We start from the raw sequence: 57,395 nt of genomic DNA on the forward strand, positions 1-57,395 counted from the left end.
TGGGAATTGAACTCAGGACCTTTGGAAGAGCAGGCAATGCTCTTAACCACTGAGCCATCTCTCTAGCCCCTACCCCTAGCCTTTTAAACCATCACAAATCTTCAAGTGATTGCTAGGTTGTTTACAGTCCTTGATACACTCTGAATGTTGCATAAATAATTATTACATTATATTGTTTAGGAGACATTAACAAAAGTGGGCAGTATATACATTATAGACTTTTTTCTCTTTTTAGATAGTAGGGTGAATCCAATGGATATGGAATAGGTATGGAATATTGAATAGGTATGAAAATTGACTTTGGAATATGAATATGAAATATTAAAAATCATCTGGATTATACTTGGGTTTGAAGAAAACCTGTTTTTACCAAAGTCTAGAACACTGAGGTATAAATGGATGAGAGAAAAATCTAGTTTGGACCATATAAAGTTTCATTGCTGTCAAGTCATTACATAGCAAAATGACAGCCTGGATATCTCAATATTTAATATATTATTGCACTAATAAATTGATTACACAATGGATTAAATGATGAGTTGTGAAGTTAATATTGTAATGGTCCGCTCTATCCCTTTCAGAGACAAGCCATGCCCACTTCCTCCCCCATCTGCCAAGGCAAGCTGATCTTGCCTGAGTCCCTTCCTTCTTTTCTGTCTCCCTTTCCAAGAGGTAGCTTCTGTCTCTCCCCTTTTCTCCTTTTCCCCCTTCTTTTTCTCTGCCTGTCTCTGTCTGCCCTTCTCCACTTTCCTCTCCATAACCTGATGGAGGAAGGTCATTGGTTAAATAAAAAGGAACTGCTTGGCCCTCATTGGTTAGAAGATAGGTGGGAGGAGTAAACAGAACAGAATGCTGGGAGGAAGAGGAAGTGAGCTCAGACTCCACAGCTCTCCTCTCGGGAGCAGACGCCTCAGAGAGAGTCGCCATGCTCCCAGCTCCCAGGCAGACGCACGCGATGAAGCTCCGACCCAGGATGGACATAGGCTAGAATCTTCCCGGTAAGCGCACCTAGGGGCACTACACAGGTGATTAGAAATGGGCTAAATTAATATGTGATAATTAGCCTAGAAGAGGCTAGATAGAAATGGGCCAAGCAGTGATTAAATGAATACAGTTTGTGTGTTGTTATTTCGGGCATAAGCTAGCCAGGCAGCCGGGGTGCTGGGGACGCAGCCCCACCGCTCTTATTACTACAATAACCCACTAAATAAATATCCAACCTCACTCTGCATGGCATGTCTAACTGTGTCTCTGTCTCTCGCCTGCTATGTGGCTCCCTGCCCTGGACCAGCCACCTTCGGAGACCTGCAGTTTGGTCTTGTGGCATGCCCATTCGTCTGTCTCTCCTCTGTGGGACTCACTGTCCCTCATGGCCCACTGCAGCCACTTGGGGAATTGTGCTGTCCCTGCCTGGGACCGGCTGCTCTCAGGATCTGCTGCCTGCTGCCTGCCCCTGCTAGAGGACCTGCAGCGTGGTCTCATGGCCCATTGCCTGCTGCATTCACTCAGGAACCTACAGCATTTTACTTTTACCATTACAAATATACCATATGATTCAACTAAAAATAAATTTCTTATATGGGTGAAGTGATCTGAAATGCTTGGGACTAAAAGTGATTTAGTGTTTTTGGATACTGGAATATTTCCGCATGTATCAATGAGCTGTTGTGGAGGTGGGACCTCATCTAAACACAGAATTTATTTCCTGTGCACCTTATGTAGACAGCCTGAAGTTTTTAGTCAACCTGAAATTGACTGTCACCTGAAGGTCAAGTGTGGAATTTTCTCCCTTTGGTGTCAGTGGTGATTCAAAGGTTTTGTTTTGTTTTGTTTGGTGAGCTGAGTCAGTTTCTTTTCTGTTGCTGTGATAAAATACTGGGACTAAAAGCAGATTAGGAACTTACACTTGTTTTCAAAAGACTAGAGTCTTCTGAATAGTGGGGACAGGACAGGGAAGTTGGCTAACCACACACAGGAAGCACAGAGAGCCAGCTGGAATCAGGGTAGGGCTGTAAACCCTCAAAGCCCACACCCAGTGATGTATTTCCTTCAGAAGCCTGCACCTCCCCAAACATTGCTACCAACTAGGGACCAAGTACATGAGCCTATTGGGGACATTCTTAGTCAAGTCACAACAGGGACATCCCACTTGAACCATAGAATAAAGATCTGAGATGATGTCATTATTTTATAAATATCATATGTCATTTTTCTCCAGAAACTTTTTTTAATTGATGTATGATGTCACATTGTCTGTAATCTTGGCCCTTGCAAGGTAGAGGCAGCTGGGCTGGAAGTTCAAGGTCATCCTCAGATATGTGGGAGTTTGAGACCAAGCTGAACTACAAAGAAACTGTGTTGAAAAACCAAACCAGTGCTGAGTGTGTTGGTGCATGCCCTTGATACTAGCACTTGGAGGAGGCAGCCAGAACTCTTAACCAGGGAGCCATTTCAACATACCCCTAAACTTTTTAAAATAAAAATTAAAAAGTTCCAAAAAGTAGCTTTTTCAAACTTAAATGCTTCTAAAACCTAAAACATGCATTTACAGACTACGTATGTATGCATTTCTATGTATTCTTCCAGAGGGCCTGGGTCTAGCGCCCTCTTCTGACCTCCTTGGACATTAGCCACACACATAGTGCATATAAAGCACCCAAATATATTTTAAAAAGTCTTAGGCCCAGCGATGGTGGCGCACACCTTTAATCCCAGCACTCAGGAGGCAGAGGCAGGTGGATCTCTGTGAGTTCGAGACCAGCCTGGTCTACAATAGCTAGTTCCAGGACAGGCTCCAAAACCACAGAGAAATCCTGTCTCGAAAAACCAAAAAAAAAAAAAAAAAAAAAAAAGAGAGAGCTTTTGCGCAGGCCTGATGACATAAGTGTCATCTCTGGATCACACAAGGAAGCAGGAGAGAACCACAGAATTGTCTTTTGACCTTCACATTCAATGGGGATAATTTTTTAGTTTACATTCTATTACTTTCCAACATAGGCACTAGATAACCATGAATTATTTTTTGATTTTCAGTTGGTCTTTCAGGAGCCTATGACTATATGAACTCCCAACTTGTTCTATGCTTTGATCACCATCGATTTGCAATTGATGCTGTATTCAAAGATTTCTTAAGTTTTTCTCCCCTCTCTTTCTTTTGGAGCCAGGTTAGCATTATATAGCCCGGGCTGGTTGGAATTTGTTTTAAAAATATTTATTTATTTATTTATTTATTATGTATACAATATTCTGTCTGTGTCTATGTCTGCAGGCCAGAAGAGGGAACCAGACCCCATTACAGATGGTTGTGAGTCACCATGTGGTTGCTGGGAATTGAACTCAGGACCTTTGGAAGAGCAGGCAAAGCTCTTAACCTCTGAGCCATCTCTCCAGTCCCCAAAATATTTCTTTATTTATTTTATTATGCTATATACTGTCTGTGTGTATGTCTGCAGGCCAGAAGAGGGCACCAGACCTCATTACAGATGGTTGTGAGCCACCATGTGGTTGCTGGGAATTGAACTCAGGACCTTTGAAAGAACAGGCAATGCTCTTAACAGCTGAGCCATCTCTCCAGCCCTGGTTGGAATTTTTTAACCTCCTGCCTCAGTAATCCTGAATGTCACCCATGCCCCCCATGCCCAGTCTCAAACCAATTTTATGCTGGGAAGATTGCAAGTGGACTTTTAGCTCTGATAGGATCTCTTCTGAAGACAAACCACCTGTTCCACATTTTGAAGAAGAAACTTTATAAGAGCACTCTAGGCGGGGCGGTGGTGGCACACGCCTTTAACCCTAGCACTCAGGAGGCAGAGACAAGCGAATCTCTGTGAGTTCAAGGTCAGCCCATTCTGTGGAGCAATTTCCAGGCCAGGCCCCGAAACTACAAAAAATTTGTCTCGAAAAACAAAACAAAAAAAACAAAACAAAACAAAAAGTACATTTATTCATTAACCTTTCCGCCTCATCTGCTATTATCCCCTACCACCAACAATTCCTGCCGTGGAACTTTTGCTTTTATCCTTTATCTAAGAACACAGCTCTTACAAAATCAAACCATCATTTACGCTGCACTTAGCGAAGTTTTTCTTGTCTTTTTTCCAGACAGTTCTGTGTAGCCCTGGCTGTCCTGGAACTCACTCTGTTCTGTAAACCAGGCTGGCCTCAAACGTACAGAGAGCTCCTGACTGCCTCTGCCAACCAATACTTGAATTGAAGGTGCGCACCACCCGGCTTACTAGGTTAAATTTAAGTTTAACTAAGTCTTAGCTCCCCAGAGCCCGTAGCTAGCGCGACCACATCGCTTCTCCCACCTTATCAAACCCTTAGAACTGTCTTCTTTGGTGGAGTGTTAACTCGGGAATGCAGTTGTTTTTCCTAGTTCACTGTTATGTTCCTTTTACACAGTTTTCCGATAAACATTTCTTACAGAAATATGAAAGCAGCTTGCAGTTTCAGTCCAAAGCTAAATCCGCTAGCTAGATCAGTGTTCTCAACCTGCGGGTCTCGACCCTTTCATTAGCGTCGCCTAAGACCACCGGAAAACAGATATTTACATTACGATTCATAACGGTACCAAAATTGGTTAGGAAGTAGCAACTAAAACAATTTTATGGTTAGGGGTCACCACAACACGAGGAACTGGGTTAAAGGTCCGCAGCTTTAGGAAGGTTGAGAACCGCTGATCTGGACAGAACATTTTCTCATGCTTGGAGCCCATAGTTGCGTGTGGAAACCCATTTGAAAGATCCGATTTTTCAGCGTACAGGATCACTGTCCACATCGCGAAGAAGCGAAGGGTATGGGTTTGTATCACAGGACCGAGAACGACAGCGGCTGCCGGTAGGAAAGTGAGCAAAAAAGAGAAGCTCGGGGAGCCCGGAGAAACCCTGAAAGTATCCAGCATCCGGACCAGGCTGAGTCCCTGGCTCGGGCTCCAGCGCGCCAAGCCGTTAGCACCGCCCCTTCCAGCCGGCTCCACCCACCGCCTCCCCAACTCTAACCCTGGCCTCCGGGCGCTCGGCGCGTTCTTAAACCCCGCCTCCGCGGCGAGGGCGCGCTCCCCTCGTCGCTTGGCCCTAGGCGATTCCGTTAGCGGCGGGAGGGAAAACCGTCCCCGGCGTCCCCGCCTCCGCTGCTAACGCTTTCCTCCCTACGCCCCCTGCGACCACCCTGCAGCCCGCTACGGAGGCCCCCGAAGTACAAACGTCTCCTAGGCCCCGTGCCCCACTCAGTAGCTGCGTCCCGTCCAACTCGCGGACCCTAAGGCCCTGCGCTCGCTTTTTCGTCTTTTCTATTTTTATTTTTATTGTTTTGTCAGGAATTCGCGCCGGTGAGTTCCCTAGGGCGGCAGAAACTTCACCCTCTTTACGGAAGTGAAAGTTGCCCCTTTTCATCTCCCCCTCCCCCCGCTGCCGCCCAGGCCTCCTGCATTCCTTCCCTCCCGCCTAGCCGGAGAGCGGCGGGCGGGGGAGGAGGAAGCCAGGGCGCCTGCGCGCAGAGGCCGCTTTCCATCCGGGTCCCTGTCCGTGCGGTGCAGCAGGTCGGTAGGCGGGAAATGGCGACTGGCTGAAGGAGCTGGTTCTGTTGCTGTTGAGGGATAAGCGGGAAAGACATCACCTATTGCGCAGTCGGGACCATCGCCGGAGCCTGAAGACACTTTTCTGTCGTCACAGTGAAGGTAATTCCCTTGGTCCAGACGCTGCCGTTGCTCCCGAGCTCAGTCCTCTCCCAGGGCCGTCTGCCGGGATCTCCTCCCCTTCCCTAGCCGAGCCTTCAGCGGTTCCAGCGCGTCCGTAGGCATGCACTGTTGGCGCCTTGTAAGTCCACAGTGTGGTCGCCGCTCTGGCCTGGACTTTCCCCTGGGAACGGAAAGGGAGCTCACTTCCCGCCAGCTTCAGCTCTTAGGCTGCGGCCTGTGTTGTGATTTCTGGGGTTAGATTTCACTTTGCTACCTACCCCCAACCCCATCTCACCTTCCTGGTCTCTGACCCCGTGGTCCTTATGACTAATGAAGTTAGATTGCCTTTTCGAACCTTCTTGTAGGCCCACGTAACGTTTGGGGTGTTTAATTCTTGTGGGGTGCTTTGGGGGGCGTTGCTCTAGCTCAGCTCTTATAAACAGCCTTTGAGAATCTGGAACGAGAGGTTACAGGAACTTCTGTCTTCTGTACTGGTAAAACGTTGAGTTGACATTACTCCTTCTGAAAATCAAGAGTGGTAGTAAAAACGAGCCCGTGTGGGAGGCCTCTGGTTTCCATAGTGGTCAGCTCAGGGTGAATTTGGATTATACAAACGTGCCGTTTCCTTTGGGTATGCCCGGCTTACTTTTGCATTCTTGACCAGGATTCTGTTATAAATAATTGCATAAGTAAACATTGTTTATTTACTTCTCGCCCTAGTGGCAGTTGGATGTGTGAATGAGTACCACAGGGAAACCTACGGAGATACTGTTGGGAAACTACCCTAAACTCCCGAGATGAATGGACTGAGTAGATGTTACTCTAAGGCAGGAATTTATCATCTTTCTAATGCTCGTCAGGCAAAACCAAGATTACTCCTTTACGTCGGTATACAAATTAGTGACATGAAATGATAGGCTTATCTGCATAATTTTTAGATTGTAGATTGCTTGTTACTTCGATTCATCAGATGCCAAGTTACACATTTTTGTTTGTGATCCAGCAGTTATCTCTTTATAAAAGCAGCGAAATGGCAATTTGAAGCTTTTTTTTTTTTTTTTTGCTCACATTTTCTAAATGTACAGAGGTCCTCAGTTTTTGTTTTTGTTTTTTCAGTATTTTGGTCATGTAGAATTTGGGGCATTATAGGTGTTTTCCCCCATGAATAAAAATGAAGGTTAAAACATGGCTTATGTTACATGTCAGTTAATGTTTGTCATTCAGTATTTTTCTGCTCCATAGGACCAGCCTTGAGTACTTCATGTTCATGTCAGGATTAAATTTCAGTAATAAGAAGGCACGTGCAAACATCATTATAGTTTTCATTTGAAAGACTTAGCCCACGTCATAAAGAAAGTCAAGGTAAAATGTAGCTCTTAGGTGAAGTAGTGTTAGGAGTGAGCTGAGCTCACTTCTTTTTAGGTTCGGTTGACTTAGGGGTTATCAATTTATTTATTTTTTTTGGTTTTTCGAGACAGGGTTTCTCTGTAGCTTTGGAGCCTGTCCTGGAACTAGCTCTTGTAGACCAGGTTGGTCTCAAACTCATTAAGATCCACCTGTCTCTGCCTCCTGAGTGCTGGGATTAAAGGCATGTGCCACCACCGCCCTTTCAATTTATTTTTAAAATGTGGTCAATTACATTACTTGAAAGAATCCGGATAAGTTATGTGTCTAGTGCAGGCTTTGTATTTTAATTTGTTTGGGAGATAGGGTTTTTTTGGTAAAATTTAATTTATAGGTAGCAGAGTCTGCATTGTAGACTGTTTCCGGGATTTTGCCAAGTTAGTTACTACTACATTCCATTAGTCCCTGCATTCTTTGTCTTCTCTCTTTCTGTTTTTCATTTTTTTCTTTTTACTTTTTTTATTGATACTTATTGGGCTCTACATTTTTCTCTACTCCCTTTCCTGCCTCCTCCCCCCCTTCAATCCTCCCCCAAGGTCCCCATGCTCCCAATTTACTCAGGAGATCTTGTCTTTTTCTACTTTCTACTTCCCATGTAGATTAGATCTATGTAAGTCTCTCTTAGTGTCCTCATTGTTGTCTAAGTTCTCTGGGATTGTGGTTTGTAGGCTGGCTTTCTTTATGTTTAAAAACCACCTATGAGTGAGTACATGCGATAATTGTCTTCCTTGTCTGGGTTACCTCACTCAAAATGTTTTCTAGCTCCATCCATTTTCCTGCAAAATTCAAGCTGTCATTTTTTTCTGCTGTGTAGTACTCCATTGTGTAAATGTACCACATTTTCCTCATCCATTCTTCAATCGAGGGGCATTTAGGTTGTTCCCAGGTTCTGGCTATGACAAACAAAGCTGCTATGAACATAGTTGAGCACATGTCCTTGTGGCATGATTGAGCATCCTTTGGATATATACCCAAGAGTGGTATTACTGGGTCTTGAGGAAGGGTGTTTCTTAATTTTCTGAGAAATTGCCACACTGACATCCAAAGGGGCTGTACCAGCTTGCATTCCCACCAGCAATGCAGAAGTGTTCCCTTTTCCCCACAACCTCTCCAGCATAAGTTGTCATCAGTGTTTTTGATCTTGGCCATTCTCACAGGTGTAAGATGGAATCTCAGAGTTGTTTTGATTTGCATTTCTCTGATGACTAAGGATGTTGAACATTTCCATAAATGCCTTTCAGCCATTTTAGATTCTTCTGTTGAGAGTTCTCTGTTTAGGTCTGTACTCCATTTTTTTTTATTGGATTATGTGATTTTTTTGGTGTCCAATTTCTTGAGTTCTTTGTATATTTTGGAGATTAGAACTCTTTCTTATGTGGGGTTAGTGAAGATCTTTTCCCATTCTGTAGGCTGTCGTTTTGTCTTGTTGACCATGTCCTTTGCTTTACAGAGCTTTTCAGTTTCAGGAGGTCCCATTTATTAATTGTTTCTCTCACTGTCTGTGCTGCTGGGGTTCTATTTAGGAAGTGGTTCCCTGTGCCAATGTGTTCAAGTGTACTTCCCACTTTCTCTTCTATGAGGTTCAGTGTGGCTGGCTTTATGTTGAGGTCTTTGGTCCATTTGCACTTGAGTTTTGTGCATGGTGATAAATCTGGGTCTGTTTTCATTCTTCTACATGTTGATATCCAGTTATGCCAGGACCACTTGTTAAATATGCTTTCTTTTTTCTATTTGATATATTTTGCTTCTTTATCAAAGATCAGGTGTCCCGGAGATGTGTGGATTGATATCCAGGTCTTCTATTCAGTTCCATTGGTCCTCCTGTCTGTTTTTATGCCAATACCAGGCTGTTTTCAGTACTGTAGCTCTGTAGTAAAGTTTGAAGTCAGGGATTGGATTTTTTTGCTTTTCCTCCCCCCCCCCCCCCCCCACAGGGTTTCTCTGTGTAACAGCCCTGCCTGGCCTAGACGCACTTTGTGGACGTGGCTGGCCTCTGCTTCCTGAATCCTGGGATTAAAGGTGTGCTTCACCATTGCCCAGCTAATCCCTACATTCTTAATCCTTTCCTGTACATGATTTGAATGGATATGAAAGCTGCCAAGTGGTGTAGTCTTTAACATCTGTGTGTTGCAGCTGTATGGCAATGTATAGGTATGTTTTAGGGTTTTCTGTTTCACACAGTGCTAGTGCATTTGGACATTGGATAAAGTAGACTTAAATTATCTTGGTTACAATACACTATACTTTTGATTGATGAGTTAAAGAATGTAGTGATTTGCTGGTGGTGTTATTTTCTCCCACCATTAGGAAAGTGGTGGTTGGAAAGTTTTATCTTTTCCAAATTAACCTAACCTATTCCAAGACTGTAGATTTTGTTCAGATGGCATCTTCTTGTGATGATTTTTAAAAAATCTGGCTGGGTATGTAGCTTAATTGGTAGAGTGCTTGCCTAGCATGCAGGAAGCACTGGGTTCTAGTACCCAGGTCCCCATTACCACATCAGCTGGTTATAATGGTGTGTCAGGGAGATGGAAGCAGAAGAATCACAAGTTCAATTACAAATTGGAGGCCAGTTGGGGCTATGTGAGGCCCTGCCTCTAAAAGGCTTGGACCTGTTTGGAAAGGATGTACTGGACATTAGACTTGTAGCTGCAGAATCAGTTGCTGATTGGATAAAGTAGACTTAAGTTATCTTGGTTACAATACACTATACTTTTGATTGATGAGTTAAAGAATGTAGTGATTTGCCAGGAATTTAAAAAGGCAACATCTCATTGTATTTGCAATTTATCAAGTTGTTAGGAAATATATAAGGGGAAAAGATAGTTTAAATCACAAATGTCAAACATGTGAAGAGGACCTCATATATGGGTATGGTCTTTTTTTTTTTTTAAAGATTTAATTATTTATTAAGCATACAATGTACTGCTGGCATGCAAGGCACCAGGTCTCATTATAGATGGTTGTGAGCCACCATGTGGTTGCTGGGAATTGAACTCAGGACCTCTGGAAGAGCAGCCAGTGTTCTTACCCTCTGAGCCATCTCTCCAGCCCTGGGTATGCTCTTAAGTAATTTTTATTAGTTGGTTGAAATTGACAAGTCGTTTTAACAGGGGTCATTTGTGATGAGGCTGTTTATTTATTTATTTATTTTGGTTTTTCGAGACAGGGTTTCTCTGTGGTTTTGGAGCCTGTCCTGGAACTAGCTCTTGTAGACCAGGCTGGTCTCGAACTCACAGAGATCCGCCTGCCTTTGCCTCCCTAGTGGATTAAAGGCGTGCGCCACCATCGCCTGGCCATTTTTTTTTTTTAACCTGGCAGTAAGGAATGGTGAGATTTAAGTGTGGCCTCAGGTAAGACTTTACAGACAAATGGTTTTTATTTTGTTTGTGGAAGGTCAGACAGGCTTTGAATAGTCTATATAGCAGAGGCTGACCTTGAACCTCTTTGTTCTTCTTGCCTCTACTTCAAAAATCCTTAGATTATAGGCATAAGCCACCATGTCCAGCAACAAATAAAATTTTGACATATAGTCAAAGTAGGATAGTTAACTATATTGGGATTCCATATTTTACTATAGACATAGCTTTCTATAGTAGATTGAAAGATTGAACATTACTGAGTTGGATTTCTAACACTCAGGCTTTCATAGCTGCAATAATTTGTAGGGCAGGTACTTTTTCTTGTTTCCTTTTGGTTTGGTTTTGGCTTTTTAAGACAGAGTTTCTCTGTTTAGGAGTCCTGGCTATCGTGGAACTCAGCTTTTGTAGATTGAGCTGGCCTCAAACTCACAGATTGCCTGCCTCAGCTTCCTAAATGCTGGGATTAAAGGTCTGTACCACTACTTTCCTGCCTCATTTCTTTTTAAATAAAGAAAGTGGCACTTGAATACTTTAAAATAATTAGGTTTAAACTTTATTAACTCTGTGTATGTAGACTTTTTTCATGTTTCTCCCCCACCCCCTTGAGACAGGATTTCTTTGTAGTTTTGGAACCTGTCCTGGAACTTGCTCTGTAGACCACACTAGCCTTGAACTCTCAGATACCCTCCTGTCTCTGCTGGGATTAAAGGCATGTTCTACCACTGCCCAGCCCTTAATTTTTATAAGGTGGTAGAACAGCCTCTTTATGAATTACTTTAGTGACTTAGATTAGTTGGGGAGAGAAAATGGGCAGACCTAACAGTGGAGCACTGATTTCAGTTTAGGTACATGAGAATGGACTACTAGACTACTTTCAACTGCTTCTTTCATGGGTATCATGATGAGGAGCACTTATAATGATTTTTTTTTTTTTGGTTGAATAAGAATTGTAGAATTTGGGGGCTGGAGAGATGGCTCAGTGGTTAAGAGCATTGCTTGCTCTTCCAAAGGTCCTGAGTTCAATTCCCAGCAACCACATGGTGGCTCACAACCATCTGTAATGAGGTCTGGTGCCCTCTTCTGGCCTGCAGACATGCACACAGACAGAATATTGTATACATAATAGATAAATATTAAAAAAAAAAGAATTGTAGAATTTTAGATTTATCAGAGAAAAGAATCCTTAATTCTTCCAAAGTTAAGTTCATTGTTTTAAAACTGAGTTGTTGTTGTTTTTTTTTTTAATTAAAAAAGTTTTACGTTCATTGACTCTCATGTGTATCTGCATGTGTATGAGTTTGTGCGACTGTAACACTTGCACTTGGTATGCGTGTGGCAGTGAGAGACAGTTTGTAAGAGTCAGGTCTTGACTTTCACCATGTAGATTCTGGGCCTCAAACGCTTGGTGGGAAGCCCTTACCTGCTGAGCTTTTGCAGACTTTAAATGTGTAATAGATGTTTAACTAAGTGCTGTTTGGACAGGATGGAGCAATGACTTGTCTTTCATTTTGATTTATTATGTATGTATCCATATATGTTTTGAGATAGGATCTCACTCTGTAGCCCAGGTTGGCCTTAAACTTGATCGCCCTTTCAATGCCAAGATTATAGGTATGATCACCTTGCCCAGCTCAGCCTTTTACAAAAAGGTAAAATTTATATTTAGTAAAGTCCAATGATGCACCATGTGGATTTTGGGGATTGAACTCATATTGTCAGACTTGGTGGGGGTTTTTTTGTTTTGTTTTTGTTCTTTTGCCTTTTTTGAGACAGGGTTTCTCTGTATAACAGTCCTGGATGTCTTGGAACTTGTTTTGTAGACCAGACTGGCCTCAAACTCACAGAGATCCGCCTACCTCTGTCTCCCAAGTGTTGGGATTAAAGGCATGCACCACCACAGTTTAGCTGTTGAGCCGCCTTATTGGCATGGTATTTCTTCCATGATACTGTCTAGACTATAGGACCTTGCCCACACTAAGGTAACTACTCCACCATGAATCTATACCTCTAGTCTATTTATTTTCCCCTCCCCCCCAAGACAGGATTTCTCTGTGTAACAGCCCTGGCTGTCCTGGAACTCTCTTTGTAGGCCATGCTGGCCTTGAATTTACAGAGAACTGCCTGCCTCCGCCTCCCTAGTACTGGCATTAAAGGCATATGGCACTACTGCCCAGTTTCAAATATTCTTTATAATAGACAATCATGGCTAGCTTTACCCTTTGGCGGGGGGTGTTGGTTTTTCTAGATAGGGTTTCACTGCAGTTTTAGATCCTGTCCTGGAACTAGCTCTTGTAGACCAGGCTCGCCTCCAACTCACAGAGATCCGCCTGCCTCTGCCTCCCGAGTGCTGGGATTAATAAGGCATGAGCCACCACCATCCAGCTTTTACAGTTTTCTTTATTGTCTGTCCTTATTTAGAAATTAGTGTGCTGAAGACCTCCGTGACAAACTGTTAACTGAGTTTTTTTTGTATCATTACTGAGAAATTGCTGCATTTATCTAGGAAACACCTAGATAAAGCCAGTCTAATACTTGTACCATTATTGTAATCTGGTAACCTAAGAGGATTTTTAATTTAACTGTCTGCCTTAAAAATTGCTTGGGTCAGTGAGATGGTTCAGAGAGTTGCCAAGTCTGACCTGCTGAGCTTGAGCCCTGAACCCACATGGCGGAAGGAGAGAATGCACACCTGGAAGCTGTCTTCTGATGCCTACAGGTATGCAATGTCATGTCGGTGCCCAATCTCCGCTCAGTCATACACAGGATGGCAAGAAAATGCAAAAAGAATTATAGCTTTGGTAGGTAGCAGGAATTTTGTGATGAAGAAGAACTTATTTATTAAATGGCCCCAATTTTGTAAGCAAGCATTCTTAATGTACTTCTGATTGTTTCAGCGATACAGTTTTCTCTCATGTGATTTTTTTTTTTTTTTGAAAGACATGGGAAGAAAATTGTTGAGTTCAGGGGAGACTGGTTGTGTGTGTCAGGTTGTTAGAGATCATCGCCTTAAAGAGTTTTTAATTATTGCAGTGCCTCTGCATGCTTAGCCAAGGGTTCGTACATCTCCTGTCCTGGCCATCGGGACTCACTTTTGTCAAGTGCAATTGAATCTATTGAAGGAGATTATTTTAGGGTAATTTGGTAGGAGAGATGACCTCAGGCTTTACAGAAGTTTATGGGTATGGGGTGGTTCTTTTATTGGTTCTGTGATACTTGGGCTGAGTTTTAAACAGTGAGGATAACGAGATAATTAGTTGAAATAATATTTGTGGTAAAGAGGACAGAAATGTGGGTAGAGAGCCCAGAGTGTCAGCAGCTATAACTACTGCAGTACAGAGAATAACAGCAAAAAACAACAAAGAAAGACTGGCTGGAAAGCTTCTTTGGGGAAGTAAGACAGGTGGATTTCTGGTGCTGATTGTGTGCTCCAAGTTCTGTAAGAAAGACTGAGGAAGGCATCTGATGTCTACTTCTGTCTTCCACACAGGAACATCAACACACATGAACACCTCTTTGTATTTGCACCATACACACAGACACAGACACACACACACACAGACAACACAGACACACAGACAGACAGACAGACAGACAGACACACACACACTGCAGTACATATTTACCAGTGAATTTAGTTTATATTGGAAAGCAGTTGATGAGAAACTAGGTAAGAGGAATAGGCACATTTCTGTAGTTCTGAGGATAGATTTTTTTGAAGGGAAAGACTGGAAAATTAATTTTAGAGGTTAAAAATTAGAATTTGGTAATTGACTGTAGGGGTAAGGGCAGGGTGTCACAACTAGCTGGGTGGTAGAGTTTGGATTTCTTGATTGGTAGGCTATATGGGTGACTATAGGAGAAAAATATACAACAGGAGGGAGATATTTTGGGATGGAATGGGATAAGAATGAATTCAGTTTTGTGTAAGTTGAGTTTGAAGTGCCAAACGTGGTAGTTAGGTGTGAGTCTGGAATTTAAGATGGTAGTTTAGAAAACTTGTAGAATTAATGTTGTTGTTTATGGTGACTCTTTGGAAGACTTTCTCCAGCACCAACACCCCTCCTCTGTAATCTGCTTACCTGGGCATCAAGTAACTACAGAACAAACTTACTGGTCAGTTTTTAGTTGTCATAATCCTGAATGAGGGGCTAGAGAGATGGTTCAGCAGTTTAGAGCACTAGCTGTTCTTCCTGAGGACTTGGATTCAATTCCCAGCACCCACATGTACTCAAAACTGTCTGTAACTCCAGTTCCAGGAGCTCTGACACCTTCACACCAAAAACATATATAATAAAGTTAAATAAATTTAAAAAAAAATCCTGAGTGAGATCTGGTTGGAATGTTTTAAAAAAGAGTGCTGCTGGACGGTGGTGGTGCACGCCTTTATGCACAACCTTTAACCCAGGAGGCAGAGGCAGGCAGATCTCTGTGAGTTGAGCCCGGCCTGGTCTACAGAGTGAGTTCCAGGACAAGCTCTAAAGCTACACAGAGAAACTCTGTCTTAAACCACCCCACTCCCAAAAGTGATTTTTATGTCTCAAGTTTTTGGACTTAACTATTCTCATTTTTATCATTTTCGTTCACTAGTACTAGATTTATTAAAACTAAGCATGACCATTTCCCTGCTTGTGACTCACATTTTGAGGAATTTGTCCATTCTACCTGAATTGGTGAATGTAAAGATGTTTGGAATGCTCCATAATTCTTTCTGAGTCTACAGTCTGTTATTTTCAAGTTTTCATTCCCAATAGTGGTATCCTCTTTTTTTATTCTTGCTATAAGTTTATCAATTTACTGGTCTGTTCTTAAAAAGTCAACTTCTGGTTGTATTTACTCTCCCTCCCCTCTATTCTATAATTCTAGAGACAACCTAGGACCTTATGCATGCTAAGTCAGTGTTCTGCCCCTGAACCGAAACTCCATCCCCAGCCTTATTTTTTCCGGTTTGTTTGTTTGTTTGTTTGTGGATACGTTGTTGCATTTGTTGCTGGTGTGTGTGTGAGTGTGTGAGTGTGTGTGTGTGTGTGTGTGTGTGTGTTAGGGGAGCATGCCACAGGGCATGTAGAGGCCAGAGGGCAACTCTCCTTTCACCTTTATGTGGGCTCTGGGGTTTGAACTCAGGTTGCTAGGTTTGTGTAGCAAGTGCTTCTACTCAACTTGCCACCTTTCTAGCTTTGGGAATATTTTACTGAATATTATGAATAGAAAGTAACTGCTGGTAGAGTGTATTTGGAAAATTGGATTTATGGACTTGTAATTGAAGGCATTTGTGTTAGCCTAGTCAAGAGTTGAGTTTCAGTTTTGTTGCAGAGGGTTCCTTTGTGCATCATTGGCTTAATTAAGTTCCCTTGTTACGTTACTCAGAATCCTAGCTGAAATATGAGAAAGCATCTCAGTTTTCCTGATCAGCTCTGGGCTTTTGTTTATTTAATTCTTTGCCTTCATTTTACCTGGTGCATGCTATCCTAGTGGCGGTTGTGAACATCTTCCATCCTTTTCTTATCCTTAGTGACAGCTTCTCTTGTGTCTTTGGGGTCAGCTGGACTTGTGGCTCCAGAGCCTTCACAGTTTTGTACCTTAGGAGAGAGAATCTGGTTTGGACTCTATTTCCTACACTAGAGGTTGCTCCAGCACCACAGATATATACTGTGTCCTCATGCTAGCCCACGTGCATTCAGTCTGCTAACAGTTTTAAGGACAGAGATAGCTCAGTAGTCAAGAGCATTTGTTGCTCTTGGAAAGGTCCTGGGTATGATTCCATGTGGTGGCTCACAACCATCCATAACTCCAGTAAATCTAAAGAAAAGTTTAAAAATCACACACACACACACATGTTGGGTTTTTTCGTGACAGGGTTTCTCTAATAGCCCCGACTGTCCTGGAACTTGCTCTGTAGACAGACTGACTGTCCTTGATCTCGTGAAGGTCAGCCTGCCTCTGCCTCCCTAAGTACTGGGATCAACTGTGTGTACCACTACCACCAGCACCTGGCATTTTCTTGGATTGAGATTTCTTAGTTACTGCAAGTCCTTAGTACTATGGTTACAAGAAAAATCTCTTTTGTGATAAACTCAAATTTTCAACTGTTGTTGGTGTTGGGCTGCGGCAACTTAATTATCAGCTTTCTGTAATTGAGGCAGAATTCTGTTACAGCAGAACTTTAAGCAGAATTGGTTATAGTCCTTTCTTGGATTACAGTTTTAGTAAGTCTGCCCCCCCCCCCCTTCATATTGTCTTCTGATTTAGTTCAAGGAAAGGATCAGCCTGGCCAGATTGAAAGTAAAGAAAGAAAACAGTGCTTTACTTGGCCCTGGATTGCATTTTCCTCTTAAGACCCTTAAAGCTGGGTGACTCTCTAGGCTGGCCTCAGTTCTTGGTTCCTTGTCTGTTGCTGGTGTTTCTTTTTGAATCTAGTCAATTTCTAGTCTCTGATGGGGTTCCTTTATGTAGTCTGGATACCAATTCCTTAAGATGAATGATTTGTACATATTTTCTTCATATATATATATATATATATACACACAATTCATATGCATGCCATGATATGCAAGGTTGGAGGACAGTTTATGGGCCTCTAATATCCCACCATGTGGGTCCTGAGGATTAAATTCAAACTGTGTTTACCCATTGAGCCAGCTCACTGGCTCTTGGGTTACGTTTTGACTTTGTATATTAGCGTCCTTGGTACACAATTAAAATTTTTAATTTTGATGTCTAATTTATTCTTTTTTGAGACAGGCTCTCATGTAGCCCAAGCTAGCCTCCTGCTCTTACAGAACTGCCTGCCTCTGCCTACTGAGTACTGAGATTAAAGATGTTTTAAGCAGGCTTTGAAGAGGCAAGCGTTTTTTATCTCCAAGCCATCTCCCAAATCTCCCCAACACCAGATTTGGGATTTGGGATTTTTTTTTTTGTGTGTGTGTGTGTGTGTGTGTATTTATTTTATGGGTTGTCTTACAAGTATGTTCATTTAACAATATTTTTCCTTTTTCTTTCTTTCTAAAAATTTTTTTTGAATTTGTGTTTTGCCTACCTACATGTGTATCTGAGTACCATGAAGGTGCTGGTACTTGGAGAGTCCTAAAGAGGGTGTCAGGTCCCCTGGAACCGGACCAGATTGTTGTGAGCCTCCATTGTAGGTGAGAAAATCAAACCTGGGTTCTCTGGAAGAGCAACAAGTGCTCTTAACTGCTGAGCCATCTCTCCAAAATTTCTTTTTAATTATGTATATTTGTATATGTGTAGCTGGAAGCAGAACCTGGGACCTCTCATGTTGTAGCATTAATTCACACATCCGCCCATAAATCTAGTTTTATTATGTGTGATAAGACTGACTCTTTTTTTTTTTTTAAAGATTTATTTATTAAGTATACAACATTCTGCCTCCATGTATGCCCACATATCAGAAGAGGGTGCCAGATCTCATTACAGATGGTTGTGAGCCACCATGTGGTTGCTGGGAATTGAACTCAGGACCTCTGGAAGAGCAGTCAGTGCTCTTAACCACTGAGCCATCTCTCCAGCCCAAGACTGAACTCTTATCAAAGTGATCCAGCCTCTCTTTCAACTCTTACATTGCTATTGGTTTCATAAATATAATATTTATGAAATTCATTCTTCAAATGACAGGTTTTACCCCTAATATATCTTAAGGTCAAAAGGACAAAACCCTTCCCTACATTGTTTACTGTTGTCTCAGTGCTTACCTAGCTTGGGATCTCAAGTGTGTTTAACTGCTTAATAAATATTTGTAGAGTAAATGATGACTTAACATAATTTTGGCATAGGTAAGGGTAAGCACAGTGTTAGATTGTGTACTCCCTTTGGTATTACTCTACTTTCTCTTATAGGATGCAATATCAACATGTTGTTGAGTTTACTTGGTAGATTACATATAAAATACAGTGCCTTTCACTTCCTCTTAGAAACCTGGGCTGTTTTAAAGAAGTAGATTTTTATTGTGTAAGTTAACTGGGCATATTGGGTAATTTGTGTTATTTTTTTTTTTCCTACAGGTTTACATGTGGCACCCCTAAAAGATGAAGCTGAGAACACGGAAGGCTTCTCAGCAATCCAGTCCAATCCAAACACAGCGCACTGCCAGAGCAAAAAGGAAATACTCAGAGGTTGATGATAGCTTACCTTCGGGAGGAGAAAAACCATCAAAGAATGAAACTGGCTTATTGTCCTCAATTAAAAAATTCATTAAAGGAAGCACGCCCAAGGTAATACTTTAGCCTCACACCTACATAAAAAAAAAAAATCATGCTTAGGTTATTTTCTCTAGGCATATAGAAGTTGATATTGATAGAGCTCATTTTAAGGGTTATACACATTTTGGTTTTATATTGCATGTGAAATGAATGAAAGTTCAAAACAAACATTCCACAGAACTAATGACAGCTTTCTGTCATGGTTGCTTTGTATTTTTGAGAGGTATTTGCTAGGTAGCCCAGGCTAACTTGAAACTTTCTGGCAGTCATCTTGCTTTAACTTCCCGAGTGTTGGGATTATAACTGTGCCACTGTACCACTAGCCTTCTGTTTTTCAGCATAGTATTGTGGAAAGCAAAAGAGGATTTTCTTCATTCTTTTGAATTATTAAAGAAAACAGATTTAGCATAGTGAAGATGAACAGTGGGTATAGCAAGAACAAAATTATTAAAAACTGCAGCAGAAACAAAATTATTAAAAGAAAAAATGACTTAGATGTGTTCTACATTGATATTATGGGTTTCTCATAAGCAACTTAAGGAAGTCAGTTTCTCTTCTAAGTGTCAGGGAAATTAGGGTCGATGTCAAGTGCTTGGTCTCAAAATCGTTTTCAGACTAGATGATTCAAAGTGGAAAATCAGTCTCAGAAACTTATTATTTATAATGTAGATTTTGTTATGGCTGTTAATGACTTTATTGTGTGTTTCTTGGCAAGTATTTTTGAAAGATAACAATCAGTTTCTTGGCTTATTCATAGTGATAAATATGGTTATAGCTAACAAATTCTTTTTAATTTAATTTTTTTTTTTGAAGACTCCCTCCCTTCCCCCACTCCCCAAGCAGAAGCAGGGTTTCTCTGTGTAACAGCCCTGGCTGTCCTGGAACTCTTTTGGATTTTAGAGACAGGGTTTCTCTGTGTAACAATCCTAGCAGTCCTGGAACTAGCTCTTGTAGACCAGTCTGTCCTCAAACTCACAGAGATCCGCCTGCCTCTGCCTTTTGAGTGCTAGATTAAAGGCGTGCGCCACCACCGCCCAGCTTCGTTCTGTCATTTCTTTTAAAGATGATCATAAAACTATAAATTAATTTCATGATTCACTGTTGGATTTATGTCCCTTGATCTGAAAAACATTATTAGATCATTTTTGTTTTGGATCAGAGTTTCACCAAAAGTCCAGGACTACCTGGAACTCTATATAAATCAGGCTGCCCAGAAACTCCCAGAGATCTGCCTGCCTCTGTCTCCTGAGTGCTGGGATTAAAAGCATGTATCATGCACGATGCTTTCCAAAACTAAAAGCACTTCTCCATGCATGTTGCATTTATATGTTTTCTGCTCTGTCTACTACATTATATATGCCTAGCATTCAGCATTTCTACTATTCTCTACTAAAACTAAGAAGAAACTTGAAGAAATGTTTCAAATTAGGGTTTGGATAGTAAGATTGTTTGGTTGGTTGGTTGGTTGGTTGGTTGGTTTGTTTTTCAATTCAGGGTTTTCCTGTAGCCTTAGCTATCCTAGAACTCTGTGTAGATTAGGCTAGCCTTGAACACAAAGAGATCCATCTGTGTCCCGAGTGCAGATATTAAAGATGTGCACCACCACACCTGACATGGATAGTAATATTGTAATCCTTAGAATGAAATAACTGATAGTACCATAATAAATACTTTAATTACTTTTTATTTATTATGTACACGTATATGTATGGTTGTGTATATGCCAAAACACATGTGTGAAGGTCAGGACCTCACAACCATGAGAGTCGTAAGGTTCCAACTCGGGTGGACAGCAGGAACCTTTGCCTATTAAGGCATCTTAACTGGCCCAGGACCATAATAAATAATAAGTAGGTAATCTTTTCTTCTTTTTCCTTTCTCTAAGTTTCATGCCGCTTTATGTATCAGAGGATGACCCCGAACTCCAATCCTCCTGCGTCTACCTCCAAACTGCTGGCAACGTGCTGAGATAAACAGGCGTCACAGCACCTGCTTTGGCTGCTGGAGAACAAAGCCAGGGCCTTATTCATGCTAAATAAGCACTGAGCAACAGCCCCAACCCTTTGTTTGTCTTGTTGAGACAGATTTGTGTAGCACGAATAATAAAAACCCAGAAACAGATATTGGGGTTCAAGCTGAAGATCAGAAAAGCAAAGCAGCCAGCCACTAGAGAGTTCTTACCTCTGCCAAGGCTCAGACAAGCAAAGGGGCAATCCTGTCCTCAAAACGACTGCAGGCTGCAAGGAGCTCTTGTCTCCTCATACCTTATATACCTCTCTCCACCTAGCCATATCACTCCACCTCCCTAGTGCTGGGATTAAAAGTTTGCACTACCATTGCCCAGCTGTGGTTTTTCTTAAGTTGAGGTCTTACCAAATATCTTGGGCTGACCTTGAATTGACTGTCCTGCCGTAGCCTCTCAAGTAATGGTGTTTATAGGTCTGTTTGTTCACCAGGTCTGAATTACTGTTACTGTGTGTTCTGTGAAGAGTCTTAGATTAATGAGATAAATAATAAAGCTGGTCAGTAATCCAGAGCATATTGTAAAATTCAATGTTTCAGGAGCATAGAAAATTTAGGAGCCTTAGAAAACTTGTTCTGGGGTTGCTGTACTTATAATTGTGAAGTATAACTACATTAACACTTTAACATTGCTGGTCTATCTTCATTGTTAATTGCATTTTGTTTCTTCATGATTTGAAAAGCATGAGAAAAATATATTGTGTCTTATATATATCATTTAAATTGAAAGGCAGAATAATTATGCTCAGTAAATTTTTTTCTGTTGTATCTTAAGGAAGAGAGAGAAAATCCTTCGAAACGGAGTAGAATTGAACGTGATATAGATAATAATTTGATTTCATCAACACCAAGAGCTGGAGAAAAGCCTAACAAGCAGTTGTCTCGAGTAAGACGGAAAAGTCCAGTCAATGGAGGTTTGTTGATGATTTGATGCTATCTTTCCTTTAGCTGTAAGCAAAAGTCCCTCCACATCTGCCATGACCCTTTGTTTTGAAAACCTGCTTTGAAGCTAGGCATAGTGGCCTTTGCCTATAACCATAGAACTCAAAAGGCAAGAGGATTGAGACATCAAGGCCAGGCTAGGCAACAAATCAAAATACTAACTCAAAAAGCAACAATAAAACATTTAGTACAATTTTTGCCTTTTAAAAAAAAGAGAAAGAAAAGATTTATTTATATGTGTGAGTGCTCTTTCTGCATGTACACCTTTATTCCGTAAGAGGGCATCAGATCCCACTATAGATGGTTGTGAGCCACCACCATGTGGTTGCTGGGAATTGAACTCAAGAACTGTAGGGGCAGTCAGTTTTCTTAACTGCTGAGTCATCTCTCCAGCCCCTTGCGTTGTTTTTATAATCTATTTTTGTACCGAGAATTAGTTTAAAGCATCAAGTAAAATTAAAAATTATTTTTCTACAATTTTTTTCTTTGGATTAAAATGAGTACAGGCAGAATACCAAATTTATATTACTTACTCTACAATATTTATGAATTGGAGCTAAGAGGAATTACCACAGTAGTAGGGTGCTTGGATAGCTTGTTCAGTTTCCAACACCAAGAAAAGGGATATGCATCAACATTATGACACTTTAGTTGAAATTATATAAAACACTTGTTTGTGGATCTAACTATATTCATTAGCAGTCATTTACTAGAAGTAGATGTCAAAAAAAGTTTTCTGAAATAGCTAATGTCCCAAAATATAAACAGCAGGAATCTTGTGTCTGAGTGTTAGAATTGGTAACTTGTTTGCTTGCTTACAAGGATTTTCTTCATTTTCTGCTGATCGGAAACCTTTCAGTTTATTTCATTTTAGATGCAAATCACCTTTGAAAAAACTCAGTGATGAAAGGTTTCTGTACCCCAATATTGGGTTTCTCTCCTGATGCAATAAATCAGATCAGGCCAAGTTAAAAGTCCAGGTTTAATAAGCAAACCATCCCTGGGTGATTCTTGGGGACGAAAGCAGAAATCACATGGCAGGTCTGAGACACACACACATTCACTCACACACTCTCACACACACTCAAACTCCTTCCCCTCTTAAATACCCTGTAAGCTTGGTCTCGAGTATCTCAGAGAGGAACCTCTGCTTGATGGCCTTTCTGAAGGTGGGGTCAGAAAAGAGAGGGGTGGGGACAAAGTGGAGCTTCCACCTAAACAAGTGAGTGTCAACAGAGCATTGTAAATTGATAAAAGAGTTTGATTTTTAAGGAATTTGCCTCAGGAGTTCTTTAATAAGCACTTATGAACATTAATGTTAGTCTACATGAAATACATTTTAATGTAAATACATTAAAAATTATTTATAGCACATAACCTGAAATGCAGTGTTTCTAGACATTATTTTCTTCTCTGTTTCTTTCTTAGAAGCTGGTAGTTATGAAATGACAAATCAACATATAAAACAAAATGGGAAATTAGAAGATAACCCTTCTGCAGGTAGCCCACCAAGGACTACATTGCTGGGGACCATATTTTCTCCTGTCTTCAACTTTTTTTCACCAGCAAATAAAAATGGTAAGTAAAAATCATTTTTTAGCTGAGCGGTGGTGGCATACACCTTTTGTCCCAGCACTTGGGAGACAGAGGCAGGCGGATCTCTGTGAGTTCAAGGCCACTTGATCTATAAGAGCTAGTTCCAGGACAGGATCCAAAGCTACAGAGAAACCCTGTCACGAAAAATTAAAAAAAAAAAAAATTTAATCTTGAGTCTTTTAATAAAAAGATTAATCATGGTTAGGGCAACATTTAGCCCCTTCTTGGATAACTTGAGAATTTAGTTGTCCTCTGTGGCTAGAATGTTTAGTGTATTTGAACTGGAAAGATGGAGAGCTGTTTGGGGGTGATGAATGTTTATCAAATGCCTCAGACGCAGTACTTTAATGGAAAGTTCTAAATTGTAGTTGTTATTTGACTTATGAGGTGTTTCTGAACTATTTGAGAAGTTAAGGAAAACTTAGTTCATAAATATTAGTGTAGCCATTCCTGGTGACACAGACCTATAATCCAAAACTGCTGTGGAGGCCGAGGCAGGAGGATTGAATGTTCAAGCTCTTACTGGAGTACTCAATGATACCTTGCCTCAGAGAGTGAAAGAAGTCTAGGGCTATAGCTCAGTGGCAGAGGGCTGGGCTTGGCTAGTGTGTGATGAACTCCTAGGTTCAGTACCTAGTACTAAAAAACAAGGGCAGGTGCCTGTAGTAATCTTTATTCCCCATTGTTTATTGGGATTTTTATAGCTATTTCAAACAGTGGTACCCTCGGTTTTGCTTTTTTATGGGTTATCATTTAAATAAATTGTAGAGTTGATTGTATTTAGCTTTTCTAATATTTGTGCTTTGAAGTGATTTAGAGGTTATTTATGGACAATTTCAGGAACGTCAGGCTCGGATTCCCCGGGACAGGCTGTGGAAGCTGAGGAGATAGTAAAGCAACTTGACATGGAACAGGTGGATGAGATCACTACCAGCACAACGTCAGCTAATGGAGCAGCTTACTCAAGTCAAGCAGTTCAAGTGAGGCCGTCGATAAATAATGGTTTAGAAGAAGCAGAAGAAACAGTTACCCGCGATATCCCACCTCTTACTGGTGAATAAAATAACCCCTTTGACACATCTTATGAATAGTTACAAAAACACAGAATTTAATATTTTTTCTTAAATGACTAGATTGAATGGTTAAGTTTTTATTCCTTGAAGTTAAAAAGGCTGAACAAATTTTGTCCCCAAATTCTGTCATTATACATAATAGCCTTAGGTCCTTAAGACTAAAGTCCCAGTGTAGAGAAAGGCAATCTCATACCTTTAGATTTGTTTGATTCATAAATGGAGGCTACCTTGCCCAGAATATATCTTCCCCTATGCCAGACTTTGCAGCTTAATCTTAGATCTTTACAAAGTTCTATCATTGTTACATTCCTGTGCTAGTTGGCCATTGAAATATGGAACACGTGATATCTGAATTTATTACTTACTGCGATACATGTTTATAAAAAATACAAGATGAGGGGCTGGAGAGTTGGCTCAGTGGTTAAGAGCTTTGCCTGCTCTTCCAAAGGTCCTGAGTTCAATTCCCAGCAATCACATGGTGGCTCACAACTATCTGCAGTGAGATTTGGTGCCCTCTTCTGGTCTGCAGGGTTACATGCAGGCAGAATACTGTATACTTAATAAGTAAATTTTTTTTTAAAAGTACAAGATGAAATTATGTTCTGCCTTTTTTTTTTTAATTTTTTTTTTTTTTTTATTTTAGAGACGGGTTTCTCAATAGTTTTTGGTTCCTGTCCTGGAACTAGCTCTTGTAGACCAGGCTGACCTCGAACTCACAGAGATCTGCCTGCCTCTGCCTCCCGAGTGCTGGGATTAAAGGCGTGCGCCACCACCGCCCGGCTTGTTCTGCCATTTTTTATTTGTTTATTTTTGGGTCTCATTAGATCAGGCTGGCCTTAAACTCAGAGATGCACTTGCTTCTGCCTCCTGGGATTAAAGGTGTGTTCCTCCACTGGCCGGCTGCCTCTGAACTTTTTACAGTTGAATTAAAGAACCAAATATAGAGAAAAATTATGATAGCGTAATAGCAAATGCACATCGCTGTTATTCTGGAATGCTATGAAAAGATAGACAGAAGTGACTTTTATTTATCTTTTAAAGGAGGCAGAGGTAGGTGGGTCTCTGTTTTGAGATCAAGGCCAGCCTGATCTGCTTAGTGAGTTCCAGGACAACCAGGGCTACAGAGAGACCTTATTTCAAAATTAAAATAAATAGGCTAGGCAGTTGTGCCACACACGGGAGGCAGAGGCAGGTGGATCTCTGTGAGTGCAAGGCCAGCCAGAGCTACACAGTGAAACCCTATTTTGAAGAATAAAGTGGGGAAAAACGGTCAATAAATAAAATCAATAGTAATGATAAAGTGCTGCTTGTTTTAACTTTGAGAATATAGCCAAAGATGTCAGGAATACATCTAGCTTGCGCTATCATTTCCTTGGCTTTATAACTTTGGACTACTTATTTAAGCTTCAGACAATTTCAAACAGTTAATCAAGCCGTTACATTCCTCTTCTCAGAAATAAGGAACTAAAAGTAGATAAATAGCTGGGCTTGGTGGCACACACCCACAGTGCTGGAATTTAATAATTATATTGAATTCTCTCTTTTATCTCAGATATTACTTGTTTACCTTGTGAGCTTCACTGCCCTCTCTAGCCATTTTAGAAAGTTGTTTCTGATGCTGTCACTTGACATGTCCTTGGCTCCAATAGAATGAACCATGGAATACAAAATAAAATTGCTTCTGGATTTTTTTTTCTTCTGGTTTCTCGAGACAGGGTTCTCTGTAGCTTTGGAGCCCGTTCCGAAACTCACTATGTAGACCAGGCTGGCTGGCCTCAAACTCACAGAGACCCACCTGCCTCTACCTCCGAGTGCTGGGGTTAAAGGCGTGCACCCCCATTGCCGGGCCTTCTTAAACCATTTTTATTTGTTTATTTTTATTTTTAATTCCTTTAGTTTTGTGTTTTTGCCTGCATGTATGTCTGTGTTCTATGTATTACTGGTTCCTGTAGAGGCCAGCAGTGGGCAAGCATCAAGTCCCCAGAACTGGAGTTACAGTGAATTGTAAATTATAAGACACCACGTGGGAGCTGGGGACTGACTCCAGGTCATTTTTAAATACACATAGTGTTATTTACTGCTGTGCTGTCTCCTCAGCCCTCAACCTTTTCTTAACTTTTGTTTTGTTTGTTATTTTGGGGTGGGTTTTTTTGAGACAGGGTTTCTTTGTAGCATTGGAGTGTATCTTAGAACTTGCTTTGTAGACCAGGCTGGCCTCAAACTCAAGGAGATCCGCCTGCCTCTGCCTCCCGAGTGCTGGGATTAAAGGTATGCGTCATCATCACTACCCAGCTCTTTTCTTAAATTTTTACAGTCACAGGTAACTTTGAAATTTTTGGACATATGTTCTTTCTTTAGGGTTTCTTTTCTTCAAGGGTTTTTTTTTTCTTCCTGTTTTGTTGTCTTATTCTTTTTTTCTCTCTGCCTTTATGATTTTGGTCATAACAGAAAAATTAAACATATTGCCAATACTTGAAGGATCTCATGAGTTTGAGGCCAACTTGAGTTACGTAGTGAGGCCTTGTCTTATACAGTAAGAGCTGTGGGGGCGGAAGAGATGACTTAGTAGTTGTTGGTTAGGAACACTGATGGAGGATGGTCATCTTTCTATCTGTTGTTTCATTGGTTAAGTAATAAAAAAACTGCCCTGGCCCTTTAATAGGACAGAAAATTAGGTAGGCGGAGTAGCAGAACAGAATGCTGGGAGAAAGAAGCCGAGTCAGGCAGTCGCCATGATTCTCCTGCCGGACACAGATGCAGGTTAAGATCCTCCCTGGTAAGCCACCTCGTGGGCTACACAGATTATAAGAAATGGGTTAGATCAATATGTAAGAGGCTGGAACTAATGGGCCAGGCAGTGTTTAAAAGAATACAGTTTCCGTGTAATTATTTCGGGTAAAAGCTAGCCGTGCAGGCGGCTGGGTGCCGGGGATGCCCGCCGCTCATATTACTACAGAACACTTGTTTCCCTTGTTGAGGACACTAGGTTCAGGCTTTCAACCATTTGTATTTCCAGTTCTAGGATAACCAACACCCTCTTCTGACCTCTCAAGGCCCCATGGTGCACAGACATACATGTAGACAAGACAGTTATATAGATAAATCTAAAAAAGAGAGTGAGAAATAAAAGCTAGGGGTGGTGGAGCATTCTTGTGATCCCAGCACTTAGGAAGCCGAAACAGGAGAATTGGTAATTTGAGGCTAGCCTGGGCTACATAGTGAATTCAAAGCTAATCTAGTCTACATAGCGAGACAATGTCACAAAACAAAATAGGACAATACAAAAACATGGGAAGGGGGAGGTATCTGCTATGTAATATTTTAGTTTACATGTATAATTTATAGTATTTAAGTTAGGCTAAATCTGTTTATCTCTTCATACATAACATTTCTTCATGATAAACAGTGTTTTTCCCCCTAGCTTTTTAAAATGTTTAATACATTATTATATCTCATGTACAATAGCGCATGAGAACTTCTTTTTGAAACTGAGATACTTAGTGCCGGTTGATCATCCTCTCCTCTCCTAACCGCCACATGGTGAACTCATGTGCTCCTCTTTGCAACTGACTCAGGTTACTTAACATAGTGCTCAAGCTGTATCTCTGTTCTGAATGTCTGGGGATTAGTGGATTACTTAGAATGTTAGTGGGTTTTAGATTTTACAACTATATTTGGCTTGTCAGCAGGTATTGATTGAACACCTGTATGTACATGGCTTGCTGTCTTAGTACTACTGCATGTATATACTGTCCAATTGGAAATGAATTGTTCTGGTTTGCTTTTTATTGCTGTGATAAATGTCATGAACAAAAACAAGCCAGGCGGTGGTGGCATACACCTTTAATCTCAGTACTCAGGAGGCAGAGGCAAGCAGATCTCTCTGAGTTGGAGGCCAGCCTGGTCTATAGAGTGAGTTCCAGGACAGCCAAAGCAACACAGAGAACCCTATCTTGAAAAACAAAGCAAACAAACAAAGCAATTTAAGAAAGGGTTTATTTTATTTCATAGCTTATTGGGAACTCGTGACAGGACCTGAAGCAGAGATCATAGAGGAACTTTGCTTATTGGCTTGCTCCTCATGGCTTATTCAACTTGTTTTTTATATAAACCTTCTTAGGGGTGGGCTAGACATTCCTACACCAATTGTCAAGAAAATATCCACAGACTTGCCTGCAGGCCAATCTGATGTAGGCTTCCTTCCTTCCTTCTCTCTCTCTCTCTCTCTCTCTCTCTCTCTCTCTCTCTCTTCTTAGTTTTATGTACATTGGTGTTTTATCTGCTTGTATGTCTATGTGAGGGTGTCAGATTCCCTGGAACTGGAGTTACAATGTTCGTTGCCAACGTGGGTACTGGGAATTAAACCTGGGTCCTCTGGAAGAGCAGCCACTGCTCTTAACCACTGAGATATAACTATAGCTCCGGAGGCCTTTTCTTAATAGAGGTTTTACCTTCTAAAAGGACTCTAGCTTTTGTTGAATTGACAAAATACTAATTAGCACAAGATTTTTTGCTCTTTTTTTTTGTTGTTGTTGTTGCTGAGTATTACTTTCTAATAATAGATCTCCTCTTAGCTGATAGACATTTAAATTCTACCCATGTTGTAGTTTGCCATGTCATCGATAGCATTAATTTCCTTTGGGTGTAGAGTTGAATGTGTTACTGAATTGTTTTTAAGTGATCTTTATGAATTATTTTATCTTTAACCTAAAATACACAGAACCTCAAGAAGCTCTCGTATAGAAACAGTAAAAATGTGTACTTTGTGGGAAGCTTCAGAGAAGTGAAAGTAATCTTCCCTCTTTGTCTTCCTAAATAGCACCAGTAACTCCAGAGAGTGGTTACTCGTCAGCCCATGCAGAGGCCACCTATGAGGAAGACTGGGAAGTTTTTGACCCGTGAGTTGTTTTCTGGTTATCAAATTTTCTATCTTGAACAATTTTCAGCTTCATGATGAAATTGAAAAATGTTTGTCCAGTAGAAAATTTACTTTGAATGTTGAGTTTCAACTTCTTCCCAAGTAAGGAGTACCTAACAGGATACTCTCTCATGATGTTGGGGAGAGAATTCCATTTTCCTGTTCATTCCCATGTACTCACGAGGGCAGACAGCTGATGCTCTGCATTCTTCATTTAGGCTTTATATTTTCTTAGTATTGTGTTTGATAGTCTAGGTATATTAAATGCTTTTTAGTTTTTGGTTTTTCATGACATGGTTTCACTATGTAGCCCTGGCTGTCATGGAACTTACTCTGTAGACCAGGCTGGCTGTAAACTCACCTGACTCTGCCTCTTGAGTGCTGGGATTAAAGGCATACACCACCACGACCACCTAGCTCAAAGTAACTTTTTTTCAGGGAAAACATTTCCACAACCATCAGCATGCAGAAAATAATGTCCAGGAATTTAGAGTCCCGAAGTCTGGATTTTTCTAGAGCAGTGGTTCTCAACCTTCTTAGCGTTGCTACCTTTCAGTCCAGTTCCTCATGTTGTGGTGACCCCCAGCCATAAAATTAATAGGTTGCAATTTCATGACTAGTTTTGCTACTGTTATGAATTCTAAAGTAAATATCTGATATGTGACCCCTGTGAAAGGGTCATTCGACCCCACAGGGGTGACGTCCTGCAGGTTGAGAGCTGCTGCTCTAGAGGAATAAACACCTATTTCTTTGGTCTACAAGAGATGAGACAGAATAAAAACCAAACTTATTTCTTGTAGGCAAAAACATATTGATTATTCTCTTTTTTTTTTGTTTGTTTATTTTGGTTTTTGGAGACAGGGTTTCTCTAGCTCTTGCAGACCAGGCTGGTCTCGAATTCACAAAGATCCACCTGCCTCTGCCTCCTGAGTGCTGGGATTAAAGGCGTGTACCACCACCGCCCGGCCATATTGATTGTTCTTACTGGGATCAGTTGAGATGTGTTTGAGTCTAGTTACAACTATTTAAAATTGAGTAGCATAGCAATTCCTTTTGTGCCTATGTAATAATCCATTGGGGTAGATAATAAAGACCAGCCATCACAGGCTGCTTTTGTTTTACTTTGTACTGTAGGGATTGAACCCAAGGTCTTGAACCTTCTAGGCAAATGCTGTATAGCTGAGCACATCCCAAGCTAGTATAAATTCAGTAGTGTTTGATATGTATGGAACATAGAAGTGTTGAAATTTTCTTAAAATTTGATTTATAGCTATTATTTCATCAAACATGTTCCGCCTCTGACAGAAGAACAACTAAATAGGAAACCTGCTCTTCCTTTGAAAACGAGAAGCACACCAGAGTTCTCCCTGGTCTTAGATTTGGTGAGTGTGTTATCTTTACAGGTACAAAGAATAAGGGTTAAATTCTCTTAAAGTAACAGTCTAAAGTGCTCTAAAGAATACAAGTAAATAAGGAGTCACCATACTTACTGTAAATATGTTCTGAGTGTTTGAAATGCTTTTATTTAAGTGAATAAATGCTAGGGACTCTACGGATCCTAGCATTAGACTAGTTTGGTTGGAATCTGGTATATTTTGAAAATCAATTAGACTTTTACTTTTGTATTTAAATGAGTTTTTCCTCCACATTCTTGAGATCCTGTGATTTGTTTCTAATTTTATTTGATGTTTATTTTTTTAAGAAGTTGGTGATTGATCCAGGGTCTTACATATGCAAGACAGGTGATATACACTGTATCATATCCTCTGCCTGAATTCTCTCTCTCTGTTTTTTTTGTTGTTGTTGTTTGTTTGTTTGTTTGGTTTTTCGAGACAGGGTTTCTCTGTGGTTTTGGAGCCTGTCCTGGAACTAGCTCTGTAGATCAGGCTGGTCTCGAACTCACAGAGATCTGCCTGCCTCTGCCTCCCGAGTGCTGGAATTAAATGAATGTGCCACCACCTTCCGGCTCTCGTATAGCTTCGTAGCCTGTCCTGGCACTCGCTTGGAAAACCAGGCTGACCTCAAACTCAGAGATCCACCTGGCTCTGTCTCTCTTTTAAAACAAGACTTATGTATGTTTGTAGGCAGAGACTGCTCGTTCATTTCCCGTTTCCTGGCTGCCCAGACCCGAATAATCACATAGAAACTATATAACACTACTTGGCCTATTAGCTCAGACTTCTTATTGACTAGCTCTTATATCTTAAAATAAACCATTTCTATTATTCTGTGTATCGCCATGAGGCTGTGGCTTATCAGGCAAGGTTCCAGTGACCATCTCCTTTGGCAGCTTCATAGCGTCTCCCTGACTCTGCCTACCCTCTCTTTATATCTCTTCCAGCCTCGCTATATTCTGCCCTGCTATAGGCCAAAGCAGCTTCTTTCATTAACCAACAAAAGCAACACATATACAGAAGGACATCCCATATCATGTTTGTATATGAATATTTTCCCTGCATGTATCTCTGTACCAGTAAATGTCTGGTGCCACAGGAGGCCAGAAGAGGGCTCTGGATCCCCTGGAACTGGAGGTGTGGATAGTTGTAACTGAACCCAGAACTTCTGCAAGACTAGCAAGGTTTCTAATCACTGAGTATCTTGCCAGTGCCGTAAAACCCCTGCAATTTCCAGTTTGATCCTATTAAAATGATGTCTAGAATTTAGATTTCCTTTTATTTTTATAATTTTCTTTTCCTGAAGGTCCAAATATAATTTGGCTTCAATAAGTTAACTATTAGAATGTGTTTTTTTCTACCTCCTTCCCCCCTTAAGAAAAGTTCTCATGTGACCTGGACTGGCCTAAAACTCCACATGTAGCTGAGGATGATTTTGAACTTCTGAATCTTCAACTTTCTCCTCCCAAGTACTGGGATCTGAGGTCTGCGATGTGCCACTGTGCCTGGTGTGTTTGATGTTAGGGATTTTTGCATGCTGAAATTTCCAGCTGAACTGTGTCCCTATTCTGTTTTTGTTTTCAGTTCATTTAATTACCGATAAAGTAGTTTATTTAATTACCAATAAATAGATTTATTTAATTACCAATAAAATAGATTTATTTAATTACCAATCAACCTTTTTTTCTCAATGTGATTTAAAAATTTCTAGTTTGCATACTTGGTATAGAATATAACTTTATGTACTTTGTAGCCTGAACTATGGAAGAGGCTGAGACATAAGAGTAGCAGGTCTGGGCTGGAGAGATGGCACAGCAGTTAAGAGCACTGGCTATTCTAGAGGTTCTGAGTTCAAATCCCAAAAACCACATGGTGGCTTACAACTATCCATAATGAGATCTGGTGCCCTCTCTGGCCTACAGGCATACATCCAGGCAGAACACTATATACATAATAAATAAATCTTTTTTATATATATAAAGTTTATCAAGACTTCTATCTGGGAAAAAAATCTACATTTCTGAGTGTCTTAATATCTTTTGGGTATCAGAAAAAGTTTAAATTGAATATCTCATTTTTACCAACCCATTTCTGGGGGGGGGGTGATTTTTTTTTTATTAACATTTACCACCTACTTACAGTTTTATGTTCTTATCAAAAAAATGTATTTAATGTGCTGGAAAGCAATTTATTGCTTAACTTGTTCCTGGTATCCCATAATTAGAAGTGTTATTTAATTCTCAGTAAACTTATCTTGATGTAAAGCCAGTTCTTTTACTTTTGTTTGGTTTTTGTTTTTTATTTATTTACTTATTTAAGGCTTGTGCCAACACTGCCTGGCTATTTTAGTTGAGCTTAACTAAGCCCATTGAAAAATTTGAGGGTGGTTATTAGCAGTACATTTTATTTTTGAGATAGCCTAAGCTATCCTTGAACTTATAGCCAAGGGTGAGCTTGGATTCCTGATTTTCTGCTTCCATCTCCCAAGTGTTGAGGATAATAGGCATGTGCCCCTTATATGATAATATAGTCCTGGGGATCTAATCGAACTGAGGCTTTGGTGCATGGTAAGAAACACTCTTCCAAGTCAGTTATATTCCCAGTCCTTTTTAACATTCAGGTTTTAAGACATGTATTAACTTAGACATTTTTCTTGAGCAGCTCTCTTATTTTTCTTATTTTCAATAAGAAATCAGGATTTGATATCCTAAGATAAGTTTTCATTAGCTGTCTAATCAAGGTAGATGAAATATACTCAGATGCTATAACATCTAATCCTAAATTAATAATCTTATAAAAGTTTGAAGATGTTTTATATGAGAAAATACAAATAATTAGATTCTAGACTTGCATGAGCTAATTCAATAAAATATAGTTAGTATAAACAGATGGTGATGGCACATGCTTCTGTAATGTCAGCACTCAAGAGGTGATACAAGAGGAGGAGATCATGAATTTGAAGATAGCCTAGACTATATAGTGAGACTGTCTTTTAAAAACTAAATGATGGGGTCTGGAGAGATGGCTCAGAGGTTAAGAGCATTGTCTGCTCTTCCAAAGGTCCTGAGTTCAATTCCCAGCAACCACATGATGGCTCACAACCATCTGTAATGGGGTCTGGTGCCCTCTTCTGGCCTGCAGGCATACACACAGACAGAATACTGTATACATAATAAATAAATACATAAATAAATAAATAAATAAATACAAAAAACCTAAATGATGGGCTGGAGAGATGGCTCAACAATTAAGAGCACTGACTATTTCAGAGGTCCTGAGTTCAATTCTCAGCAACTACATGGTGGCCCATAACCATTCATAATGGAATCTGGTACCCTCTTCTGGCTTGCAGGGACACATGCAGTCAGAACACTGTATACATGGGGCTGGAGAGATGGCTCAGAGGTTAAGGGCATTGCCTGCTCTTCCAAAGGTCCTGAGTTCAATTCCCAGCAACCACATGGTGGCTCACAACCATAGTAATGAGGTCTGGTGCCCTCTTCTGGCCTGTAGGCATACATGCAAACAGAATAAATAAGTCTTTTTTAAAAAAACACAAAAAACTAAATGATTATTTTCTTAAGGAAGTTAAAATACAAAAAGAGTAACAAATGGTCTTTAACAAAAAGTTGAGCTGCAGAGCTCAGAGCAAAGGTTTTCAAACTTGAATATGCTGCAGAGGTGCCTGAGAAGTTTATCACAGCCACTAAGTCTAACTCATAAGGAATAGAGTTCCCAAGGATCATGGTGCTGTTTATGCTCTAAAATCTAGACCTGAGAACCAACTATAGGAATAGCCCTGTCCTAATATGCTGTGTCACATTATGCGACATATAAATTCCACCTGTGAAGGGTGATCATGACCACATAACTGTCCTTTGAAGTTTCTTTTAATGTTTTGTTTTACTCTGTGTTTGTTTTAAGGATGAAACACTAGTGCACTGTAGTCTGAATGAGCTAGAAGATGCAGCACTTACTTTTCCAGTCCTTTTCCAAGATGTCATTTATCAGGTAATTAAGACTTTTTAAACTATTAGGTAACATTCTGAGCCAAGAAAAATTTTTTTATGATGTTCAGCATTCTTTTTGTAGATTATTAATAGTTTTTATCTATATTTTAATAGTGATTAACACAAAATAGCATAATGCTAGAGAGTTATATGAACAACATTAATTTGTAACCAAAAAATTCTAACTTTGCTAACTTGTGATCTCTACTAGTTTCATACTCTTTGCCAGCAGGTGGAGGCAAGGAACACTGATACAGATCCCCAGGAAGAACTTGCCAGGTTAATACCTGGGGGTTTTGCCTTTATTTCCCCCCTAAATCCAATTAATACAAAGAATTTCATTCCTTGTTGGTCATTTTTACTTACTAAAGTAATGTTATCTGTAAATTACAGTTTAGTGTACCTAATTTATATTAATCACAGAATTCAAGGACTCCTGTAGTTGCTACTTTTATATATAAAGAATTTAGGTACCGGCATTTCTCTCATCTTTGTTGATGGACAGGTTACAGTGCAAAATATAAATACTGTTAAGATTTTACTGTGGATTTTCTGTGTTGGCCATATTTTTGTTAAAATTCCCTGTCACAGGATTGGCTTAATTAATCAATGAATATATTTGGAAAATTGCAAAGTCCTTTTGTGTGTTTGCATTTGCATTAGTGTGATATATACATACATACCAGCTGCTGAAAGATTGGAAAAGGGCAAATGTGTCAAGAGGAAGCCAAGCCACCTTGGGTTTTATAAAGTTGTAGGCATTTGTATGTATGTTTTGTATGTACTGCTGATGGGCACGTGCGAATGCTTATGGTTTTTGATAGATTTTAGTTGTTGTCTTGCAGGAGTCATAAGATTTCAGAGTTAAGGGGCTGGAGAGATGGCTCAGAGGTTAAGAGCACTGCCTGCTCTTCCAAAGGTCCTGAGTTCAATTCCCAGCAACCACATGGTGGCTCACAACCATCTGTAATGAGATCTGGTGCCTTCTTCTGGCCTGCAGACATACACGCAGACAGAATATTGTATACTTAATAAATAAATATTTAAAAAAAAAGATTTCAGAGTTAAGTAGAAGTAGTTTTGAGCTACTTTGCCAAACGCTTTTATGTAGTGTAGTCATGAGTAGTGAGGATTAATTTTACTAGTGATTTTTGGTCTAATTTAATCTAGATGGGTATTATAATATCTGAGTAGTATATTCATTTCCTTTTAAAGTAATCTGATATTATTCCTGATACATTATTAGGGCAAGAGGAAAACATACTTAAATTTTTTTTATTTTGGATTATTACTTTGTTTAAGGTGGTTTTTGTTTCGTTTTTGTTTTTGTTCCTGAATGAACTATTCCCTACCAGACAGTTGCTCATGTTTAGCCCCGTTAAGGGATGGGAGTCTTAACGGCCAACATACGTAATATAGCAATAACTTAGTGTTCTGTTTGAGTGCAGTAGTAGCCTGGTTTGTTGTTCTTTGTGGCTTGGTTTGAGCTATTTATTTTGAACGACTTTGAAAACTGGTTTTAGGCCTTTGGATTTCAGAAGTAAAACTTGATAATTCTTAAATTTCCTGATTTGAAATTTATTTCTTACAAATGGCTTCTGGGGGTTTTGTGTGTAGTGTTTTTGTTTCTGTTTTTTTTTTTGTTTTTTTTTTTTTTTGAGTAGTGAAATAAATGTGAGAAGTAGATTCCATTTGGCTCCTTTCAGTATGGGTATATATAGAAATTTTTCTTACTACTTTTACCATTTCTGCCTTTTTTTTTAAAAGTTATTTTCCTGTGGATCTGGATAATTGTCTTTGTTTGAATAAAAGGCTTATAACTGTATGTATTAAGTAATACTTAGAAAAGCTATGCAATATATTATGCTTACCTTTATAGAATTCTGAAACCTTTTCCACATATGAGTCACACTTCCTGAAACTGAGTGAAGTGACCCAGCCATCTAAATAGCAGTGGGCAGGAAGTTTGAGTTTTAGAAGCTGTAGAAATGATTGCATTTTTAGTATTATGATTTATTTACTTTATGAAGGACATATTTAATTCCCCTCTACTAAATTTTTTAAGATATCCATAGTTAATATTGGGTACATTTCCTTGGATTTCTGGTTTTAACGTAGCTTTTTAAAAATGGAGTCTTTGGCTTAGGGCTCCCCCCCAGTTTTTTTCAGACCAGCAAGCTCCCTTTAAACAGGGAATGATGTCTTTTAAACTTTCAGTGGTGTTGTCTCCATCTACTGGCAAAGAAGAATATACACAAGGGTCTGGGATGAGCTAAGAGATTTTGGAGAAACCACATTATTAGGTAAGATGTAACTTACATATCTAACCACTGTAATGTAATATGGCCCACATAAAGGTGGAAACCCATAAATACTGTATATACTCTTATTTTAAAATAACTTATTGAGGTGAAATTTACATAGCACATCCATGACATTTACTTGTACTTCTTAAATATATCTATTCCATAGCACCCCCCCCTCGTGTGTGTATGTATGTGTGAATTGCGTGCACGCATTTTTCTCTGTGTGTGTATGTGTGTGTGTTTAAAAATTAGCTTTTTGCTCTGAATAAAGGTGAGATAAAGTATCCACTTGGGATTTATTTTAGGTTTGTGTTCAGTTTGTAATGTCATCTATATCTAATTTCAATTCTACTTTTTTCTACTTTAAAACAGTTTAAAGTGTAAATTATGTTAAATATGCTTTAAAAATTATCAAAGCCGGGAAGTGGTGGCGCACTCCTTTAATCCCAGCACTTGGGTTGGGGAGGCAGAGGCAGGCGGATCTCTGTGAGTTCAAGGCCAGCCTGGTTTACAGAGCAAGTTTTATGACAGCCAGGGCTACACAAAGAAACTCTGTCTTGAAAAACAAAACAAAATCTAAATCAGGAGTTTTAGGTTTTACAGCTCTTGCTGCAAGCACTTTTTCTGCTTTTCCAACATGAAAGAACCATCTATCAAAAAGAGTTGGCCAGAAGTGGTGGCATACACCCATAATCCCGCACTCTATAATTCCAGTACAGGGGAGGCTGTGGCAGGAGGAAGATCATTGATTTGAGACCAGCCTGGGCTATATATATAGTTCCTCGCCATAATGTGACCCTGTCTCAAAAAATAGCCAAAAATATGGTTGTCTTCCGGTAGAACAAAATATTTTAAAAAGTAAGTAGTAGGTTGTATTTTGCTAACAGTCCTTAATTAGCTGTCCTAATAATTTTGGGAGCATATACTTAAATTTGAGTAGAAGTGAGTAACCAAATATTAATCAGAATTCTTACTTTTATATAGAAAATTTAAATTCATGGTGATCTGGTAATAGGCTTTTTTAAGATTGAGGGAAGTTTCTGGTAACTACTAAGATTGCTATACTTTATGACATATACTCTCCTTATTTTGGTAAATAGGAATAAATTCAGATACTACCAGCCTTTAGAATTTTCAGGCAGATAAATCATTCAAGTCTGAATTTAGTATTTACCTAAATTCCATTTCTTAGGGGGGGAAAACAAAAGATTCATCTCAAAGTTAACACATTACTCCTGATCCTAGATATAGTGGGCAGACTTGTTTGTGTATATGGAAAATATGAAAGAATGGACTTGAAATTGAGGGTATTAGACTCACAAAAAGTACAGATTGAATTGCTGTACTTTTTAATACACATCTTCTTAAGAATTGTCGCCATAGTGATTAAGGAAGGATATATTCATAAAATGGTACAGATGCATTTCATTTGGAAAGAGGTGCATGATCACTCCCACTGCACGTTTAAACTTGTAGTCAGTTTAATATGACACATTGTCAGGAAATCCATCTCGTGGTGTTACTCAGTTAAGAGGTCTCCACTGTATTTAGTTTCTGTTCCTGCAGATCCACCAATTCAAGACTCTAGGTCATCTCACTCCCTCTTCCATCCAGAAGATGACTGCTATCCACAAGCAGAACTGAATCAAAAGACATTTTTCACTTAGCTCTTGAGCCGAAACACCTCCTCAATGACCTTCCTCTGTCTCCATCAAGAACTGGAGCTCAGTTTTTTGAAGATGTAATAGAGCTACTCAGCCCAAATATGGCTGATTGAAGACAAAGAAGATACCTCATATGTCTGACCACAGTGCCTCAAACGCAACTGTGTTGTCCATCTCCTCATTCTGTACAGTAAGGCAGGGGCATCTGATTCTTTGACTGTATTCACCATTAAGACTTTAGCCAGTCAGTGGCTTTCTGAGGATCAGTAAAATCAACAAACTTTGGGTCAGCTGTCCAGAAATCAGACTATGGTAAGCACTCAAGGAGCTAGGATGCTGTAGGGAGCTACTTGTAAAAGATGCTTTCTTTCATTGGTTTGAGGTTGCTTTTATGGAGAGAGTGGTGGGGAAGAAAGGCCAGTGGAGAGCTGGTTAGCAAAACAGCCTCTTCCTACTTTTCTTTCTTGAAAATCATAGAGCTCAGGACATTTTCCATATCACAGAAAGAGTTAGAAGTGTCAATGGCTTTTAGCTCTTCCTAGAAAACCAGCTTGATTTTCACTTCATGAAGAAAAATATATTTAAGTGAAAAATTCTGTTGTCAATACCTGATTATATTTTCTTTTGCAAATTCTGACTTTATAATTAAAGAGGCATTTTGTTGCTGAGTTTTATAAACTTTCTTTTGTTGTACATAAACATGTATGTTTGTATATAATTATGCCTTGTATATAGTATTTGGGGTTAAGAATATTTAGTATTGATGTCACTTTTAGATAGGAGAGAAGAGTATTTGGATAATAACTTACCTGAAAAATAATACTTTAGAATAATTGTAAAGTAACTTTCCCATCTTTCTTAGTACGTAAGCATAGGCACTATGTTTTTGTTATAATTATTGATTTTTAGATTAGAAATTATATAAATTAAACTTACAGTTTTTTATCAAAAATTAGAAAATATATTTCATGGGAATTGTTAAAGTATCTCAAATTAGGAATAAATCACTTAGAAAAGCAGATTATACAGCCAGAGAGGTGATGCATGTATGTCATCACAGCTTAGAAGAGTTTGAGGCTTGCTTGGGCTATATATGGGGAGGGGTAGATGGACTTTACACATGAAAGTTCTTATTTAACAGCTGAAAGTATTTTAAATATAGAAGAGATGAGAGTTGATTACAGCGTGAACTAAATTGGAGGGTTCATTATCTTTAAAATGATGTTTGAGAGTGGTTTTTATTTAATTTTATTTTTGAGATATGGTCTCAGTATGTATAGCCCAGGCGGGCCTAGAACTCACAATCTTTCAACTTCCTGATTGCTCACTAGAATGATTTTTTTATTGTTGTTGATTGCTCACTAGAATGATTTTTTTATTGTTGTTGTTATTACTACTACTACAGACAAAGTCTTACTTTGAGGCGCTGACTGGCCTGGAACTCACTCTAGACCATATGGCCTTAATAGCACAAAAATCTGCCTGCTTTGCAAAGGCGTGGGCCACCATGTTGGCTTATGCTAAAATGGTTTTTAAAGACAACATTTTGCTACTTAAATGGCTACTTTCTTTTTGCCCTTGAAGTAATTATAGTTTCTCTTAATAGGTGTCATTTAAAGTACTTATATACTTAAATTTATGTGTAAATATATTGCTATTTTTTCCCATCATAAACATTATTCTTCATTGAATACTTAATAATGTACATGAATACATTAAACTTCAGTTTATCCTGTTTGGACTCTAAGCCCCTTTTCAGATTGAATTCTATTTCATAGTTAAGGAAAATTCTGGTTCTGGTGTTTGAGTCCTTCCCTGATCATCCCCAGATTGATTCCCCACCTCTTACTGGAACTAGTTGAGGCAAATGATTACTTAATTAACCTATAGGTTATAAAGTGGGGGCCTCCATGGTTCTTACTTGAGCAGCCTTTCTGTGTTTTCATGCTAATGCTAAGAAAGTATTGGTGGAGTCAGTAATGCTTTTCTTTTAAGAGACTAGTTGGTAGCTGTAAGGCTTTCTGTTTAGGATTGTGGTTGCTCAGTTCTACCCCATAATACGGGGGACTGGTGACTTTTAAATAAAGAACTAGGTAATAGTGTTTACCAGTTTTTGTCACCTTACATTCACTGGGTACGATACCAAATGCTTACCTGTATTGTTTACCCTTTATAACATTGGGATCCATTTTATAGATGAAGAAATGAAGTTGTGCCAAAAGGTTGGAAATTGGCAGAGCCGCTTTGTATACCAGTATGTCTATTCATTATAAGATCTTCTGCCCCCCAATAATTTAACATTTAGTTAATTCTTCAAAAACTCCAGCATCATTTGTTTTCTGCTTTCAGTTACCCAAGTGCTAAGATCACATGTATTGACATTACTTGCACTCGTCTCTGCTTATTAAATCATTAGTGCTCACAGGTTATCTTTTTGTTTAAAGGAATACCTAGTGTATTTTCTCTATGGTATATACTTGCATTTGTTTATTTATTTATTATTTATTGTTGCTCAGACTGGTATTAAACTCAATGAAATCCTTCTTCAGCCTCTGAAGTAGTGGGGTCAAAAGCATATATCTCTAATGAGTTACTGACTATATGTTTCTTTCAATGCTAACCCAGGGCCCGCCTTACTAAGCCAAGCATACATGTAAACCTTGATCTATACTTCTACCCTATAAACTTACTATTTTTTTAAATTATAGACATGTATATCAATAAGTTCAAAGGATATATCAAAGATTTTTTTTCAAGACTGGGTTTCTCTGAATAACGGCTAAGTGCCCTGAAACTTACTCTGTAGACCAAGTGTAGGCTGGCCTCAAACTCAGAGAGATTGCTTTGCTTCTGCCTCTTGAGTGCTGGGATTAAAGGTGTATGCCACCATCATATGAAAAATAAAACACAAAAAACCCTTGTTTTTAATGTTAATCTAGGCTTAGAAATCATGTAAAATATTTCTCCTAAAAAAGTTGACTAGTAATTTTCTCACAATTTGAAATTGCTGTAGGTAAGATTTTGCTTTGTTTCTCTGTCTTATTGTTAAAATAACATGAAATTTTGATAAATTAATAGAAATAAGTTAAATTTGTGTTTGACCAGACTTAAATTCAGTGTTTATAATCAATTTATAAGTAGTCTTCTATGTAATTATGGTTCTATTGTGTTTTGTTAGTACCATGAACATCAATTTTCATTGACAGGCCACCAAAGAGGACACAGAAAATAAACTATTATTCATTGTCAAGTAGTGTTATTATATTGTTAATGTAGTGTACTGGGTTCTTATTGTATATATGTGTGTCTGTATATATATGTATGTATTTATATACGTATATATATAATTTTTCTTTATAAATTTAAATTTTAGTAAAGCCAGTTCTCCATAGATTCTAATTTTTTTGTTTCGTTTTGTTTTTTGAAACTGGGTCTTATAACTTACACTAGACTAGGCTGGCCTCACATTCAGAGATCTGTCTGCCTCTGCCTCCCAAGTGCTGGGATTAAAGGCTTGCACCACTACCACCCAACAAATTGTAATGTTTCTGATTTTTAAAAATTTGGCAAAATGTACTTATTCACAAATACCCACTTTTGAGTGATTGTCAGTCTTGCCAGATAGTAATAATTTATTGCTATCATTAAGCATTATTTTTAAATTTAACTTATTTTCCAAAATATATTTAGTTTATTGAAAACAGACTTAACCTAAATAGCATTGCTGTAGGTCTAGAAGAACATTTTAGCTAGAGTGAAATCAGTCTTTTAGTCTTTAAGAGTTTACACAATTAAGAGTTGCGTTTGGTTAGGCATGGCTACAAACGCCTGGAATGCCAGTGTTGGGAAGGCTGGGCAGGAAGGATCACCACAGTACCCAGGTCATCCTGGCTACATAGGAAGTTCCAGACTAGTCTGGGCTGCAGACTAAGACCCTGTCTCAACAAAACAAAACAAAAAGTTGTGAGTTTTTATTTAGGAGGATAGTTGGTAGGAAATGATGGGTGGGTGCTTCAGAATAGAATCCTGTATGAGGCTGAAGTTTGGAGAAGGAAAATGGAGCTAATTGTTACTTGTGAGCTTAAGTTTGGAAGGATTTAGAGGCATGGCTGTGTCTGTCTTTGTGATCTAATACAATTAAATAATGTTAGTGTCAGGAGCTAAATTTTTGGAGCCAATGAGATGGCTCAATAGGAAAAGACTTGCCACTTGAGTTTGGTTCCTGGGCCCGACATGGGGAAAGAAGAAAATGGATTTTCAAAAAGTTATCCTCTGACCGATGTCGTGTACACCACAGCACACCTTTCCCCCAGTAGATAGACCTAGTGAACAAAGAAAGACCATATTATACATGCCTTAATTCTTTCTTCTAGAACAAAACTTAGGACTTGCTGATTCATATATATTCCTATTCATGTTTAATAGATTTCTGAGTCTTAAACCCTGTTGGGCATGTACTTCATCTCTACTATTTTTCTTTATGGTTGTGTGCATTTGTATCACAAGGCACAGCTCTCTAGTCTTATTCCAGACCTGACCACTATTTTTTTTTCACCCTTAGCTACTGTGTTATCTGTGTCTTTGAATCTTTTTGTGATACTTTTCTGATTAAACAGTGAATCTGTTCTGCAGATAGACACCTTAACAGACAGCTCTTCTTAACCCTTGTGTTCTCAGGATGGAAGCACTAGCAATGGACTCTTCTGTCCTTAGTGCTACCTTTCATTTTGAAAGCATGTCAAATTATAGGTTGTGTGTTAAATTTAGACATAGAAATAGCAGTAGTGTGCATAATGCTATTACAGGTTTAGTCTAATCTGGAAGTCACTGGAAAAATGTTACTTTTGTCTTCTTTTGTTGCATGCTTTCCCAGTTTTACTATAAAACATTCCCAGACCTGGCCTTTTTGTCACAGGAACATTTTTATGTAGATGGCACTAAGCGTGCATTAGAGGTGTTGTCACCACAGGCTTGTTACAAAGTCACAATCTGTTTAACTCAGTTTATTTATGATATATGATATCAGTAGTCATCTTTCAGTGGATGGAGTACAAAACTTTTCTAAACTTTAGTCACTGAGTGAACATAAGAAGAGGAGTAGACGGTCTTTGTAAGTGGCTTCAGTGGTTATTTGTGGCTTATATTTGTGTGTTTTTTCTGATTGTCGCAGCATATTAAAAGAGCAGTAACACTAGGAAAGAAGCTGAACTTAGAGATAAGAATATATAGCTGGGTGTTGCACGCTTTTTTTAATCCCAGCACTCCCGAGACAGAGGCAGGTGGATTTCTGAGTTCAAAGCCAGCCTCGTCTACAAAGTGAGTTCCAGGACAGCCAGAACGACACAGAAACCGTCTCAACCCAACTCAGTACATATATAATTTTTATATATGTGTGTAAGTAAAATCTTGAGAAGTAAACTTTGAGAACTACTGACTTTGTATACTTACAAACTTGGTTGTTATGTCTGAAACATTAAATGTGAAGGATAAGTTTGATTTCTTTAGAAAAGGGGGGGGGGTTATTGAAACTCGCCAATCCAGATACCACCTTCTTGACTATTGTCTTAATATAAAAATTCAATAGGTATTTTTAACAGGTACTTTTTTAGAAGACATTCTGAGTAATTGAAGGTCCATTGATACAGGTCAGCTTAGAGCTGGACTCACAGCCTGCAGCATAATTGGATGGATGCTACCTGCTTGGAAGATGGAACTGATTGGTGGATCACAATCTATAATGAGGGAAATCTATTTTTAGTTGAAATGCTTTTTGAAATTACATTCCAGTGAAATGCAGTTGTATTTGCTATTAAAAATGAAACAATGATTACTGTCTCTAAAAGTCATCTTAAGTGCTTCTGGTACATGGAATATGTTTGGTTTGAGTGATACTTAGTAAATATTTCTGTTACTTTAAAATAGGAACTTTTATATTATGTTTATTTGCTGAAAACTATCTTTGCATTTCTTCAGGTTTATGTGAGATTAAGACCATTCTTCAGGGAATTCCTTGAACGAATGTCTCAGATGTATGAGGTAAATGTGCTTAAACTAAATTACTTATGTATTTTTTATTCAATATAGTACCCATATTTAGATCATGTATAATGATTACTTCTTTTCCCTGAATTTGTAGATCATTCTTTTTACTGCTTCTAAGAAGGTGTATGCAGACAAGTTACTGAACATACTAGACCCTAAAAAGCAACTGGTCAGGTAAATTTAATTAAGAAATCATAGAAATGTCTGTCACACTCATCCATGCAATTACCTTGACTTTATTTAATTTTAATGGCCATTTTCAGTTGGCTGATATCTAGAGATTATTGTGTTGAATAGTAAATGAGTCTTTTAAGTCTCACAAACAACTCTTTAAGAGTTTCTAATTATGTGGCTTCAGACAGACATTCCTTAAAGGGTCCCAAAGTCAGATATATTTCCTATTACATCTATATCTTCATTTCTTTGGGAATTTGGGTGAGGCGGGTGGTGGTGGATATTTTCACTATGAGCTTGTTTTACTTTCGTGTCTTTGAGATAATGTTTGTTATATTGCCTTTGTAATGGCATTTAGAAATATAGTAGAAAGGATGCTTTAAGACTAGATTTGCCTCCCTCTCTCCTGAGAAAATGTTACATGCATCTATCTGGAAATTAAAACTGGATTGATCATGCAGTTTATCCTGAACTGGACTCTGTTCCTTGTGTTTGTCATTAACGAGCAAATGAAGTGTGTTTCTGGGTAGCAGGGCTGCCTTGGGCGATTTTGAAAATCAGTCCTTTATTTCTGTCAGCTGAAGACACTTTAGTCAAGACTGTAGTACACTTGCTCCATCGTCTGAGGCGCAGGAGTACGTCTGACTTAGTGATAAAAAAAAAGAGAGAAAGGATGTAAGAAGCTCATAGCAGCTATTTAGCTGGATATTGTGTTGAGCATTATCTCCCATACTTTAGTTATAAATCTTAAACCTAGTTTACTATTGATGATACTTTATTCCCATGTGTTGTGGCATAAGACTTTAACCCCAGAGCTTGTGAAATAGAGATAGGCAGATCTCTGCGTTTCATGCCAGCTATACAGTGAGATGCTGTCTCAACAAACTCAAAAGAACTTTTATTGAATGGTTACAATTAAACTGTGATCTTTAATTTTTAATTGAAAGGATCAAATAAGTTACAAAGATAAGATATGGTATTTCCTATTCACAAATGTATACTGTAATAATATGCTCACTGTACCTAACTTTAATAAAAGTATATAAATTTAGATTTTGCTTTGATGACTATTCATGTTAAAAGATTCCTTTTCAGTAGCTTTAGTATTGTAGCAACAGTTGTAAGCAGCATGGTCCTGGCTGTTGTGCAGTTTCATTTCCTGGGGAGGAGCCATGCTGTTACATTGTATTGTAAAATCTACACGCTTGGAAATGCTCATTTGTTCTACCATATTGGATTTTTAAAGAGGAAAAAAATGTGACTGATTGGAATTTTTTGAAGTGCTTTAGAGAATTGTCTCTTAGTAGCTGGATAACTAAAGCTCCCTAATCGTCATTGCCACTAGCACTGGTTTTTTAAGATGAGTTTGTGTGTGCTTTTTAAATGTTGGTATTGAACTGGGACAGGGTGTATGGGTAGAAAATGCTTTCTTCTTTTTCTTTTTTTTTTTTTCTTCCAAGACAGGGTTGCTCTGTGTAGCCCTGGCTGCCCTGGAGCTCACAGAGATGCAGTTGCATCTGTATATGCACCACCACTATGCCCAGCTGAAAATATACTCCTTTCTTGAAATTATAAAACAAAAAGTACAGGCATGAATAGTATATTGCTCATGAACATTTGTTAAGGGTTAAGCAGCAAGACAAACTCAGTTGTTAAGGCATATAGTACAAACGTTTTTCAAGCTGAAAAACCTGTTTCAGTTATTAGTAATATTTAGAGAATAGTATCCTGATTATAAATTTAGATTGCATAATTACTATAGTATATAAGAATTACACATCTTTTAATAGCTTTTAAAATGGCAGAATTTTCTATTTAGTTTGTAAGATTATTAGTTTACATTTGATTTTTTTTTCAGTCCCTGTTTTTTGAATCAGTATTACACACACACACACACACACACACACATGCACAGAGAGAGAGAGAGAAATAAGAGTGTTTGGGGAAAGTTGAAATGATGGAATGTTTTGGCCTCAGCATCTTTTCTCAAAAAACTATTAGGAAAACTAAAAAAAAAAAAATTATTTTAACCCCAATACAAAAACACACCTTCTTATATTTTCTATTCTGGCATGTACAGGGATAGGGAGGCTGTGTGGTCTACTGGTTAGAGCAAAGGACTGGGAGCCAGGAGGATCCTGGTTTCCAACTAACCACAGACTTACTGTGACCTTGGGCAAGTCACTTGTGCCTCAGTCAACCATCTGGAAAATTGGTTAAAAAGCAGGACCTCGATGACAACCAAATGCTGCATCTGAGCTGAGCTTTCTTGGGTAATTAAATTACAAAAACAACTTCAAAGTTTTAATTTCCTTTTTATTTTATGACATAGTATAAACCAGAGTTGTTTAAACCATTGTAATATTTGGTGTTTTTTTTTAAAGGTCTCAATAATTGCTAAGAATTTTTGTATTGAAACTATACTACAACTTAGGCCAATGTTTGTAGTTGAATTTGCTTCCTGAGAGAAAGAATATGTAGAAATCTTGTGGCATATGAATCTCAGTGCATATTTTAAAATCTGTTTTTATTTTTGTTTAGGCATCGGCTTTTCCGAGAACATTGTGTTTGTGTACAAGGAAACTATATAAAGGACTTAAATATCCTTGGAAGAGATCTTTCCAAAACTATAATAATTGACAACTCACCACAAGCCTTTGCCTATCAGGTAGGGAGAAGATTCCTAAAGAAACCCAATTGGAAAAATTACAAAGAAGACAATTGCTGCCAAGAAATTATGATAGAAAACAGTAATTTTTGTTTACTATGTAATCTTTTAGGATTAGAAAGGTCAAATGGATAAGTACTTGTGGAAATTTGTTTTCTACATGAAGTACAACATAAATTAAGAGAAATCTAAGTAGTAAATCTGCAGATAAAATGAGGGGTCAGGACACCATTTAGTAGCATTTCTATTTGTTTGTTTGTTTGTTTGTTCAGGGTAGGTTTTCCCTGTGTGACAGCCATAGCTTCTGGAACTAGCTCTTGTAGTCTTGTAGATCAGGCCACCACCACCTGCCCCTTGATATTTTTTTGAAATTATAAACATGTTTGAAAACTAAAATTAGCAATATTCTAGTCTATTGACTTAAATAATTTGAAGTGTTTTGGCTAGATTTTTGTGTATTTTGCTAATATTACCTTTTGGTTTTTCAAGACAGGGTTTCTCTGTGGTTTTGGAGCCTGTCCTGGAACTAGCTCTTGTAGACCAGGCTGGATTCGAACTCACAGAGATCCGCCTGCCTCTGCCTCCCAAGTGCTGGGATTAAAGGTGTGCATCACCACCACCCGGCCTGTTTATTTCTATAGCTCTGTTTTACCACTTGAATTATTGGAAGACATTTTGTTTTATCTTTTAAGTCAGTCTCTCTGTCTCTCTCTCTCTCTTTTTCTCTCTCTCTCTCAACATATGTATATGTAGCCCATGCCAACATTGAACTCAGCATTCTTTTACCTCCCAAATGGTGGAATTAAAAGCCCTATCCCTGCCCCAGAGTTTACTTTGTTAAAATCAGTGCTTTTCCTACCTTGTATTTGTACTTTTACTTGTACTCATGTGTTGATAGCAGGAAAATGGTTAGTCTGGGGTGGGAGTATTGATTGCTTAAGCACAGGTGTTAAAGGCCTGCCTGAGCCTCAGAGTGACAGGATTTGTCAGTGTAATAGCCCTGACTGTCCTGGAACTTGCTCTGTAGAGCAAGCTGGCTTCAAATTTAGAGAATTCCACCTGCCTCTGCCTCCCAAGTGCTGGGATTAAAGGTGTATGCTACCATCGCCCAGTTCAAGACCCCTTCTCTCTCTTCTTTTTTTTGGGGGGGGGGGGGTGGGTTTTTCAAGACAGTGTTTCTCTGTATCTTTAGATCCTGTCCTGAAACTCACTCGTTGACCAAGCTGGCCTCAAGCTAACTGAGATCCGCCTGCCTCTGCTTCCCAAGTACTGGAATTAAAAGCATGTGTCACCACCACCCAGCTCAAGACCCCTTCTTAAAAGAATAGAACAGTGACTATAGAGTGTTTCAAAAAGAAAAGGAGAGGGCTGGAGAGATGGCTCAGAGGTTAAGAGCACTGACTGCTCTTCCAAAGGTCCTGAGTTCAATTCCCAGCAACCACATGGTGGCTCACAACCATCCGTAATGAGGTCTGGTGCCCTCTGCTGGCCTGCAGGCATATACACAGACAGAATACTGTATGAATAATAAATAAATACTAAAAAAAAAATTAAAAAAAAAAAAAAAGAAAAGGAGAGACCAAAAAAGGAAAGAAAGGAAGGAAGAAAGAAAAAAAACCAATGAATAGGAAGGGCACGGTCCTTGTGGAAAAGTACTTACATATGCTGTCTGAGAGTGTTTAGGTTGGTAGTTTCTCTTTACTCCACAATGACTAGCGTTGTGCTGGTGACTTTCTAGAATGAATATTGTAGAATAGCCTAGTGAGCTCTTTATTATTTCCCTTTTGCACTCACCGAGGAAGTCAGGAACACTGAACAGTCAGTCAAACTCTCTTGCATTGAGCTGCCACTGAAATCTAATATTTTTTTCCAGAGAAACTTTTATGTCCATAGTTATTCAACTCTGTTTTTTAAGTTTTTCAAAGCAGGCTAATGTAGTTAAAGAGAACTTAATTACATATTTATTGTTTTAGCTTTCTAATGGAATTCCTATAGAAAGCTGGTTTATGGATAAAAATGACAATGAACTCCTAAAATTGATTCCATTTCTGGAGAAGCTTGTAGAAATGGTAAGTATGTCATCTATTTGATTTTTATTGCTGCTGCTGCTGTTGTTGTTAGTTGAACTATATTGAACAAATCTCTCTGTGTGTATTGGCTTTTAAAGTTAACTGTGTACCAACTTGGAAGACTAAAGAGGGAGAATCATCAGATTGGGGGCAGTCTAGGTTACATATATAGAGAAATCCTCCCTAAAAAATAACAGCAACAAACAATAAAGTTAACTGGTAGAAGATTGTGGCAAGGGGCTGGAGAGATGGCTCAGTGGTTAAGAGCTTTGCCTGCTCTTCCAAAAGGTGTCCTGAGTTCAATTCCCAGCAACCACGTGTGCTCACAACCATCTGTAATGAGATTTGGTGCCCTCTTCTGGCCTGCAGGGATATATGCAGGCAGAACACTGAATACATAATAAATAAATAAATCTTTTTTTAAAGAAAAGAAGAAGAAGATGGGGGGCTGGAGAGCTGGCTCAGTGGTTAAGAGCACTGATTGTTCTTCCAGAGGTCCTGAGTTCAATTCCCAGCAACCACATAGTGGCCCACAACCACCTGTAATAAAATCTGGTGCCAACTTCTGGCCTGCATGGACTCGTGCAGGCAGAACATTGTATACATAATAAATAAACAAATCTTAAAAAAAATAAAAAAAGAAGATTGTGGCAAAAGTTGAAAAAAACTAATAGGTTTTTTTTTTAATAAAACTTAATATGCAGTAGAAATTGACTAGGCTCATTCTTCTATTGAAACAAAAGTTTTCTGAGTGTTGTGGTACATATGAATGATCAGTTGATCCCAGCACTAGGGATCACAGAGGCAGGAGGATCAGGAATTAAAGGTGATTCTTGAATGGTAAGCTTGAGGTCAGTCTGGGACTAAATGGAACTCTTGTCTTAAAAAAAAAATCTCTACAGTTTGTTTCTGTTTGCATATTGAAAAGATAAAGTTTTCAGTACTCACAGTCCTCTGTTATGAAATGTACAAAAATAAGCAGAAAGTAGGAGGACTTGCGGGGCTCTTGTTGGCAACACGAGAGTGAGCTTGGCCTTGCACTGTGATACGCAGACACACTGTGATCAGTTAGCCTCAGGGAGTCTAACCTTTTACAAACTTCCCCTAGCTTTTGCTTGGAGTTAGGAGTAAGCAGGAGTGTGAGAGCTAAAAACAGCTCAGAATTTCCCTGACATGGAAGAGTTCAGCCATGTGTGTGGTGGTGAGACAAAAAGATTGCCTGGGAGAGTAGTTCTGGTGAGCAAATGATTTGGGATCCTTACTGGTAGTTCTGATGGGAGGCGGAGATTTGTGATCAGCTGGAACTGCCAGGATTCTGCCTCAGGCAGGATGCAAAGCCTTCCATGATGCAGCTGGTCTTCAAGGGAAGCTTTATCAGTGGCCAGTAAAATGGACCAAAGAAATAGGTCAAGGTGGTTTTTTTGTTCTTTGAGACAGGGTCCCAGAGACTTGACTGGCCTGGAACTTACTATGTGTATCAGGCCGGCCTCCAGGTTTTAGAGATCGCCTGCCTCTTGAGTGCTACTATGCCCAGCAAATCACAATGTCTACAGCAAGGCTTTCCTTCTCAGTGATTCGTCAGGAAAATTAACAGAGAAGCCAGAAGCACTGGAGAGAACAAGGACTCAGAAAAGGTTCCCTTCTCCTTGGGCTTTATAAGAGAAATCCTGGGCTGGAGGCCGGGATGCTCAAAGAATAAATAATATTCCTCCCCTGGGCAAAGATAGAGGGCTTAGAACAAATTTAGTGATCTGTAGCCTCATTTCAGGTTCTAAACCCTGGTCCTTACTGCCCACCATTGTTTTCCATGAACAGTTTTGAATTCTGTTAGAAATTATTAAAAAATAAGGCCTACCAGTTTTTAAAGGTTTATATACTGAGTGCTTGACTTTACTTTTTATAGTTTCCTCTTTTGTTTACATGTGTTCTGAAATGATGCATTTTACCGTCATAATTCACATTTAGTAGTAATGCTTTGTCACTCAACCTTTCTTCTAGTAATTATTTTCTTATTTATGAGTTAATCAATTGTAGAAAGTAGAATTTAGTGGTATAAACCTTTTACTTATTTATTGGTTTAGCTTAATGTTTTTTAACAAAATGACAAGAAAGGAAAAAGCTTAAGTCTAAATGTAATTTTGAACTTATTTTATGCTGTAGTCTAATACAGTCACCCCTCCATAACCCTTCTAGATTGAATCCAGGATCCCCCATAATAACAATATCCACATGTGTTCAAGTCCCTTAGAGAGTTGTGTTTGGTGTTTGTTTACAACCTTCACATACCTCCCAAATCCTTAAAATTATCTTCAGAGTTCTTAGTAATATCTAGTATGATGTAAATGCTAAGTTAAATAGTTTGCACTGTATTGTTTAAAGATTAATGACAAAGAAAAGTCTGCCAGTACAGATGTGAAGCTATAGATTGGTTATAGAAACTGACTGTATTTGTCAAGCAAAATAATGTGTCATTAAGTAAAGAAGTAGTCCACTTCCTCTGTAAAGAGTGTTATATAGGACCATACCTTAGAAATATGTGGCTTTTCAAAAATAATCTTTTCTCCACACAGAATGAAGATGTCCGGCCTCACATCAGAGACAGATTTCGCTTGCATGATTTGCTGCCCCCAGATTAAGTTCAGAGACTTGTCAGATCACTGAGGGGGGAGAGAGAATGCAGGACCCTTTGGACTAAGACAAAAACATTGCCATTACTGTTGAAATTTTGCATTTTTGTACCCCGTCTTGCTTTTCTTATCTTTGGTGCCCAATAATAATCAAGGGTTACAGAAAGAGACTATCTCAGATTGAACACACACAGTGGGTAGGCAAAACAGAAGCGTCTGTAGAGCTAGTACAACTCCAGTGAAACTTTCTATGTACAGGACATCTGCAGTTTATAAAGAATTCTGTTTTCTGCCACCAGCAGTCTGACCTGTAGTACACAGGATTTTATGATAATAACAGAGGTGAAAGTGGACTTTCATTTTCCCTCTGTTTGGTGCTCTCAGTGGGTTTGTAGCCACTTTTCTGTTACTTTACTATTCTCATTTCAACAGGAATGGCCAGTAAAAGTTGTTTTATTTTTCCTGTTCAGGTTTATAACCTTTTTACACTTCTGACCTGTATTAGATTAGACTCTCATGATGCATTCCTTTTAGTTGAGGCGCTTCAGTTTTCTGGAAATAGTCAATTTTTAGTTTTTGGGTGTATATATATATATGTATATATATATACATATATATATACACACACATATATATACACACATTTGAATGGCCGTTTTCCTGCTTTGTCTGCCTGCATATTGTATATTTGTTTAAAAATATTCTCTTTTAGTCCATGTAAGTTTCATTTTTAAAAAACATGCATTTATATTTTGTTCTGTAATATTCTACTGTAGGTAAAATCTTCAAAAATCAAGAGACTGGGTAGGTAAGAATATATGAATGACTAATATTCAAGCGATTTGAACCATTGTGATGACATGTATTCCAGATGGTAATATCTTGTAATGGCACACATGGAATGGATAAAGTTATACCTCAGACTTCACTGTGCACACCATTGAGGAGAATGAGTTCAGTCTCCTGTCGGGCTTGATTCAGTTACTGCTGCCTTTGGTTTTCTCCAGGAATGAAGTATTCAGCACAGTGACTCAGTATTTGCTTTGCATGGGCTGGTGGTCCCTCTGTTACACTCTCGGTTACAATCAGTTTAAAACTCTGTGTAACAGGCTTGGCACCTAACAGTAGCTATGCATACCCGTGGCTCAGTACACTCCCAGCCACCCGTGCAGTTAGTCTGCTCACAGCGGTTTTCTGTGCTGTGTGGGAATAGTCGTCACGCCTTGGTTCTCTAATGCAGCTACCACAAGAGGTTGATATTTTTATAGTGGCGTGTAATCTCCTTTTCAGGGGCTTTTTATGGAAGGTAGAATTTGTAAGAGTTAGTATGCTTTGCCTCTCAACTGCATTGACATGCCGCAGGCTCAGACTGTTTTTGTGTAAAGGATGTCAAAGAACGGCACTTTTTCTAAAGAGAAGTTTGATATTTTGTATGCTTGTTAAGAAAGTACAGTATTGGAAATTAAAGGTGGACAACTGATAATTGAGGAGTATGTCAGTTAATTTTTTATGTATATTACCTGTTTACTTGTACAACTTCTTGTACAAATTACATGCAGCTTCATTTTCAAATGAATCCTTAAAATAAGGAAATCTTTTTAGGAAAACATTTAATTTTTGTATTTTTGATTTTAAAGGCATGAGTTGTCAGTTTTCAGTGTATTAATGAAGATTTTAACTTTTCATCAGGTTGAGTGTTTTCTTATTATTATTATCTGTTATGTATGTAGTTAGCATATTGTGTCACTGAACTGTTTAAAAATCTAGCATGTAGAGCAAGCCTGTTTTGTGGAAAATCCTTATTCATTAAAAAAAAATAATCATGGCAGATTTTCTGCAAAAAAAAAAAGGAAAAGCATTTGCAATTCAGAATACTGATTTTTTTATTTAAAAAAAAGGTATTTTGCTTGCAGGAACAATACTACAGATTCATTTTAATGAGAATCTTTTAAATGTATTTATCTTTAGGGCACCTGGGCATCTTTATGCTGTTTGTCTTATGTCTTTCTTGAAATAAAATGTACATACGTTACCTTTACATATGCTCTTGCTCAAAATTGTGAACCTAGTTAATTTCTTCCTGACCCCCATCATTTTTATGCTTCTTTAGCAAACCCCGAACCTACACAAGATCTGAATTTTTTGACATGCATAATTGTTGAAAGCTTTCCTGACTAAGTGAATACAGTCACAAAGCCCTTCCCACAACTTTAAGGGGAAATGTAAACACTTACACACCATTATGCCTCTGGGCACTTTGATAATAAAAGCAGACCCGTGTGAGGAGGGTTCCTTTAAAGTCAGCTGATAGATGACTCAAGAATGACAGAGAAAACACATTGTGGGAAAGTTTATATGACCAAATAAATGGACATTATTTTTCCATTACTTTATTTGGGTAATTCTAAAGTTATTGATACAAAGTTTAAAACAAATTACAAATAATTTAGCCAGCTATTTCCCTTCTCAGTAGATTATCTTCCAGTCATATTTTTCCGTTGTTGGTAGCTGTAGAACACTTCCATTTAGTTACTCGGAGGTGTGTCGTTTTTTTAATTGAGACGCACCCAACTGTCAGTGCACACAGCAAACATGCCTGTAGTAAATGTAGGGGCAGTGGATCCATGAGGCATAGCAAGCTACCTGTGTACACATTACAACTCTTAAGGACCTATTAAAATTGTGCTATTTCCAGTTCTGAATGTTTGACTTTAAGACATTCTTTTAAATATTTGTATCATTGTTAGAGGATGTTTTAATTAGTTGTATTTTTTAATCCCATGTAATATATGTAGTCCTGACCAGATTTACTACCATTTGTCTGGGTCCTAAAAGAGAATCGATGACAATTCGTAACCAGAAATTGTTTTATATTTGCTAGTATGTATATTTATTTATCCAATGGCTTTATTTGTTTCCCAAAATTGTGTTGGGACTTGTTGAAAGCATTGTGTGACTTCTATAAATGGCTATTTTCTTGTAACTGTCAGTGATATGGATGTGTACATTGTTTTATATATATACATATATATATTTCTGGGGGTAATTTTTTTTAGGGTTGACAATGTTTTTTTTGTTTTTTAAGTTACCTTTTGCCAATGACTTTCTGCTAGCTTTTGCTTCATTCAGCCTTCTAATGGAGTTCATTCTTATTCTGTTGTCAACTTGGCTGTAAGAGAGACTTCATCTCATCAGTGAAGAAGGTGTTTCATTATTCCTACAAGTCTTACAGCAAGCACAGATTCTTCATAAGGATCGGATCTCTTCCATGTCTGTGTCAGTCACATAAAGGACACTGAAGCCTTCGTTTCCTTGTACTGATATGAATGATGGTGTTATACACTACATCACTAGCTAGTTAAGGTTTTGTGACCTGACCTCTTTGTCTTCCTAGGTATTTATTTGTTACCTCTTTAAATCTTGTATGTCTAAATTAACTTAGAATAGTTACCCACCGAATAACTATGCCAAGAACTAGGAAAGAATGTTTATTTTATTTCCCCTTATAGGGGAAAAGTGGACTGGGAACAAAAATGTAAGGCCAATAAATAGGCCTTAGGTTGTCGTTCATTCACTTTCTTATTCCTCTCATGGGCTGTATTTGAATTTTTTTTTCTTCAGTGCTAATGTATTTGATTATACCATTGCTTTTCATGTCTTCCCTTGAGTTGAGAACCTGCTAGGAATTTGTATGAAATACCTTAAAAAGTTTTCAGAGTTAAAACTCAGTTCCTTATATTCAAATCCTACTTAAATTATTGAAATCCAGGTCACATACATTTTCTCAAAATGTTTCTCTGTTATCTTGAATTGAGATTTCATTGTAAATCAGTTTAGTCAACAAACGTGTTTTGAGATCTTTTTAAAAAAGAATTAAGGAAATGAGAGCAAGTTTATTCTAGTTTATGGTTTAATACTATTGTTTTAAGATACATAGTGATTCTCAAACCAGCATGTTCATCAGAATTACTCTGAGGAGCTTTTTGAACTGCAAACACCTGAAGCCTGCACCTGGGAAGCCTTCTCATTCTGTCAGGAGCACGGCTGGGAACAGTTCCGTTTTTAAGGTTCTCCTAATGATTTAAATGGACAACTTTGGTGTGTCTCTGTTCTAAATAGTGTGGTTTGAGAATAGGCTACAAAAGTTCACCAGTCATCTCTCTGTGGTAGGTTTTTCTTTTCCTTTTTCTTTTCTTTTTTTTCTTCTTTTCTTTCTTTTTAAGTCCTGGGACCAGATTTCACAGAACTTATTCAAGATCCGAGGAGGAATAATGAAGATTGAGGCTACTGCTCATTATTATTTTTTGTCATTCATACTTTTTAAAGAGTTTGCATTTATAGAGCTCTGAATAGCTGATCATTTACGTAGCTGAAGGACATGTCCCTGAATGAGACCATTATATATAGTAACTAAAATATTTCACTATTTTTTTATTTTATAAATCTTTGTAGAAATGAGCAATGAAATGCTACTTTCATCTTTTGAAATGGGATTTTTCAAGGTAGTGTCCTTTTGGCATTAAGGTAGGGAGGAGTTAATATTCTCTCTACTTATTTCCACATGAATCAATATGAAGTTATGGACATTTAAAAATCTCAATTTAATTTCTACTTATTTACTATGCAGTATAGCCGTGAACAAGTAATGTAGATTTAGTTTTCTCATCTTCAAATGCCCTGATCACCCTACCTCACAGGGTTGTTGTGGGGATAAATAAAACTTTTATGGAAGTACTTTTCTTTGATGACGTTTTATCGGCCACCAGAAACAATGAGATTTTGTGTATTTTTTTTTGTTTTGTTTTTGTTTTCGAGACAGGGTTTCTCTGTGGCTTTGGAGCCTGTCCTGGAACTAGCTCTTGTAGACCAGGCTGGTCTCAAACTCACAGAGATCCACCTGCCTCTGCCTCCCGAGTGCTGGGATTAAAGGCGTGCGCCACCACCGCCCGGCGATTTTGAGTATTTTCATGTTCTTTTCGGTACTGACCTTAGGACATGCTAAAAAGATGAGAGTGGGGGGGCTGGAGAGATGGCTCAGAGGTTAAGCGCATTGCCTGCTCTTCAAAGGTCCTGAGTTCAATTCCCAGCAACCACATGGTGGCTCCCAACCATCTGTAATGGGGTCTGGTGTCCTCTTCTGACCTGTAGGCAGACACACAGACAGAATATTGTATACATAATAAATAAATATTAAAAAAAAAAAGATCAGAGTGGGTTGCAGATGAGGAAAGACC

At 38.7% G+C, this 57,395-nt stretch overlaps 1 protein-coding gene across 2 annotated transcripts; it reads left to right on the plus strand.

The window, feature by feature from the left end:
• The first annotated feature begins 5,069 nt into the window (after window positions 1-5,069).
• Window positions 5,070-56,895, plus strand: Ctdspl2 (CTD small phosphatase like 2). Of its 2 annotated transcripts, none has more exons than XM_041678828.1 (13): window positions 5,070-5,677; window positions 18,459-18,668; window positions 21,454-21,592; window positions 23,052-23,198; window positions 24,057-24,269; window positions 29,109-29,187; window positions 30,478-30,589; window positions 34,526-34,612; window positions 44,555-44,617; window positions 44,718-44,797; window positions 47,339-47,465; window positions 49,439-49,534; window positions 52,105-56,895. In XM_041678828.1, exons 2-13 carry the CDS (start codon window positions 18,483-18,485, stop codon window positions 52,168-52,170), a joined length of 1,395 nt encoding a protein of 464 aa, XP_041534762.1. In that variant the 5' UTR covers window positions 5,070-5,677; window positions 18,459-18,482; the 3' UTR covers window positions 52,171-56,895. The 2 variants fall into 2 exon arrangements, with proteins under 2 accessions (XP_041534762.1, XP_041534760.1); XM_041678826.1 differs by having other exon boundaries at window positions 5,072-5,677; window positions 23,049-23,198.
• The last annotated feature ends 500 nt before the right edge of the window (window positions 56,896-57,395 follow it).

Source organism: Microtus oregoni, unplaced genomic scaffold (genome assembly GCF_018167655.1).
Source record: "Microtus oregoni isolate MIOR12 unplaced genomic scaffold, Mior012 000031F_ref0000149, whole genome shotgun sequence".
NCBI lineage: Eukaryota > Metazoa > Chordata > Mammalia > Rodentia > Cricetidae > Microtus > Microtus oregoni.

Coding starts and splice junctions, on each gene's coding strand:
- Ctdspl2 (XM_041678826.1), top strand. CDS start 18,483: ATGAAGCTGAGAACACGGAAGGCTTCTCAGCAATCCAGTCCAATCCAA. Junction 18,669..21,453: donor TTAAAGGAAGCACGCCCAAG/GTAATACTTTAG, acceptor TTGTATCTTAAG/GAAGAGAGAGAAAATCCTTC. Junction 21,593..23,048: donor GAAAAGTCCAGTCAATGGAG/GTTTGTTGATGA, acceptor TTTCTTTCTTAG/AAGCTGGTAGTTATGAAATG.